Source organism: Benincasa hispida, chromosome 2, assembly GCF_009727055.1.
Source record: "Benincasa hispida cultivar B227 chromosome 2, ASM972705v1, whole genome shotgun sequence".
In the NCBI taxonomy this organism is placed as follows: domain Eukaryota; kingdom Viridiplantae; phylum Streptophyta; class Magnoliopsida; order Cucurbitales; family Cucurbitaceae; genus Benincasa; species Benincasa hispida.
The window spans coordinates 6806917-6879005 of NC_052350.1; the positions used below are offsets into that span (position 1 = coordinate 6806917).

The 72089-nt window shown below is 32.2% G+C and overlaps 2 protein-coding genes and 1 pseudogene across 2 annotated transcripts; 1 reads left to right on the forward strand and 2 right to left on the reverse strand.

Moving 5' to 3' along the window:
* The first annotated feature begins 2209 nt into the window (after window positions 1-2209).
* Window positions 2210-5365, forward strand: LOC120071600 (protein NRT1/ PTR FAMILY 2.11-like). Its single transcript, XM_039023944.1, has 4 exons — window positions 2210-2366; window positions 2443-2660; window positions 2751-3301; window positions 3924-5365. The coding sequence occupies exons 1-4, from the start codon at window positions 2273-2275 to the stop codon at window positions 4816-4818; spliced, it is 1758 nt and encodes a 585-aa protein (XP_038879872.1). The 5' UTR covers window positions 2210-2272; the 3' UTR covers window positions 4819-5365.
* A 2634-nt stretch (window positions 5366-7999) lies between these two features.
* Window positions 8000-16170, reverse strand: LOC120071229 (plasma membrane ATPase 3). The gene is made up of 23 exons (XM_039023362.1): window positions 15683-16170; window positions 14411-14539; window positions 14222-14328; window positions 14013-14132; window positions 13819-13917; window positions 13573-13710; window positions 13314-13448; window positions 13035-13214; window positions 12528-12734; window positions 12323-12442; window positions 12104-12223; window positions 11887-12009; window positions 11672-11776; window positions 11436-11580; window positions 10871-11035; window positions 10508-10746; window positions 10144-10176; window positions 9932-10013; window positions 9439-9599; window positions 9104-9289; window positions 8831-9013; window positions 8571-8749; window positions 8000-8370 (listed from the first exon to the last, which is right to left on the reverse strand). Exons 3-23 carry the CDS (start codon window positions 14282-14284, stop codon window positions 8274-8276), a joined length of 2880 nt encoding a protein of 959 aa, XP_038879290.1. The 5' UTR covers window positions 14285-14328; window positions 14411-14539; window positions 15683-16170; the 3' UTR covers window positions 8000-8273.
* LOC120071948 lies at window positions 15595-50629 on the reverse strand (annotated as a pseudogene).
* Window positions 50630-72089: the final 21460 nt, after the last annotated feature.

Genomic DNA, 72089 nt, shown 5'->3' on the forward strand with positions numbered 1-72089 from the left:
TTATAGATTTCTAAGTTTCAAATTTTATATCAAATAAATTTATAATCTATGATACTTTATAAAGTTTAGGAACTTATCAAGCACAAAATAAAAGATATAGAAATATTTTTGTACGATCTTAAAATCTATGATGAAATTAACTTGCTCTCTAGACCTCAAGACAATAAATATAAATCACAATTTGTTTCTAAACTTTGATTTTTTATGTTTATTTGATAGTTGAGCGTATATAATATGTCTTCAAAATTTTAATTTTATATCTTATAAATCTCAAAATTTTTAATTTAGTTCTTATATGTCCATGATAAATTCAAAATTTTTAAAAATTAATCAATATATTAGATTTACATTTAAATTTTATGCTTAATATTACTTTTAATTTTGTGTCTAGTAAATTTTTAAAAATATCAAACTATGACACTAAAATCTATAATGTAACCATTGCTTTCTTTATGACATTTTACTCCTACACCCCATTTATTAGCCATTTAACTTTTCACTACCTTTATACATGTTATTGATGATTTTAGACCAAAGGGTATAATTGACATTTAGAAACGACAAAGTCAAAGATAAACATGATACGGGCCGAAACTGGCAACTAAAGACTGAAATGGACCTAGGAGAAGGGGACCATGCTTGGGCTTGGCCTAAGCCTACAACCTCGGCCTCAGTCCCGACCTTAACCCGGACTCGAGGTCGACCTCAGCCAAACACTTAATGGCACATATTTTACACATGTCTTAGCCTAAAGTAACATTTTTAGCCCAAGATATGGCCTAAAAGAGACACTCGACCTCGTCCCAGGCTAGCCGACCCTAGCCAAATACGAAATCGAACAGGCCTCTTCACTCGGTAGGTTATTTACTTATTTTAAGGCGACTTGGAAACCCTAGGGAACACCTTAGGTCAACTTTCTCTATAAATACACCATGATAACTTCATATGAGATAACTTAGTCCTATTCTCAAACTTTTCTAGCTTCCACATTCTTTTACTCTCTGACTTAAGTATTAGAGTGTGTGGTAAGTACCACACCGGTGTGCAGGTTTTCTCTTTTCTATCCTTCAAACAAATTCATTACTAGTGTCATGTGAAGATCAAGTGCGTTCACCATGTCCAAATTTTGGCATCAATAATATATACATTTATTGGTCCAATTAAATTGGCGTATCCTAGATTAACAAACAACTAATTTAGGTAAGTTATATACTATAGATTAAATAGTCCTTAAACTTTAGTTGAAAATGATTTAGTCCATATGTTTTCAAACGTGTAACAATTTAGTCCTTGAGCTTTAATAAGTAACATTTTGGTTCCTGATTTAATTCCTATGGTGGAAAATATATTAAGATTTAATGAACTTTCTTACACATGCAGATCAATAAATCGATCAAAATTCAAATTTATCTATAAATTATAAGGACTAATTAGATATATAATAAAAAATTGGTACTTATTTTGATGAAATTTTTTACAACAAGGATTAAATCGTTATAAATTGTAAAGTACAAAGATTAAACCGATACTTATTAAAGTTTTGGGACTAAATTGTATAAATTTAAAACTACATAAACTAAATCGTTACAACTAAAGTTCATGACTAAATTATTACTTTTGTAAAAGTTTAGAGACCAAAAGTATATTCAGATGACTAAATTTTAAAATTGTATTAATTACCTACCAAAAAATTTGAATTAAATAGGTGGTTTGACCGAAAATAATGAATAATAAAAGGTTTTATGGCGAATCAAATCAATCTCTTTCCTATAGAAAGTTAATTTTGAACCTCCAGAAAAAGAATAATTGCATAAATTACCACTAAACTGTGGTTGTTGAATTAGATTTGCAACAAAGTATGGAAGTAAAATTAAAATAAGAAGTGTAAAAAAAAGAGTAGAGTGGTTTGAATTAGGTCGGTATTAGCAACCATACAATTATGTACAGCCAGAAAATGTGCAGATAATATTTACAGTGTCGTGACCAAATTTTGAGCAAAATGATCGAACTTGTTGTGAGGTCGGCTGTAGCCAGTGGCGTGGTCCATGCTAAGTCAGCCGCATGCTCTTGTTTTATAGACAAAGCAATGTGAAATTTTCATTTCCTAAACGACAGCATCACATTTCAGTAAAACCAAAAAGACCCCAATTTTGTTTTCTAATGAACATTTTTCTAACTTAAACTTCATCCACAAAAATGGGATAAATACAGCAGACTTGGGCACTTGTTACACACACACACACACACATACAGAGAGAGAAAACTCAAAAACATGGAGAAGAAAAATGAAGAAACAGCTCCAAAAAATGATGATGGGGAGACTCAAATTCATTACAAAGGCTGGAAAGCCATGCCTTTTGTCATAGGTAATGTTTCATTTCTGTTCTGTTTTCTGTTCTGTTACATGTCTTTTGTTTGTTGTTTATGTTGTTTTTCATTCAGGGAATGAGACTTTTGAGAAGCTGGGAGCTATTGGAACATTAGCAAACCTTTTGATTTATTTGACTTCAGTCTTCAATATGAAGAGTATAACAGCTGCAACTCTTCTTAGTGTCTTCAATGGCAGCACTAATTTAGTCACTTTGGTTGGAGCTTTCCTTTGTGATACTTACTTTGGTCGCTATAAAACCTTGGGATTTGCTATTGTAGCCTCTTTCTTGGTACTTTTTTTTTCACATATGATATTAAAATTTTGAACTTTTTCCCATTTACCATACATTTGTAGGATTAATGTTTGTTTTCCATTGAAGGGGTTGCTTGTAATTCATCTCACAGCAGCATTTAAGAACTTGCATCCACCTCACTGTATACAAGATTTGTGTAAAGGGCCATCGCCAGGGCAGATGACTTTTCTGTTGGTTGGATTTGGCTTTATGATAATTGGAGCTGGCGGCATTAGACCATGTAATTTGGCCTTTGGAGCTGATCAGTTTAATCCAAATACAGAAGCTGGGAAGAAAGGGATCAATAGTTTCTTCAATTGGTATGTTTTCACTTACACTTTTGCAATGATGGTGTCATTGACAGTCATTGTGTATGTGCAAACCAATGTCAGCTGGGCTCTGGGATTGGGAATTCCAGCAATTCTTATGCTGATTGCTTGTATACTCTTCTTTGTGGGTTCTAAAATCTATGTGAAAGTGCAAGCCACTGGCAGTCCAATGACCAGCGTTGCACAAGTTCTAGTGGTTGCTATTAAGAAAAGAAAACTCAAGCAACCAGAACAACCATGGCTTTCTCTCTTCGACTACACACCTCCTGGATCCATTAACTCCAAACTTTCCTATTCAGATCAGTTCAGGTATAAAACCCTCCAACCCTTTTTTTATCTCACCCCATAATTCGATAATCATATGATATTATCCAAGATTTTTATACGGATGATCCAATCCCAACGGCTTTAACGTGGAATGACCCAATCCTAGAAAACTAATGAAAACAAACCTTTTACTTATGTCATAGAGTACTTCACCGCTTGGAAAGTATTATTGCATTAAGGACGTCACAGCCATCGCAAAATAGTCGGGGCTCTAATGCGATTTTCATTTTTAATCACTGGTTGGCTAACTATTGATTAAAAGAAAAATCTCGATTGAAATGAATATCGCATTAAAGCTCCAATTATTTCTCAAGAAGAGGAACGTCCTTACGCGATTGTGCTCTATGACGTAATCAAAAGGTTAGTTTTCATTCGTTTTTTAGGATTGAATCATTCCACCATTAACGCCTCCAAAAATGGAACATTCGTACAAAACCTCATATTATCCATTTCGGATATAAGCTCAGGTAACTTTACTATTAGTTTCACTAAAAATGACTTAGAGTCTATTTGAAATGGCTACACACAGAAAGTCATTCCTTATTCCTTATTATATCCCTTCACATGAACTAATTGAGCAACACAAATTCATGTTGGTGAACAGATTTCTAGACAAAGCAGCAATCATAACAGCAGAAGACCAAATAAAGGAGGATGGATCAGCAGCAGATCCATGGAGACTTTGCAGTATGCAACAAGTGGAAGAAGTGAAGTGTTTGGTGAGAGTGCTACCAGTATGGTTAACAGGAGTTCTATTCTTTGTTGCTCAGTCCCAACAACAAACTTATGCAGTATTTCAAGCCGTTCAATCAAACAGGCGTCTAGGAAACTTCACAATCCCAGCAGCATCCTACACAGTCTTTGCAATGCTAAGCCTTAGCATTTGGCTCCCCATTTACGATCGAATCGTAGTCCCTTTCCTTCAAAAAGTTACCAAAAAAGAAGGTGGAATCACCATTCTCCAAAGGCAAGGGATTGGAATATTTTTGTCCACAATGACAATGCTTTTGTCTGGAATAGTTGAAGATAGAAGAAGAGCAATTGCCCTTACAAAGCCAACAATGGGAATTGAGCCACGAAAAGGGGCAATTTCATCGATGTCGGCCTCATGGCTGATTCCTCAGCTGACATTATATGGATTGGCTGATGGGTTTGGGGCAGTGAGCCAATTGGAATTTTATTACAAGCAATTCCCAGAGAATATGAGGAGCATTGGAGGGTCAATGTTCTTTTGTGCCATTGCAGGTGGGAGCTATTTGAATGGACTGTTGATAATACTGGTTCATAGAATGAGCAACGGATCTAAGTATGGAGATTGGTTGCCTGAGGATCTCAATAAGGGGAGATTGGATTACTTTTATTACTTCCTTACTGGTATTGAGTTAGTTAATCTGTGCTACTTTCTAGTTTGTGCAAAGTGGTATAAGTACAAAGGGGCAACTCAAAATGCCTCTGAAATTCACTTGATATCAAAAGAACCAGAGAAAAATAGTGTTTGATATATATATACACACGTATATACATACATACATACATACATACATACATATATATATATATATATATATATATATATATATCAGCAGGGCTTAAATAATGAGCTAATCAACCTTGTTTTCAGATGGAGTAGATTTTGAACTTGGGGTTGTTAAAGCAAAAAAAAATTATGTATAGAACTTATAATGCATAAATTATTGACAGTGGCATGACAGGGTAGGGTAGATGTTACAAAACCAGGTTCTGTGATTGTGGAGGGCATTCCTTGTTTGAATTTGATCCACACAAAGCAAGAAGAAATGGAAATGAAGAGAGGAAAATTCTGAGTTTTGTATTCGGTTTAAGGTTTCCTTCTGAAGCTTCAAGGCCACAAACTTTGATGGGAGAATGAATAGGAATATTACTATAAAATATAAATGAACATGTGAATGGATAGAGTGAGACTTTTCAAAACTTTACGAGTATTCCATAGAACAATGGCCTATACGTTTATCATTTATCCGTAATGTAGTTTTATAAAAGTATGATATTGTCCACTTTGAACATAAACTGTCGTGGTTTTGCTTTTCGTTTCATACCAAATGTCTTATATCAATGGCGACGTTGTCCCTTCATTTGTATATATATGATTTTCCTCTTAACTAGTCAATGAGAGACTTTCATCGCATTCTCAACTGTTATGATTCAATTATTCAATATCAACTCACTCAATAGTTTATATGTACCTCAACTAACACTCTATTGGCTCTAGTACATGCTCACAATGTTTCTTAAAAATTCAAGGCACAATAAAGCATAATAGTCTTCTGAGGCTTAAGCACAAGACACAAAGAAAAATGCAGGCATTCTTTTTTTATGAGGTACACTATAAATAAAAGTATGAATAAAGAAGAGAAAGCATAGTTAAAGTGGAAATATGGAGGAAAAAACCTTGGATACAAGAAATTTTACAGTTAGGCTTAGAAAATTTGATTTTTTTAGTTAATAAAGAAGGAAAAGTCCTAACTATTACTATTTTTTTTTTTTAAATAATGAAAAAACCTCAAGGTCCAAGGCTTTGAGCCTTGGGATTTCACAAAAGGCGTGCCTTATTTTGTGAGTCTTATCTTTTCAAGTTGAGGCGTCAGACCTGCACCTTCAGCTTAGCCGCACATTTAGGAGGGCTTTCTAAAACTCCGATACTCATATCTAGCATTTTAATAATACATATATTTGAAGTCGGATTGTTTATGTATTAAAAAGTGTATATAATGTACGAGAAAGAATATACATTTATTATTGGTAAGATGGTTGCACATCCTAATCAGTACCGACCAATGGAGGTTCTAACGTCGCATGCAATTAGAACCAAATTAGTATTAATGGCTGAAAATAGAAGAGTTTTAATACGTTAAGAATTCAACACGTTCTAATTTTATGGCCTATTGGGTTGTCTTGTCTTCTTCGATATTTGATAGCCCTTTTGTTGTAAAGTAGTTAAGGTGGGTTCTATGCTGGATATTCTATAGCTATGTATTTATTTATGGACCCAATATAATTCATCCTAAAATGGTCAAAACTTAGCTATGCTAAAGCAATAATTTTAAGTCAGATTTTTGTGTGTTTCTCTATCTTTCCTTATAGATATAGAAATGATGTCATTATCAACATGATCAAATTGAGCGAGCATACATGTTTTACATCTTAACAAATTTACACCCCCATTAAATGGGTTGATGAAACACATCTATGGCTTCTAAAAAATTAGGTGATTTATCTTTAAGAAACCTATAGTTAGAGGCTTAGTTTTAATAGCCTGAATATAACAAAGAGATGCATGACTTAACAAAGCCTCTAGGACAACGACTATAGGTAGAACTACACAAATCTATAAGTAAATTGATTAAAAAATTAATCAATCTAAGAATGGAGGTTGTTATGCCAAGTCTCAAGAGGATAAACACATATTGTGGGTTATCCAAGACAATACTCAAAGCTCACGAGCAAGCCCGAGCCCAAGGGATACTGAGAGGAGAAGTATAGGGAATGTGTATCCCAAAAGAGAAAAGTTAGAGTCCTGGAGTTTGAACCGACCAATCAAGCTGGTAAATATATATCAATCGGGAATAGTCGAGTTATGCTCGATTTGCCACCCTACAACCTCAAGCGCCAGAAACAATCCCGCTCGAACTACACGTAACTACATGCGGCTGTCAGAGGAAAGACATTATAAATAGCCTCGTTCGACGACCTCAAAAGGGAGAATAAGTAATCTCCAAAAAAATGCTATGCTCTTACTTCTTATGCACTTAGCTAAACTATACACTACTTGTAGTAATTTATGGTAAGCTTAGCACCACATCGATATGGGGATCTCCTATGTAGGTCAATTCGGAAAGCGAGACCAGATCGAGAGAAACGGGTCAAAAGACCAAACCCACAAGGGGCCTACGACGACAATAAACACGAACAAAATCTAAACACCAACTAGAACATCAAAGGTCAATTAGGATGAGGTAGATTAAAGAAACACATTTTGTTCAACCAAAATTTGAGAAAGAGAATAAGGAACAAAGACACTAGAAGAAGAGAATGAAAAAGGAAACTATGAGAGTAATGTACAAAGTAGTGAAAAGGAAGGAGATATCGAGAGAATGAGTCCAACCTTTAGAATTAGTGATGATAAAATTATCTTCTTCAATCGACTCGTCTTTGAGCTATCTGTATGCAAGAGAGTCTATTGTGTCTTCTAGTTCTAAGGTGCACTCAATCCTTGTGTATCTAGTGTTTGTTTTGAATTTTTACAGAAATCAAAAAACTAAATTAGGAGTAATGTCGACCATGTGTGAAGTACAAACTATTACACTACTTATTACTTGAGAAATATTGCTCCAAGTTTGTTGATGAATCCATCCATGGTAGGAGGTTTAAGATGACAAATGATGATGACTATAAATTTGCTCTTCAAAGTGATAGTTTAGATTATAGGACGAAATCTTCGAAAGGAGGAGAGAATGATGTGAACAACCGAAATACTTCAAATCATGATTCACAGTTATTTCAAAGTTCTTTAGACATTGGAAAGCGGGGAGGTGCAACCGTTTGGGAGAGAGAGAGAGCAGAGGAGAAAAAAATTATATTTTCTTTTAAAATTTTAAATGTAACGTTAACAACAAAAAAGGTAATGCAATAAACTAATCTGTGTAGCTACAAAAAAAAAGTTGGTCGTAGAGACCTACTAAAGCATTTTTCAAAATGCAGAATACAAGGGCTACATCATAACCTTTTTAAAGTTGCTTTGCTAAGGTTGGGTAGAGACAAGTGATTTAGATATTCATTAAAATAGACATTATGACCCATTTAGAATACTAAACAAAATAAAGAAACTTTGTTTATGGTTTTGCAACAGTTTTCTTCACTTTCAAAACTACCACAGTTTCCTTGATTTACAGTAAGAGTGATCAAAAAGTGTTTCTTCTCATACTGTGTAAGCTTGCTGAATTGTGTCAATGTCAAGTCCTTTCAGCCTCACCACTGATTCAACATGGCCTTTCAGGGTGTGTAGTTCCCTCAACCTGAAACAAATATGGCCCAAGAACAACACTGAGAAGTGAGAAAGCAAGCATAATGATGCAGAAACCAACCTCTTTTATTCTAAATATGAAACACTTCATTCTAAGAGGGTTACAAACTAACCATCTAGATGTTGTCTCTTGCAAAGGAGAAAAAGAATTTATATCTGAAACAATTAGTTCTTCAGGTTCAGTGTATATACCTTGCAATTTCAGCTCTCCTTTTGGCTTCTTCAGCCATCTGATTGAGCTCGGTGAAGTGAGTTCGGTCGTGGAACATTTTGGCATCAGGTGCTTGTAATCCATGTAATGTTCTTTGCGCATGAGCCCATTGTAGCTCCCGTTGTTCCTTCCCGAAGTCCTTTTGCCTCGTAAAGGCAATCTACATGCCAAGAAATGACTCAATCATGACACAACTAATAGGAAAATCACATTAAGTAACTCAGCAGGGGGAGAGAGATACCCTCTGTTCGATAACAAGATCCCAAGCCCTCCCACTCAAAGCATATCGTATAAAGAACTTAATGAGATCAAGTGGTATGTAAAAGATAATGTTGTAAAGCCAGATAACACCAGCCCAACCCCATCCAATTCCTTCAATGGCAGCAAAGCTCCAATTTGCATAAACCGCAATTAAAGTAGCAATCTGTTCATGAGAGAAAGAAGAACCAGTTCAGTTCTAATCATAACTTTGCATACAAAAATCTATACTGAAGTTTAATGGAAGTCCACTCACCAGCTGTGCAACCAGAAAAGCCACAACCAGTAATAACCCAGGACGCTCCACATAAGACCAACTTCGAGAGCGTGTAACAAATATGAGAGCCTGACTTATAGTGCTTACTTGCAGATACACTGCTGATGCCAGTTTCCTAATGTCATCGTGCGCAGTTTTCTCAAGAGTTGCCACCCCAAAGACTCGCTGAAAACAAGCAAGTAAATCGGCTAATCAATCTAATAGAAGATCACTAGTTGTAAGAATAACTGACAAGATAACACAATTGCTGGCTGTCAACACTGATCATAGAGTTCTAAATGCAATCTTCCAATGGACAGATGCAGCTATCTTACTGGAAAAAAGTTTGTCTTATAGGCTGCCCAAAAGAAGATAACAGTCATCATTGCCAAGTAACCACCAAGTATAATGCCAGTTGTAAAAATTTCGGCCAGCTTCCAGCTATCAGGCAAAGGAGATGGTTTCACTCTATCCTTCGATATCGTCATTATTGTACCTATTATCACAAAGTTTCTTCAATTAATAAAAAAAACTTCTCAGTAGTTAAAGTAAGAACTTGAAAAACATTTCCAATTTGCTCTCGCAACAAATTAATCATCTTTTAAGAAATTCATATTCCAACCAGAAGTTGTAACAATCAGTACTTGTAGCTTTGAATGAAATTGCAAATTTCACACATCTTAACAAGGAGATATAGTTGGTTGGCAGCTTGCAGTGTCTATGGCCGAAATCTAAGAGTACACTCACTCAGTGATAAGTCTCATCATGTATATGATGCTAATGGCAATAAATTTTAGGGAGGGAGGGGGAGGGAATATAAATACGAACCATCATTGAGAATGGCAATGATAAGCACCATAAATGGAGGGAAGTCAAATTTCCATATGAGAGCCAGCAACATGAAACCAAGCTGTTGACAAGCAACATACAAGATAACACTTTTAGATCATGATATCAAAAAATACTTGAATGAATGGATTAACAAAAAGAATATAGAGATGCCAGGAATTTGAATCTGAACAGAACCACCATTTACTTACCACTATACGAATAGTGATTGAAACTGCATATATCTGTCACATAAAGAATTTTAGTTAGTATATATCGTCACAAACCTCTCTTCCATAACAATGATATAAATCAGATGATGAAGAATTGAAACTGCACATATCTGCTACATGCAGAAATTCAGTAAATATATCAACACATACCTCTTCCATAATTAATATTAAAAAAAAAGGGGGTTGGGTGGGGGGTGTCGAAGAAGAAGAAGATCACTGATTCACTACTATACAACACATACTTGAAAAAACTGTGAAAGTGAAGTTGAGGCATTATCGACAATAATTTTTCAAACGAGAAATGGAGCAAACTAAACAATGGGATATGAAATAATCTGCTTACAGTGTAATTTTTCATCCTCTGAAAGATTGCTCGGCTCGTCAAAACAGCACTAATGATAACACTCAGACCAGGCTCTGTAAGGACTATGTCTGAAGCACTGCGAGCAGCATCAGTAGCATCAGCAACAGCTATCCCTATGTCTGCTTTTTTAAGGGCGGGAGCATCATTTACTCCATCGCCAGTCATTCCACAGATATGTTTCCTTGCCTGCAGGCGCTTTACAATCTCATATTTGTGCTCTGGATTGAAAACAATATCAATGAATCAATAGAGGATAAGAACATGTAGTAGTGCATGAATGTCATGACTTCAAGAACTCTATATCTTAGAAAAGAGGAAAACTCATTGGGAGACAAGATTTACCAGGAAAAACACCAGCAAAGCCATCAGCTTTTTCTATCAGTTCATCAACAGGTAAAGCAGCAATAGACTCGTCCTTGTCCTGACCTAATAGAGCAGATGACGGATACATGTTGGTTCCCATCCCCAAGCGACGTCCTGTTTCCTTTCCAATAGCCAGTTGGTCACCTAAAAGGCAAAAAGGATCAGAAAACCTAAACTAGCCACACTATTCCCAGTTCTACGACGCCAAACACAACCAAAAAAAAAAAAAAAAAAAAAAAAACTAGTCAAAACATATTTTTAAAATTTCTTTCACATGAAGAAATCAACATATATGTCACCTAATATTTACATCACGTTCCCTTTTCGTGCATTCATTTATGGCTTTACTCTTAAATCCAATCAAACGAAGGTAACAGCTTGACGTTTCATCCAAAGTAAATTGAAGGCATATGAAAAATAGGGGATATTGGCATCCACGGTAAATCCAAGCCTTAAGATAAAAACTACATGTATTCATTTTTAACCCCGGTTCAGATGTAATGATGTTAACTTTCTCTACAGATTGGCTACCAAAAATAGGTACCAGTAATCATCTTCACATTCACTCCAAGATTTAAGGCCCTCCTTATTGTCTCGGCACTGTCATGCCTTGGGGGGTCAAAAAGTGGCAGAAGGCCAACAAACTGCCATGGACCTCCAGCACTCTCCTTCCTACCATCTGGAACTTCCTGTGTGTATAAATGACAACAAAACCAGTAAAAATACATTATAAAATAATATTAATTACAAGGAACAGTCCAAAATTGAGACGCTACATACCTGGTATGCCACAGCAAGAGAGCGTAAACCTCTTTCTGCAAACTTGTCTATCACTGCATGAACTTTCCTCTCAATCTCTGACTTATTGTGTGCAAGGTTCAGAATCTAGGATCATAATCAACAGACAAATAGTACAGTGAGCTGAAACTAATCAGTTTTTTAATTTCAGTTGGAAAACAGAAACATCAATACAACCTAAAATGGCAAATATATACCTGCTCTGGTGCACCTTTGCTGACTCTATGCATTTTACCCTCATGGTCTATGTAAGTCAATGCAGTCCGCTTATCAGTAGGGTTAAATGGAAGGAAGTGTACTTCTTGAATACCGGCACGAGCCTTTCAACAAAAAGAAATAGATGAATATATTATACTCGGAGTAGTTACATATAATATGAATCCTTGCAACAAAGCATGTACAAATCAGTGAAACCTCTTTTGGGTCAGCAAGCATCCCAACAATAGCAGTATCAATAGCATCTTGATTCTCTGTTCTTGATGCCCGGGCGGCCATAAGAACCACAGTATCCACATCCACTCCTTTAGCAAAAACCTAAAATTTTCAAGTCAGATATCCCATTCAGAATGACTTACCATAGGTTGAACGATATGTATGTAAATAAGTTGAACATGGCTACATTTCCTTGCAAACCTCAACAAGATTTTTGTCGACAGTTAGCTTGTTTAATGTCAGTGTTCCAGTCTTGTCACTGCAAAGCACATCCATACCTGCCATCTCTTCAATTGCAGTCATCCTCTTAGTGATAGCACCCTACAAGTAATTATTACAATATCTCAATCATTCATTTTTCATAGTTGAATTACACTTAACAGGAACTCTTGGAATCCTAGCAAACCTGCTGAGACAACCTATGAGAGCCAATCGCCATTGTCACAGAGAGTACTGTGGGCATGGCAATTGGAATTCCTCCAATCAGAAGCACGAGAAGATTGTCAATTCCAGGACGATATTCACGATCTTGAATTGGGTACATGACTATAATTTCTGTAATCATCCCCACAGCAATTGAACATATGCAGAAATTCCCTATTGCAGTTAAGACCTACAAGACAGGGAACAGGCGGAAATTAGGATTGTTTGGTTGTATTTCTAAAAATTCTCAAAATGAATATTAAAATATAATACAAATCGTGTTATACTTTAGAACAAAATACTGTTTTGTTTCCTGCTGCTTTTGTTATGAAAGTGAGTCTTAAAAACTATCCAACCAAATAAGCTCAATATAAAAAATGAAAAACAAATTATTTTCAATTTTTATCTCTAAAGATGACTTATAAACATACTCTTATCCAACACTAAAAAAAATCCACACATAACATAATTTACCAAAAGCTTTCTTTACCTTTTGGAAGTGTCCCACTTGATTAGTGGTGTCAACAAGGTGAGCAGCCTTGCCAAAGAAAGTATGAACACCAGTGGCAATGACCACCGCTTCAATCTCTCCTTGTTTACAAGTAGAACCAGAGTATATGCCATCGCCGGGACCTTTCGTAACGGGAAGGGACTCGCCTGTAAGAGCAGACTGCAAAATTCAAAGCAGGATTCAGAAAACTTAGTTTTTGGGGAAAATAATACCATAATGAAAAAAGTATATACATTTAGTCAGCAAACATGATCTCACCTGATCGATTTTCAATGGATCCCCGTCCAGAAGACGAGCATCGGCTGGAATAATATCCCCAAGTTTGATGCTTATAATATCACCAGGAACTAAAACCGATGCATCTTGCACGCTCCACCTTCCATCTCGAAGAATCTTTTATCAATATACATAAAAAGAACAAAATCAAATAAGCCAAATAACAACTTGTCTAAAGAGGCAGAGAAGAAGAGAAGCCTAATGGATCGAAATAATGAAGTAATTAGAAAATTGCAGTTACCTTGGCTTGGGGAGCTAAACTAGCCATTAGAGCAGCTGCAGCGTTACCGGCATTATTTTCCTCAATAAAACTAATCGTTGAGTTGATAAGCAACAGGGCGATAATACCAACAAAGTCTTGCCAGTCAGGAGGCTTTCCCTGCGCAAAAATGTATTATGTAATCTTAGTACAAGGACGTCAGGTAAAGATGAGATATACCGAGATAAATGACAATACCAACCAAAAAGCTGAGAGCTGAGCACTTACTCCACCATTTGCCAGTGCAATGGCCATAATGGCAGCAGCTTCCATTACCCATGAAAGGGGGTTCCACATAAACCCCAAAAATTTCAAGATTTTACTTTCCTGGAAAATTATTAGGAAGAAAAGCAAGACAAGATATTAGTATTTTAATTACTACATAACAAGGTTGTCAACATTAGAGGTGAGACATTGATTACCTTCTTCTCCTCAAGCTTGTTGTGACCAAAAATTACAAGCCGTTCCTCGGCAGCTGCTGTGGTAAGACCCTCTTTGCTACATCTCAGATTATCAAAAACCTCTTCAATGGGAATGTTTTCCTGCATTCACATGATTCTGAGAGTGAGTGCTAGGAAATTACTCCCACATGAAAACAAGCAAAGGCAAATAAATTGTTTAGATCTGTTACCAAGTCGACAGTTTCCTTCAATACAGCTTCCAAAACCTCAGGCTTCTCTCCTTTTTCTTCCATTTTGCTTTGAAGGTATAACGTTTACTCAAAATCGCTAATTTACTCTGCCCACAAACATAAAATGGTCACCAAATACTTCAATCCAACCCACCGAATACAAGGCAAGAAAGTGTTTCCCAAAATTACCAAAGGGCAGGAAACCAAGCTAGAAAAGGGTGACAGAATTTGAAGTCGATCAACGGTGAAAATTCTGGAGGAGAAAATGAGAAGCCCACCAGCTTCACAAAATCACAATTTTGCAGAAACAGAGAGTAACTGCATGTAGAGTTTAGAGCAGCAGTAGAGTGAGTTAATTAAAAAAGATATTAAATCCCCCATTAAATAATCTTTATGGAAAGTGCAAAACTTCAAACCTTGCCAGCACTCTAAGGAAGAAAAAAAAAATGCCATTCAATCTATCAATTAAATGTGGTCATTTTGATGTATTCATCTTCTATTTTCCCTTTTATATTGAAGTAGAATTTAAATTTAGAGAATTATTAGAACAGGGAAAATAGAAATGAGTTTAATAGAATATGTACTCAGAAAAAAGAGTAAGAATATGGATATAAATGAGTCAAAATCAATGACATTTCAATTTGATCGAGTCAATTTTCGTTAAAATCACATCATCAATTGTTCAATTAATTAAGACATACATTACTTCATATATTTAAATTAAGAATGATTCAATTACAAATTTATTTCAATTTAAAAAAAATAAAATTTAATCTCTATAATTTTTTATAATTTAATTCGTTTGATAAAAAGATGATAAAATTTTACTAATTTACATTATAATAATGACTAAATTCTTATTATAAATATATGCCTAAATGCTGACCTACTATAAATTATAGGGATGGAATGTACAAATTAACCATTAAAATAATAAGAATCTCGGGAGGATGGAAATAATTTACATTCACATGAAAATTCACTACTGTTTTTAAAAAAATTAAATATAAAACAAACGTTTTACATTTTAATTTACTTTTTTAATAGTAAATTTTCATTCCTCTTCGAAACTCGAAAAGAGATATTATTGATAATCAATTAAACCCAAAACTATTTTAACCTATCTGATTTTACATTTTTTTTAAAATCATTTTAGTCGGCGACAGGGTTTCGCGCACTTCTAAAATGGTCAAGCCCTGCCCAAATAAATAAATAAATAAAAAGTAACCCCAAACTCATTTCTTGATTAAAAATTTAAAAGAAGGGAAAAAAAAATGATCTGCAGTAGCTCTAAACAGGAATTATAGTAACAATACGGAAGGTAGATGGAAAAAGCAGAATGATAATAATAAAACACGAAAAGAAGATGATCTTTACGGAATTGAAATCCAGATTAATAGCATTTCAGGATTGAAGTCCGAAACAAGAATTAAACTAAGAAGTATGAAAGAAAGCAAATACCCAGGCACTGCTATGTGAGACGCAAATCCCAATGCCAGATAATGATTTGCAGTAGCCCTGGTGAGAAAGATTGAGATGTCTTCAATTCCGCCGTCAGTAACTCCGGTGGAACACTCTAGTACAGCTTTTCGAAGTTCAATCAGAGGAACTCGAGCTAATCTGTAGCCAGAAAAAGATGAACACTGGATTCGGGCACTAGGCGGTGGATGAAGGCCACCATTTAGGCATCTTCCGGACAAACACCGAGTAAAGTAAACCAAAGAGGGAAGAAACTGAAAAAGCAGAGAGAGAGAGTGTATGAAGAATATGGAGAACGTGAAGGGAGAGAGAAGAGATGAGGTACGGTTGAGTGATAAACAGAGAGAGTTAAGGAGGGAGAGCAATTTGTGAGAGTGAGGGAGAAAGAGAATGAAGGAAATAATGAAAAGAAATGGCCAGTCGTGGGCTGAGAGTGAGGGAAAATGACACCATTAATGGAGTCCACACACAAAATCAACCAAATAGATACACATGTAATATGTATATATATATACATATGGGCAAAAACTTTGGTTAATCGAGCTGCATCCATCTTTCGTATGACAATATATTATATAAGATTTTTCTTTCTTTAAAATATATAATTTTTTTAAAAAATTATTTGTGTGTTAACGAAAAAAATAACAAGTGATTAAGTGCATCCTAAAATACATCTAATCATTGCTTATATATATATATTGAAGGTCACAACTAATAAAATGAATCTAGTTCAACGATAGTTATTAAAACATTTTTTTAAGTTTGATTAAATCTTTTAAAAATTAATCTTTATTTTTTGTCAAAATGAATATAACTTTAGAAGTTAAAGCATCTACTACTCATAGTTCCAACAACACATATATAAAATGGTCTCTCGAACAAATTTGAAGGTAAGTAGTTACATGTTTACTATGTTTTATAATTGTTTTTCGGTCTCACATTCGAATTTGGATTATGTGTTTTTTAAATGACTATTTTGATTTTTCTAAACTTCATTATGATATTTATACTTATAAAAAGAATAAAATTTGTTGAGCATAGTATTCTTGTTTAAGACTTAAAAAAATACATAGAAAATAAATAGATGAAAGGATTGAAAAAGTCACTGTGAGAATTAACATATACAAGTTTTAAATGTACATAGACCGAAATGAATAAAAAACACTAGAAGTATAATACTAAAATGAAGTCACACTTTAAAAAAAAAATAATGTCTAAGCTTTATTTCATTTTATTCGATATTATTACTTTTACAAATTCTAACAATAGGTTCATTAAATTTAACGAAAAAAATACAATAAAATTTTGAAACCTATTACAAACCATAGTAAATATAACAAAATATCATTTGCTATATTTATAAATATTTTTATTTATTTTTTAATATTTGAAAATACCTCACAATATTTTTTTATCCGATATTTGGTGGAGCATTAGGTTATTTTTTTTTTATAGATTATATGTAACTTTCTCTCTCGTTAGTTCTCCCCAATATATATATATATATATAGGAGACGATATTTATATACATTTATTAAGTAAAAAGGAAGATTGGAAATTTATGGAAAATGGTAATAGATGAGGATAGAGGTAGAGCTAAAAATAATGAACCGCACATGCTTGCTTTTACACCTTATCCTCATCCAATAACTTATCCCTTTCAATTCTACAACTGCCTAACAATTACAACTTTGGTTATATTTTGCAAATCATCCCATCAACTTTGTCACAATATCTTCACTTATTCTATATTTCTCTACCCAACAATGAGTTAACAACTTAGGCATGACAATTTATACGCATACTTCATTATTAATTATTCGTATAGTTATATCTATCTATACAATAGAAATTTATATTTATTGTTGTTTTTTAATTCAACGAGATGAGAGTATAAAAGTATGATAAAAATAGATCCCTACAAGCACGTGGGACGAAAGAGTAATTAAACGACTTTTAACCTTATGCAGTTAATCTTTCATATTAGATAAATCTTTTATGGAAAAAAAAATACAAAAACTGTCAGATGGTAGTTTCTTATTGGACAACCCCTGAGATGCATAGAGATAAGAGTAGCCTAAATAAATGTTTTCACTCTCAAAGGTAGAAAAGGACATTTGAATATTTTGACAAGTTTAAGAAAAGTGTATAATATCTATTTGTGTTAGTTGTTCGTGTTAATATTAGTAATTGGGTAATAGGTTAGATTAAGATAGTTAGGAAATGGTGGAGAAATCATGCGTATTTGATGTTTGGTAATCCATATCATGCATATTTGTGGTTGTACCTAACCTTCAATTTCAACCACTATTTACAAATGGGATCACCATCTTTGATGTATGTCATTGGGCTCATAATAACTCTACAATATAAATAAAATCTTTGACACCATCAACTTGGTGTCCACAAATTCATTTATTGGTTTGGAAAAAAAAAATCAATATCATTGAGCTTCTAAATTTGGTGCACCCACTTGAAAATTAAAAATAAAGTAAAGGGAGTTGTTTGGATTAAATGCTACAAGCAGAGTTGTTTAAAAAGAATTTGGCAAAAATATGACACTCTTGAAAACTATTTGTAAAATATCATTTTATTTATTTTTTTTTTTTTTGTCTTGTTGGGTTGTGTAAATTTCATCAACCAATCAAGATTTAAACCAAATTATTAAAAAAATATATGTATATTAATATGAATTTGCAAGAAACTAAATATTGAAAAGATAAAGAGGAGTAATTTAAAAAAAAAAACAAATATAGAAATTAATGTAAAAAGAAACGTTTATAACGTAGATACAGATTTTTTAAAAAAAATAAAATAAAATTTCAATTTTGTTGATTTCACTGAAGATGTCATCTCCAGTTACAAGTTTCATATATGTTGTATTTTCGGAAGGGACGCAACTCGAAACAGGGAAAGAAAAGGGAAAAAGACCGTATTTTTGCCAATAATTTTAAGAGTGCTCATGTTTTTACTAATTTTAGTTGGGTTTAAGTTCAATTTGTTTCATATTAGTTAAGTTGAAGAATGGGATGGACTCGAAGCCTATAAAAGAAGCCTATACTTTGAGTTTCAAGTCGTTCCAGTTAGAAACATTTTAAGCTCGAGTGTACTAACTCTAGTTAAATTCTTGTTATGTATTCTCTAGTATGAGAGTGAAAAAAGAGTATGAGTGGTATAAAAGGCTTGAGAGAGCACTCTTGTTATTGGGATCTGGGAGAGAATTGTTCTATGTGATTATAACAATTTTTTGTAAAGTGAATTTCTTTTTAGTGGGTCGTAGTTTTTCTCCAAGTTGAGAGTTTTCCATATAAATTTGTGTGTTTCCAGTTTTATTGTTTTTCTTTAATTTATCTGTTATTATCTTATGTTTATTCTGCCGTAGAAATGAGAGTTTTTTTTACTAACAAGTGGTATCAGAGCCATGTTCCTAACTTAGCTATGTCGGTAGAATCCTCAAACGTTGAACAAAGATGTATAATGGAGCCTTGGAAGTAGTCATGGTGTGATCCGTGGGTGAACTCTATTGGATAGGTGGTGTGGTCGAGCAAAGAGGAGCTAGTCTAGATAATAGATGGATGGATGACTATTTGAGAGGAGGCTTAGTGGTCCTTTGTTTAAGAAGAGGATTGTTGGAAATGCAATCAAAGTCCCACATTAGTTAGATAAAAGGATGATTGTGGGTATATAAGAGAGACAACTATTTTCATTAGTTATATAAGGGGAAATCATAAAATGAGTCATGTCTTTAGTTTCAAGTCGTCTCATTAGAAACATTTTAAGCTTGAGTGTGATAAAAATTTTGAGAAAGTGTTCTCTAGTTAAGCAATTTTATTGTTTTTCTTAAATTTCTCTTTTATTATTTTCCATCAGTCAAGAGCACTGGTGCAACATTTAATCTGATGTTGTTTCTTTTGGTTAAAGTAAAGAGAGGAAAAGGTCTTTTGCTTGGTAAATAGATAAAGAAATTTCTTTGTATTGTCTTTTACTTACATTTTGGATTATTGAACTTTTCCCTAAAAGAACACAAAACATAATAAAAATGATTAATCATTATAAAATGTAAAAATATCCCTATTTGCTTGGCAAATATGTTACATTTTTTATTCACAATAAAATGTAAAAATAATTAATCATTATAATATATTTTGTTTAGAACATAACAACGGTGTATTTTGGGTGAGAACTATTTTATGACTATAATAACCACAACTTGATATAGTAAATACTATATTGTAATCCTCAATACATTTGTTACAGTATTTACTATTTGCTATATTTTTTACTATTTTACCGCTACTATAAATTGGATTATATGACGTTTTTCCAATGTTAAGTAAAGAGTATACTTGACACTTATAAAAGCGTCGAGTATTCGACTATCAAGTATAATGTGATAACTTAATTCTGAAAAAACGTCAAGACAAAAATTTCTTGATATAATTTTCGTGTCAAGAAAGATAATACACTTGACACTGATGACATGTCAAGTGGATTAATGTTTGACATTTGTTACATATCATATGTGATTACTCTTGACATTTTTTATATGTCAAATATATTTTTATCTTGACACGAAATAATGGCCAAGTTATTTAATTCTTGACACATTTTTAATGTAATCTATGTTTTTTTTTTCAAATTAAACATTCGAAATTAATTTATATTTTTCATTTCTTGCATTACATGGGTTCCAATAAGGCAATTTCATCAACTAAAATAAACAATTGTACATATTTCATGTCTACATATCAACTCAATATATCCAACGTAACTTAACAGTTCCATTCTTCTACTACTTTTCATGTATATGAACGATTCCAAAATTTACAAGACCAATCCATAATAGTACATACTCTATCAATTCGCCCCAATATATGATAATTCTAAAATTACAAAAATCAATCCATATGTGCTATATATTTCAAATTTCACAACACTCAAATATATCCTCCACCATACATTTTTTTTAAGTACATAACCTATAATAGCTATGAACAAAACATTTATACAAAAAAGTTTTAGGGATTCTCATGTAACCACATACACAAAATTTATAGGATGTCCGTCAGATGTAGCGGCCTAAATATTCAGCCCATTCCACGCGTACTTCATCCAATTGAAGTTGCGAGTACGAGCTCCCTGTATCAATCTATAAAACATATAAAGTCAATACACTATTTATAATGTTACAATATAAAAAGTAATTTGATATTCTTCTCTTTAGTCACGATTTCTCGCATATATCTCATAACATAATACCCACATTCGAGAGTTCCCACTTGTAAAGGACACTACAATACAAAATCAATAATTAATACACATCATACAGATACATTAAATATACATCATTCTATTAATTTTTTTAATGCTCTTATAAGCCTTTACTGTTTTTCAGGATGTGGTTTTTCGAGTCTTTTGCAAATTCTTTTGAGACTGAAAAATCATCATTGCCCTATATTTGCCAAAGAGTATAGTATAATATTCAAAATGAAATAAACTTTACACCAAAAAGAAAACCCAAGCAAAATTAGCTTACATATTTGTCATGTATTTGATATCTTCTCGTGAATTTGTTCTCAATGAGTCAAGATAGTACACCACATCATTATACACATTAATAACAATTAATGACCAATGATCACTAAATAAAATACACAAATAATTAGTAAGGAACATGAAGGTAGCTCATTACATTAACATTTTCTTGTACTAAAAGCACAGAATATTTTTTACTCCATCATAGACCAAACATGCAAAATTTTCAATCTAATTTTCTCATATTCCATTATTTGGTATACAAGTTCAATGTTCCCAACACAATTCCACATTAGAAAAAAGGAGGGAAAAAAAGGAAGTGATTTTGCTTTCAAGTCACCCAAGAAGTAAGGTAGAACATGAGTATAAGGAGCAATAATTAATTATACTTACCTGGGATTATAAGGAGCAATAACTAATTGATCTTGTTCGGAAGTCATTAATCTACTAAAAAGGTTCCAAGCTCTAACTTCTCTAGTATTTTGGTCCGTGAATATAAGAGATAGATCTACAAAAATGTACTTTGATCCTTTATTTGAATCAACAATGAAGAGTGTAGGTACCTACAATAATAGATCAAACATATCAACTTACTACTAATTAATAAAGTGATAATATATCATGAACAAATAACATTTACTTATGCAATATAAGCCACAATTGATAAAGTCTTCACTTTTTGCATGCTACAAAATTCGATCATATCTTCTCGCAGAACATAACTCTTTCGACTAAAACCAAAGAGCTCAACAGGTAGTTGGAAGGAAATGCTAGTCTCATCTACCATTATCTTTTCAACGTACCTAAGAATAGACTTCAAGGATATTGATAAATTGGATGGTGCACTAGTAACTTCATTCTATTTTGGCATCATCCTTGAAGCTTTTTTCTAATATAATTAAGATAAAACATGAGTAAAATATTCATTCCTAGTTAAGATAGAAGAACATGAGACTTATACAATGCACCTTCAAGATTGACGGTACACTAATAGCGATCACTTCCTTCTCCTTTCCCGCATTCTCTGAAACTTTCTCCTAAAACCACAAAGTTATAATTTTATAAGTAATTAATAGTAAATTTACCTCATAAATAAGATGTAGAGCAATGGGACTAGTGCAATTCTTATTTGCCTTCTTCCCTTCCCCATGTGTGGTTGATGCACTAACAACTTCCTTCTCCTATGATATAAATATAACAATACAAACAAGTTAAAATTTATCATAACTAATAGTTGTAACCTTAATGCATAGATTAAATGAAATAGAACATGAAACTAACTGTGACCCCAACGTTTGATTTTTGCTTCAAGGACAACGTATAAAAGTACTATTTGTATTAGAAAATCCAAATCTGATGAAGTTTTCCACACCCAACTCAAACTCTTTAGATAATCTACTATTTACCATCCATGATTTATCCATACTTATAATAAGCTAATCTTGGAACTACAAAAGATATGTGTATATATATATATACTATTCTAAATTAGATAACTCATACAACTTATAAAATTTGTATGGAATTGATATTTATAGAGAACTTAAGAACTTGAACTCTCAAAAACTTCAAATATGTGCTAATGTTGTAATGAATAGATGGTTTACTAAATTCAAAATCTTAAGAATTAAATGGTGTAAAGAGCAACTACAACCACTTTTCTATTATGCTAAAATAGAGATCGATGATTTCAAATGGGATCAAATGCTTTCAAATTCTAAATATGTCCATTATCAACCAACCAATATTCACAATAATAAGAACAAAAAGAAGGAATTATGTGTTCTTTAAACTAGATTGAAAAATAAAATCTTAGTAATTTTGCACATAAGAAGGAAAAAGTACAAAATAGAGAAAGAGATTATAAACTATACAGTGTAAATAAAGAATGAAAATATTCTATTTATCATAATGACAAATGCACAGTGAATACTATAAAAGAGAGACACAATCTTAATATCACAATTAGATGAAAGTTCATTAAATAGAATTGAAAATGTGGAAGAGTTAAGGTTCTCATGATGCTAGATTAAATTTTTACCAAATTTGACATTGAAGTAAACTAAATCCACAAAGACAAAAAGGATTAAGCCATAGTTCCCCACAAATCAAAGCTAATAACAAGTACTCAAAATTCCAAACGAAAATTTTCATCAACAGAATTGAATCATGGAGGAACATAAGAAATTAAAAGGGTGAATAAAATATTCAAAACATTCCGTCAACCTCCGTTTTTTATCCCTTTTATTTGACATTTTCTTTTCTAAAAGGTTATTACTTGACATTTTTTCCCCCAAAAAAACAACAAGTAATTAAAAACTAAAAGTGTCAAGTAATGTAGATTTTGTAATAGTATACATTCATCATTGTTTTATTCTTTACTACGGTGTTTACTATTTCTTTCTCAAACTAAAATAATTTACACCTCAACCACATACTATTGAAACCCAAACTAAAATAATCTATATCTTAAACACAAACTATTATAACCTAGGACTAAAATAACCAACTCTTGCCCCAAACCCCCCTATGTTGTTGTTGTTATTATTATTACAATATGGGTGAGAATCAAACCACTAATTTCAAAATTGATAGTACATTCTTTATACGATGTGAGCTATGCTTATTTTTTATCGACTATGTTAACTTTAATCACATAATATAAAAATAATTTTGTTGATTACTTCATCGTTAATTATACGATTTTGTTTTTATTTTATGTTCTTGAAATGTATGTTGGATTCATTATAATTTTTCAATTATGGTTTTCATATCTATTAAGAAACATTTGAACGTCTAGTCAAATTCTAAAAATAAAAACGACTTTTAGAACTACCTTTTTCAGTTTTCAAAATTTTGCTTAGTTTTTAAAACATTAGTTGAAAGATAGATAATAAAATATAGACACTTGTTAATTAGAAGTAGTGTTTATACCCCAAATTTTCAAAAACAAAAAACAAAAAACTAAGGTCATGTTTACTCGTTTAGTAACTATTTAGTTTTTTTTTATTTTTGAGTTTTTTGAAGTTATGTTTATTTTCTCAAAACTTTTCTTGCTCATGTTTTTCATATTTCCTATGTAAGCACTAGGCAACTTACTCAATAGCTAAATAAGTTCTTGAAAACAACATTCTTTAAGTTGCGTTTGGTAATCATTTGGGTCACATTTGGTAATCATTTTAATTTCATTTTTTGTCTTTGAAAATTAAGCATATTTTCTTCTCATTTCTTACAAAGATTTGCATCTTTTTTTAAATACAATGATTGAAATTCTTAGTCAAACTCCAAAAACAAAAATAAATTTTTAAAAGCTACTTTTTTTAGTATTCAAATTTTGGCTAGGTCTTTTAAACCATTGGTAAAAAGTAGATAATAAAGAAAAAAAAAATAGGGAGGTAGAAACCGTGTCTAGGTCATTTGGTAACCATTTGGTTTTTGGTCTTTAAAATTAAGCCTATAAATGCCTATTCCAACTCTAAATTTATTACTTAGTTATATATTTTTTACCAATATGTTTCAAAAATCACGTTAAATTTGAAACTAAAAATTTAGTTTTTTTAAAAACTAGTTTTTGTTTTTAGAATTTGGTTAAGAATTCAATTGTTTTATTTAAGAAATATGAAAATTATTGTAAGAAATCGTGAGAAAATAAGTTTAATTTTAAAAAAAAAACTAAAAAATCAAATAGTTATCAAACGAGACATTAATCTTTAAATTTAATTTTGTTTTTTAAAATATTCCTATAATATAGACAACAAAACATAGAAATCAATAGCTAAAAGTGATCTTTATAAACTTTTTTTAGGAAGAAAAAAAATTAAATAGTGATCAAGGAGGCGTAACCTAAGTTGTACACACACAACAACAAAAAAAAAAAAAAAAAAAAAAAAAGTTTGAACTAAAATAAATATTATAAAACAATAGAAGAAAAATAGATAAAGTTTCTTTAAAGGGGAAAAAGGAGAATGCGTAGATAAAGGCAATGCACAACTTTTAATTACTTTTTCGTGGGTTAATGTTAAAAATGTTTTAAAAGTCTATTTGATATTTTCATATATTTGATGGTAGCCTATCTCAAAATTATATTCCAACTAAAACAATTGTTTTAAATGTATTTATATATTTATAAATTATAAAACTAATTATAGTTATTCACTAAATATTAGATATTATTAATTTATTTATGAATATATTTTACGTTAAAAAATTATATAATTATCATTTTATAATATTATATAATTTAAAATACATTACATAATGCATATTTTAATCCTAAAAATATAGAAAGTAATTTAAAAAGAAACATTTATAACATAGATACACAATTTAAAAGAAAAATTAATATTCAATTTTGTTGATTTCACTGAAGATGTCATCTCCAGGTACAAGCTTCGTATATGTTGTGTTTTTTGAAGGCACGCGGGTTAAGTTATAAAATAATGTATTTTTTAAAATTAATGACAAAATTAGAGTACATAGGAAGGAAGTTACAAAAGTAAGATGGAAGAGAAAGAAACATTTATAACATAGATACACAATTTTAAAAAAATGAACTTTCAATTTTGTTGATTTCACTGAAAATGTCATCTCTAGTTATAAGCTTGGTATATGTCGCGTTTTTTGAAAAGGACGCGGGTTAAGTTAAAAAATAATGTATTTTTTTAAAAGTAATAACAAAAATAGAGTACATAGGAAATAAATTACAAAAGTAAGGTGGAAAAAAAAATATTGACAAAAATAGGGTAGAAAATCGTGTATTCGGTACACGATTGTTTTTAAAAAGTCGTGGCCTCCATGTAAGCATATGACTTGGTCAATGAAGACCAAACTCGTGGATGTGGTCCACGATTTCCATATTTTTATTTTTAAAAAAAACCATTAAATTTGAACAAAAGAATTGACTAAATGGCTGATGTGGCAAATCCCTATTTTCTTCATCTCTTCCCTTTGTCCCCTCTCTTTCACTTTCTCCTTAAAATGCAACCTTTGTAATATGCCTGCCACCTCAAACCCTAACAAAAGCATCAACAACCAAAGAAAAACCTTAATAAACAAATAGAACTCAAGTGAGTTGTTTGGCATTTTTGCTTCGTCCCTTATCTCGAGCTCGACCCAGTGGTATCTCGACGACAATGATGAAGTTATCATTGGAAGGACTTTCAACTTTGACTAATAACCAGTTGACTACAAGAGGGTAATTGTAACCAATTCCATAGTTGGGTGGTTTTTGCAATTTTTCCTTTATTTCTGTCTTTTGTCCCGTGAAGTTACTTCACGAGACAAACTTACATCATTATGGGAAAATAAATACGTCTCGTGAAGATGAATAGATTATCCCGTGAAGTAACTTCAAAAGACAAACTTATAATATTATGAAACAAATAAATACGTTTCGTGAAGATGAATAGATTGTCTTGTAAAATAACTTTACAAGACAAACTTACAACACTATGAAAGAAATAAATACGTCTTGTGCAGATGAATAGATTGTCCCGTGAAGTAAATTCACGAGACAAACTTATGACATTATGAAAAAATAAATACATCTCGTGAAGAGGAATAGATTGTCCCATGAAGTAACTTCACGAGATAAACTTATAACTTCACGAGAAAAACTTGTGAAGTTACTTTTCAATATATTGATGGCATGTGGCTAGGAAATCGTAGACTCCGTCCACGATTAAGCCTTAAATCGTGAATCGGTACACAATTTATCTGTTGATTTGATATTCATGGACCTCATCCACGATTTCACAATTTTATATTTGTCAATATTTTTAAACAAACCTTATTTTTGCCAATAAATATTAAAATAATATTATTTTTTAAAAAGGTCCATGGGACGCAACTCGATATAGGGAAAAAGAAGGGGGAAATACCATATCGGCAAATTTTAGGAATGCTCGTGCTTTTACTAATCCCTTTTTAAAGAGCTCTGGTGCAACATTTAATCTAATGTTGTTTCTTTTGGTTAAAATAAAGAGAGGAAAAGGTCTTTTGCTTGATAAATAGATAAAGAGTTTTCTTTGTATCGTCTTTTACTTACATTTTGGATGATTGAACTTTTCCCTAAAAGAACGCAAACAACAACATAAAAATATAATATTGCAAATATATTACACTTTTTATTCACAATAAAATGTAAAAGTAATTAATCATTATACTATGTGTTTAGGGCAAGAACTATCCTAAGACTGTAATAACCAAATCTTATTACAGTAAATAATATTTTGTAGTCTCTAATTAGCTACAGTCAACACTACTTCAAAACCTCGATTTGTTACAACTTTTACTAGTTTGCATTCGTCATTGTTTTATTCTTTACTACCGTATTTACTATTTCTTTCTCAAACTAAAATACTATATATCTAACATACTATTGAAACCCAAACTAAAATAATCTACACCTCAAACACAAACTATTATATAACTTTACTATTTTACATTCATCATTGTTTTATTCTTTACTACAGTATTTACTATTTCCTTCTCAAAGTAAAGTAGTTTACACCTCAAATACATACTATTGAAATCCAAACTAAAATAATCTACACATCAAACACAAACTATTATAACTCAACTATAATAACCTAAGATTACAATGACCAACTCATTACCTCAAACCCCTCTCCCCCATGTTGTCGTTATTATTATTATTACAATATGGGTGAGCTAACTTCAAAATTGATAGTACATTCTAGGGGTGGAAACAATTCGATTCGGTTCAGTTTGGTGGTCAAACCGAATCGAACCAAATTTTCTAATATATGAAACCGAACTGAACCGATTTATTGGTTCAAACCGAACTTATGTTGTTCAATTCAATTTTAAATTCAGTTTTGGTATTTTTAAAAAATGTATGTTATATTTTTTTTTAATTAAAAAATAATTTGGTTTGGTTCAGTTTTAAATTTGGTTTTTTTTTTAATTTAATTTTAAATTTGATTTTACTCTTTTTTTAATATATATATATAGTTACAAACCGTTCGATTTGGTTTTAAATTCGATTTTCGAAATTAAAACCAAACTTAACCGAATTAATTTGGTTTCAAAATTTCTTCAAACTGGATCGAACCATATTTTTTTTTATTTCATTGAATTTTTGGTTCAATTCAATTCGATTTTTAAAAACAATTTGAATTTTGCAATTTGAATGGTCACTCCGGATACTTTCTTTATAAGAGGTGAGCTATGCTCATTTTTTTGTTGGCGGTGTTAACCTTATTAACATAATATAAATAAAATAATTCTGTTGATTACTTCATTGCTAAATTATACGATCTTGTTTTCATATTTTATGTTCTTAAAATATATGTTGGTTTCATGGTTTTTATATTTGTTAATAGGAATACTTAAACATTTAGTCAAATTCTAAAAATAAAAGTGACTTTTAAAACTACTTTTTTCTATTCTTAAAAAAATTTCATGGGTTTTGAAACATCAATCGAAAGATAGAGAATAAAATATAGACACTTGTTAATTAAAAATAGTGTTTATTGGGACGGGGATTCTCTCCCCGTCCCCGCATCCCCGGTTTGACCCCATATCCGGTCAAACTGGAGATTTCCTGATCCAATATGTGGGGACTTGACACCACGAAGAATTTTGTCATCCCTAACAAACATTGGGCTACTTACTCAATTGTTAAATAAGTTTTTAAAAACTACTCTATTTAGATAGCGTTTGGTAATCATCTGGGTCACGTTTGGTAACCATTTCATTTTTCGTTTTTTATATTTAAAAATTAAGCCTATTTTTTTCCTATTTCTTACCATGATTTGCATATTTCTTAAATACAATGATTGAATTCTTAGCCAAACTCCAAAAACAAAAATAAATTTTTAAAACCTATTCTTTTTTTTGTTTTCAAATTTTAGCTGGAAATTCTAAATCACTGGTAAAAAGTAGATAATAAAGGGAAAAAAAATATGGAGGTGGAAGTAGTGTATGAGCCCGTTTGGTAACCTTTTGATTTTTTTTGTTTTAAAATTAAGTCCATAAATGTCTATTTCAACTCTAAATTTATTGCTTTGTTATATATTTTTTACCAAAATGTTTAAAAACTCATGACAAGTTTTGAAAACTGAAAAAGTAGTTTTTAAAAACTTATTTTTGTTTTTAAAATTTGTCAAAGAATTTAACTATTTTACTTAAAAAATTTGAAAAATATTGTAAGAAATTGTGAGAAAATAAGTTTATTTTTTAAAAAATAAAAACTAAATGATTATCAAACTGAGTTTTAGTCTTCGAATTTGGTTTTGTTTTTTTTTTTAAACACTCCTATAATATAGATAACAAACATAGAAATCAACAGATAAAAGTGATGTTTATAAACTTTTTTTAGGGAGAAAAAAAAAAGAACTAAATGATTATCCAAAAGACTTAGCCTAAGTTGTACTGAAAAATTATAATTTAAATTAAATATTATAAAACAAAAGGAAAAAAATAGATAAAAGCAATGCACAACTTTTAATTACTTTTTCCCGTGTTAATGTTAAAATTGTTTTAAACTCTATTTCATGTTTTCATATATATATTGTTAGCGTATCTAAAATTATATAAATGTATTTGTATATTTATAAATCATAAAATTAGTTATAGTTATCCAGTAAATGTGAGGTTAACTATAAATTAGTATTAACTTATCTATGAACATGTTTTACATTAAAAAATATATAATTATTATTTTGTAATACTATATAATTTATAATATATTACACAATACATATTTTAATCTTAAAAATATAAATTGATTTTAGTTGTAAAAATTATCTTTATTTAATATAATTACACATTTCAATATTAAAAATTCAAAATTGGGATATATTTAAAGCATGAAGAAAATGTTATTTTAAAAAATTTCACCATTTGAATCATACCATCTGAAATATATTAAAAAATAAAATCTAAATTACTGAACTTGATAAGTATGAAAATATAAAACACAATTGGTCAACATATGGTAATGAAAAAACTTGTGCAATCCGACTCCAGAAAATATTAAAAAATTATTTTTTCCTGAGTGTAAAAAGACACCATGGCTACACATGAGTATTGGTGTATGTTAATTGATTTGATTCCATGGTCTGTATTTGGAGGCAATCCAAAACCATTCTCCAATTTCCAAGGCAACTTTATTTTTAAGGCAGATTTTCCAAAAGGCAATTTTTAGTGCTTTTTAAAAGGCCACCCATACTATGCGGTGCTTAAATTATTGCTTCTATCTTTTTCATTCTTATTTTACTCTCTCCAATTTCCCAGAAGTCATTTCAAACATTTTATATTACTTTAGTAAAAAGAATAATAATAATAAAAAAAATTGAAACTCTAATTTTAAAGAAATAAAAAGGTTGAGTTATATGTTCAAGTTAATATGAGACAATTCAATATTGATAAAAGTATTTTCAGTAATTTTAATATTTTTAAAAAAAAAACTGTATTTTAAAATTAAACTAAAAGAAAGACATATATTACACTTGGGTAAAGCAGCATGGCTTAAAAAAGTGGTCAATAATTGAAGACGTGTTGGACTGTATAGGACGAAAAAGTCAAAGACAAACTTGAGAAATTTAAGAAGATATAAGTCCAATTTCAATTTGTAGTTGAAGAATTTAAGAAAATCTGGATTTTATGGTAAAAGAAGAAAAAGCAAAAAGCGACGTGTTTAGAGTTGATTTGGCGAGAGAAGGTTTGTGGTTGGAAAATGCATTGGAAAATAAGAGACAATAGAGAAATTTTCACGTGATGGTGTTGGGTGTCCGTATAAAAGCACGTAGATTTCCGTACAAAAACCGTGGTACGAAGCTTCGGTAGCAACAAACGACAGCACGCGGTCTGTGATCTTGCTGTCCTTCGTTGGCGCGCCGCCTGCCTTTACCTTCGCCAATCACAAACAATCCTCTATAATCACACCCAACACAACATTATTAATTATCATTTCCAATTCTTCCTGACGCTAATCAACCCTCCCTAATTTTTTTTGTCCTTTTTTTATAAAAACATGATAAATTTGTGGCCTCTAACTCTTGAATTTAATTTTTTATTTCGTCTTCAAATTTTAAAATATTACTTGTTTAATTCTTAAATTTTGAATTTGGTTTCAATCTAATCTTCAAATTTCAAATATTACAATTTTAGAATTTAAAAGAATAAGACATGGTCTCCTCCTCCTGGTTATCTTGTCTAGTGTCAACAATATTGGTTTTTATCAATCAAAGACTCTAATGGTTCAATCATTGTCTTTCTACCTCTCAGCTCGATATCGATTTCTCTTCTCCATTAGCTGAAACTCTTGCCATTCTTGAAGCGATGAAGTTAACCCAACGTTGTAGATTTCTCGTATTCACATTCAACCGAATTGTCTTTAGACCACTTCACTGATCAATGTAAAAAATTATGCCCTAAATGAATCAGGAAGCTGGATTAAAGCAATTAAATCTCTCGCAAATGCTTTCGAATGCATAACATTTTCTCATATTCCTGCATATTGTGATAGGATTGCAAATGTTTTACCAAAAAACACAAGGGATAGGCTTTTGTAGTGGTATTTGGTTGAACGATTTCCCTCTTCATTTCATTAAATTGGCTAAGAAAGACAGATGTACTAATTTTAGCCTTTAAAGCGATAATAATAGCATTTTCTTCTCTTTTCTTTTCTTTTCTTTCTTTTTTTCCTTTTTTTTTTTAAAAAACTAAGTTTGTTTTAATTTTGTGTCTAAATTTCAAGTTTTACACTAAATACTAAATTCTTAAATTTAGTCATTGAAATTTAAATTTGGGTTCATTATAGTCCTTAGATTTCAAAATGTTACAATTTTATGATTTAAGTTTTGTTTTGGTTGATCCCTGAGTTGCAAGTTTAACACTTTTAACCTCAATTTTTTTTTATTAATTATTTGTTTTTAGTTTGTGATATTAATATTTATTGATTATTTTTAAATAAATAAAATTATTATAATTAATTAAGTTTCATTATTTTTCACTAGTGTTAAAATTAATTTTAAAATTTCATTTCATATTTAGTTTTAATTAATTAATAGTTATTAATGTTAAATATTGAAATGAGTACTTAGTGAGAAATTGAGGTCAAAAGTGTAAATCTCGAAATATAGGAATCAAATCAAAACAAACTCAGGGTTAAATGTGAAATTCTAACATTTTGAAACATATGGACTTGAAATCTAAAGAATGAAGAAACCGCTACTGAACAAGAGTGAGCGAAGTGAGTAAGCCCCTTTAGAGATAGGGGCGAGCCAAAGATAAGTTGTACCAGAACATCGATGTGAGGAAGAGGAGAATCTTCTTTTGGGCTTGCCTTAGGCGTCTTTGGACTCACGGAACCTGCTTTCAAATTGAGGAAAAAACCGTTCTCGAAGTTCCCGCAGGGACAGGCCAAACCAACCAAGGAAAAAGACGTTCGGAGGTGAATTCGACCTTTGATGAATCTATTATCATCAGTGCTATCAAACTCAACACTTAAGGACTAAATGCATTTTGAAACTTAACTAAGTAGAAACTAAATGCAAAATCTAGAGACTAAAAATATATTTTTCACTTTTTTAAATTCCAATAAAATTTGACTATTTGATTTATAAACTTAAAAAAATGTATAATAAACTACTAAAGTCAGGTTCGATGACGATTTTGTCTTTAATTATATGTTTTTAGCATTTATGGTTGTTTCCTTCTGTATTATAATTTTTACAACTTTTAATAAAACACATTAATTTCTAGTCAAATTATAATAAAGATTTTTTGTTTCTTAAAACTTGGCTTATTTTTTTGCAATATGGAACTATGAGTTCAAATTTTTACAAGTTTAGTTTTAAAAAATAAATAAACGAAATGGTTATATAAATTTTCAATTTTGTGTATATGTTGATATATTAAAAAAATCCAATATGTCATGTGCTTGACCTTTTTAAAAAATTCAAAGGGTGCTAATCGATCTATTATATATAATTAGTTATTAATTTTTAATTTTATGCAAAAATTTTACATGTTATGTATAATCATATTTAATTTTAATTTTGAAGTGGTACAGTTGTTGGTTTTGATCCTAAAGCTTCCACCTATGAGGAGGTTGTTAGAAAAGCCTCTTAGGGGCTCTACTTTTCTAGATGGGGTGTCTTCTCCTTAATGAGAACCTTGATTGTAGTTAAATTCATTGCTATTTATTCTTATATTAAAAAAGCCTTTAAGCTTTATTTAATAGTGATTTGATTTTTTTTTAAAAAAATTAAGTTTTAAGATTCCATTTTTATCCATAAATTTATATGTTTTGTCATCCACTTACTACTAATTTCAAAAGTCAAGCCAAAGTTTGAAAACTAAAGTCCGATTAGTAACTATTTTGATTTTTATTCAAATTCCAAAACAAAAGCAAGTTTTTCAAAAGCTATTTCTTTTAGTTTTAAAATTTTGACTTGGTTTTTTAAACCATTGATTAAAAGTAGAAAATAAAGTCAGACATTTGAAGGTGGAAGTAGTATCTATATGTTTAATTTAAAAAAATAAAATAAAAATTCAAAAACCAAATCATTACCAAAAAGACCTAAAAATTGTTTTTGTTTTTAGAATTTGACTATAAATTTAAGTATTCATTTGAGGAATGTGCAAATAATAGTGGAAAAATTTAGAGAAAATAAGTATAAAATTAAAAAAACATAAAATTAAGAATGAAATCAATATCAAATAAGGTCTAAGCTTTCAATTTCGTGTGAATTAAGTGTGAATTAGTATGTGAATTTTAAAAACTAGTGAATAAGTGACCTTGTTTGGTATTCATTTTGTTTTTGGTTTTTGGTTTTCAAAAGTTAAGCCTATTTCTTCCCCATTTGTTACAATAATTTGCATTAAGTACAATAGTTGAATTCTTAGCCAAATTTCAAAAACAAAAACAACTTTTTAAAAGCTATATATATATTTTTAGTTTTCAAATTTGACTTGGTTTTTAAACTATTATTAAAAAGTAGATAATAAATTAAGAAATTTGGAGGTAGAAATAATGTCTATAGATTTAATTTAAAAAAATAATAATAATTAACAAACGGAGCCTAAATGACTCATTATACATTTAAAAATGTAGAAATTTGTTAAATACAAAATTAAGACTTTGTTTGGTGACCATTTTATTTTTTGTTTTTGTTTTTGAAAATTAAGTCTGACTTTACTTCCACCAGCAAATTTCCTCACTTATTATCTACTTTTCACCAATGGTTTTAAAAAAACAAAGCCAAATTTTGAAAATTAAAAAAAAAACTTCTAAAAAGTTGTTTTTGTTTTTGGAATTTGACTAAGAATTCAACCATTGTATTTAAGAAAAATACAAATCATTGAAAAAAAAGTGGATGAAATAGATTTAATTAAAAAAAAATCATCAAAGAGACCTAAAAATTTAGTGACTAATACTTATAATTTAACTAATCTTTCCATTTTCTATAAAATTTTACTTCAATACATTAAATTAGTTGACTTCAAGTCATCACATTAAAAACATGTTGCTTATAATAAGTTAGAATATTAAATTATTGTCTAGTTAAAATATTTGGAAAAACGAGCATACCAATATGCATCCAAATATCATGTTCAATATGAAATCTATTATTAATGGCATGTTTGATAGTAATTATATCGATATGAAATCTGTTATTAATGACATGTTTGATAGTGATTATAAAATTATTAAGATCATTTTTATCATTTTGATCACTTAATATTTAATTCAATATTTAATGTTATATTCTTGATTGGAGTTTTCATTTATTAAAATTAGTTTCGAATAATTAAAAACACCTTTCATAACAATTTTTAAAAAGACAAAAACGATTTAACTTTCATTGAATCACTTACAAACATATCCTAAAACAAGTATACACCAATCTTTTTTACCTATGGATTTAATTGAAAATCTTTATTGCAAGGTAAAATTTAAAACTTTTAAGTAATAGGAGCCAATGTCAAACTAATATTTGTCTTAAAAATTATGGTCTGTTAAATTTGTTTAGCATAATTATAACTATCAATTAATTATGAATCTCATTAAAACATATCAATTAGGGCAAATATCAATTTATATCCCTAAATTTTATTTTAAATATTGTATCAATTTAAACTAACTCTGAGAGTTGTATATATCAATTTAAACTCTAAATTAATAATTGTATCAATTTAAATACTAAATTTTCATAATTGCAATTTAAACCCCAGATTTTTATAAATATATCAATTTAAATCATGATTTTTTATAAGTCTATTCAAATAAAACATAATGGAGGGTTTAAATTGATACAATTATGAAACTTCAAGATTTAAATTGAAACATTTATCAAAGTTTAAGATTTATATTGATATAATCATTAGTTTGAGGTTTAAATTGATACAATTAGTAGAATCCGGGGTTTAAATTGATAAAGTTATTAGTTTAAGATTTAAATTGATACAACTCCTAAAGTCCAAAGGTATAAATTGATATGAAGTACATTAATTAAAATTAATTGGACTAAAACATATGATAACCTTTTAAGGTTATTTTCAATATATTTTTATTTATTAAAAACTGTTGAATTAGAAATATTACATGAAAAAGTATAGATTTGAACTAATCATTCATTATTTATAGAGAGAAATTAAACTATAAAACTAACTGCTAACCTATATTGAATGGTGAAACTGATTAAAAAAAAGGTAAGTAACTTGAAAAATAGAAAAGCTAATAAGAAATAGCAGCCTTTGTCCTTTTGTCAATTTAATTATTTAAAACTGACAAAAAAAAAAAAAAAAAAAACTCAAGCTTTTTCCCCTATTTAACATAAAGCCATTGAAAAAGAAAAATTTGAAATACCAATTAGCATAAAAAGGCATGAAAACTCGCCATAACCTTAATCAATGGAGTAGGTGTGTCATAGGTTTTAGAAAAAAAAAAAAAAAAAAAAAGGGCCCTAAAGTGGTTTATGATACAAACACACACCTAATTTTTTCACTTTTTCAAACATTTAAATGTAAAAGATACTTCTCCTTTCCCTATAAATTAACATCTTTCTAGGCATCATCCTCAACTACTTATAATATTTAGGCTACCTAAATTAAGATGGTGAATTTACCATTATGGACACATTTAATTATTTTTTTTCATTGTTTTTCTTAATACTTTTGAAAAGTTATGAGCCATTTTGGTTCAGTGTCGTGGGTTTTGGGTCTTATAAGAATTGAAGTTCTTAATAATTGTAACTCATATATAGTTCCAGTGAAACAATTTGAATATTACTATTTTAATAATCAACTCAGTGTCCCAAATAAGCCTAAATGATTAATTATTACTTATTTGTTGGTTCGTTTTACCTTTTCTTAAGAAAGATTTTAGTGAGTCTATATCAATTGAATAAGGTATTCAAAGAATTAAGGAGGGTATAGTTTGTTAGTAAAGATATTGTCGAAACAAAGATTTCGACTTATTATAAATTGTCACATCATTTATTTAAATTAACGATTATATATTTGAGACAATTACATTATTACATCAATTTGTGTTTCCAAAATAAATTAAAATACATGAAAATTTATCAAATAAATTAATGTCACTTGTCTACTAAAAGATACAAACTAGTTCAATCAAATTGTGTCATATAGTAGTTGGACCTAGATTAGTTTAGCCCAAACTTGGATTGGGGTAAAATCTTGGATGAACAATAGTTCTTAGCTTGTTTAATTATTTTCTATTTTATTTGTTAGACGAATTACAAAAATCATTTCTAAAGTATGGTAATAGTTGATTGTAATATTTGAATAAATTTAAGGGTTCAATTTCTATCATTTATGGGTCCAATTTCTACAATAATTATAAATTTGAGAGTCTAATTTTAACACTCCGTCTAACTTTTATAGTTAAAAGTTTGATGATGTAATTACTACTACCACGAGATAGTTTTCGTAACGTTCCCTTATCTTTACTATGTAATTAAAGTTGTATGTATCCTATATAGTCTCCTAATCTATGATTTAGTTTATTCATATGTGCTTATTTATTTAGAATCTTATTCAAAATTGTTATAGTTGCTCATGCTTCATCTCTTTCATTGGGAACCACTTTCCATTCTCATTGGACCAAAGTGCACAATTCACTTTAATAAAGTAGACTGTAAATCTACTATGTATTAACGAATAATACAACTCAATGTTTTTTCATTTTATCACAAAAGGATCATGATTTTAAGATGTATTATAAACAATTTGATCTACTTTTTTTTTTTTTTTTTTTTTTTAATTTCATAAAAGCAACTAAAAAAAAGTTCCAGTTTGGAATGCAATATGGTCCACATGTAGCTAAAAGTTCCAAGTTCTATCTCTTGAACATTAACATATTTTTTATGAACATATTTATGAATAAAAATAAGCATATAATCAACATAAGGGACTAGTGTTTATCAAATTTATTTTAAAAAATTAAAAATTAAAAAACTAAATATAAATCAAATTAAAAAACAACACTCTCTTATAACCTATAATTTTAATATGAATCAAATTCATATTAAATTTTAACATATAATTTTTATACAAATAATATTTGAATCTCATTCAAATATTTTTGTCTCACATATTATATAGTTTTAAGTATAAATCATATTCTATAATTAACTATATATTATAATGTATCAATATACATTATACATTATATTGATTAATGATTTAATTAATTAGTTCATTTAATTTAAATAATACTTATTTGATTAATTAGCTCAATTAAATAACACATATTAAATTTAATTTGCACAATAATTAAATAATTATTTATACATTAAACCCAGTTTAATGTATATATTTAATTATCATATACATCTCATGTATATATGCAAAACCTTTCTATTAAATAATTCTTTGTGAATCTAATTCACTTGAATTAATTAATTTGAATTTTATTCAAATATCACTTTCCAATTTAATTATAGATCATATCTATAATTAATTATATATTAATCATATTAATATATATTTTCTTCAAATTAATTTGAACAATTCAAATTATCCCTCTTAAGTATCCTCTAGTGAGCTAACGAGGGGACCTAGTCGACATGTAAATCAGCTATGAGATTAATTGGCTAAACTCATTAACTAAATTAATCAATATTTGTTAACTGTGAGTACACTTCATTCAAGATCCACAGCCGCACTATTCTCACTATAGATATATTTTTGTGTCCATCAATATAATCAATACCAGCAAATTATTCACGAGTGTTCGTAACTCCATTTGGGCCAAATTACCATTTTACCCTTGGGTTGCCTCTGACTTCTTAAGTACCAGTGCTTCTCTCTTGAACTACCTGTTTATGGTCCAACCAATAAAGAGAAGCCTCTCGCAGGCCAATGAGAGGGTAGAGCCATTTATTCAAATCACGAAGACACCACTTAAGGGAACACTCATCTACTTACCCTTAAGGCGAGAAGAAGTGAATTCCATCTTGTATTATTACGTTCCCAGCTCCCCACTCGGTCTTGTCTCAAAATGGTAGGCATATTGGGTTAACGAACTGGCCACCCTCACCCATAAAAATCAAAGGACAACTCTCGTGAATAGGAGTTCACAATATACTTAGAATTAAGACTAAGTCGCCTAGGTCATCCTATTGAAATAGAAACCTGACTAGTCAACGGTGTTACATCTATGGTTATTATTTTCGCGGTCCAACCTTATGCAAACTCATTATGTAGGATACCCCACTTGTGTGTCACCTACTCGAACATGTTGGATCATTAAGTTTGTATCAAATACAAAGTGGGTCATATCCATAGTGTTACCAGAATAAGGTACCCAGCCTTATCCCTATACATAGACCATTTAAGTTGTATCTTATACTATAGACCATTTAGGTTGTATCTTATACTATAGACCATTTAGGTTGTATCTTGAACATTGATCCCTATATGTTTCCACATATAGTTTAAGACTCATAAAACAACCTCGGATGTTAGTTTATTGGACTTAAGGTATTAAGACAAAATAAAAAACAATACAAACAATAACATTTATTGATTTCACATCTATAACTCTTTATTAATGACAGTTAATTAATAACATTTACTATTTACGAGTTTTAGGGAATAAAACCCAACAAATACCCACTTGAACTAAAACTCTAGTCAGTATGGTTGTACATAATCCAAAGGCGGAATAATGCTAAATATAATCAACTAGGGCATCCATATACACATTACACATCTCCCACTTCCATAGATTATATAATGTACATGTCTCATAAGCCTAGATTCTCTAGATGACCCTCGAACACTTTAGCCGAGAGAGATTTTGTAAGTGGATCGACAATGTTGTGCTCTAAGGCAATCTTTGTGACGATCACTTTTTGGGATTGGTGTCCTAAATCTCTTGTATTCTTGTAGTTCGTAAACATTGTATAAATAAATTGTCTAAGATCCTAAGTTATTTTATGTAATTTAAACAAGTATGTAGAGACATACACATGGATCTTATTTAAATAATAACCTAAATGGTCTATAGTAGATGGATAAGGCTAAGTACCTTATCCTGGTAACACTACGAATACGACCCACTTTGTAGATGTTACAAGTGCTGTAAAGTGCTACAAATGATTTGATCCTGATCATTCATGTGGAGACATGTGAGCGGGGGTATCCTATACAAAGAGTTTGTATAAGACCGAACCACGAAATGCTTAGTCTTATTATATAACACCATTAATAATAGAGACTTACATTTTATCAAGATGACCATAGGTGATATGACCTGAATCTTGAGTGAGTTGTGAACTTCTGGTCATGAAGACAGTCATTTGATTTGTATGGGTGAGAGTGACCAGATTGCCAACTCAATAAGCCTACCATATTAGGGATTCGTTTGATTGGGGAGCTGAGAACACAACTACACAAGACGAAATTCACTTCTTCTAGTGTAAGTAGATAAATTGTTCTCTTAAGGACTAATTCCGTGGCTTGAACAATGTGACCATACCCTCTCTTGGCCCAAGAGGGACTTGGTCATAGTTGGACTATGACTTGTTGTTCATTAGAGGAATCAATGATACTTAAGGAGTTGGATGTAACTATAAGGGTAAAACGATAATTTTGGCTCTGTACTTACGAGCAATTTGTGAAGGATCATCGCACTATTGATTAGTTATATCCATTAAACACAAAAATATATCTGTAGTGTGAAGAATGCAACTGTTGGTCTTTAGTGGAGTGACCGATAGTTAATGAAATTTAGGTAAATTAATTAAAGAGTTTAATTAATTATCCAAGTACCATCCATAAGGTCTCTGTAGCCCAATAAGGATTTAATTGAGAATTAATTTGAATTGTTCAAATTAAATATATATGATATAATTATTCAAATTAATTATATGTGATATAATTAATATAATGTATTAGATACATTATAATATAAATTTTTTTTTTAGAGATTTTATAATATGATTAAAATACCAATTATATGAATGAGATTCATATAATTAATTTTTAGTATAAATGTGATTTACATTAAATGTCATGCATAGTTGAGAAAAAAATAAAACCATAGGTTATATTATATTTGATATAACATATAGTATATATATATATATATTATATATAATATATATATATATATATATATATATATATTAATTTTTGATTAAATTAAATTATATTTATATTTTAATTTAATTAAAGGGAGGGAGTTACAACTCCTTCCCCCTAATTCTCCCACAAAAAATACGTGCAGTGCGGGGGTTGGAAACTTCTTCATCTTCTTCCAATTTTTGTGGATCTCCCATTTATCCAGTTTTCCCAGAGAAGAGTTCTCTGTGGAAAAAATCTTCTTCTCCCTCTCTTCCTCTCCTTTCCCTCTTCCAACAATTCAAGTAAAAGCCCACAACTCTTGCTTGAGTTCTTAATCCTTAAAGAGTATACTAAAGGGTTCTCAAATGGTGGTGTCCAATTGGGAATTTAGAGTTGGAATCTATATAGATCGTGGCCAAGAGGGAATACGTGAAGAAAATTGGTCTTCAAGGGTAAGCAGATATTTTCTTCCCAATTTCTTATGGTATACGCATGTTGTAAATTAGAGTTAATAAATGCATAATCTTCTTTTCTGTATATTCTATAATTTAAAATTTTGCAATAAAAAATTAAAATTGGGAACGATCCCCACTTCCGCACAGGGACCTTCGATGGTTTCCCTTCAATTGCTATTAGAGCTAGGTTTCGATCCCAATTTTTAATGTTTATTGACTGGGTTTTCATTATGGATGTTTCGGGGTTGGATCTTAGTGTTTTCTGCTTTGTTTTTACGAATTCAATTTGTAAAGGCCCATTGTTTTAGACGTAAATTGCTTTCAAGTCTGCAATTTTAATGTCTTGAGTTGATCGTGCTATTCCCGACGACTTTCTGGTGAAAACAAGGCTCAAGATCCGAAGAAGATCGAATATGTACAATAGACAACTGTACAGTAGCATCGCGACGCTGCCCTAGCGTCGTGATGCTATGATGCGACGAACTGAGTTATTCTCCGTCGAGTCACGATGCTAGGGCACAATGTTGCGACGCTCCAAAACAGAGAAGAAGCACGTTTCAATGCCGGTTCGCGCATGATTCGATTTAATTTGGAGCTGGTTCGGGTCCGGTTTGTTTGGTTCAAGTGATTCAAGGGTGGTTTGATTGCTGATGGTTTGGTTCGTGCTGTTTTAAGACCCGGTTCACTTATTTCTAACCGATTGAGCTATTTATTACTATAATAGTTAGTTTTGACTAATTAAATTAATATAAATATTATATTAATTTAATTAATGCCTTAGAAATCCAATCCTGCTCCATAATTGCTATTTAAATTATGCATATGATGTATGGTTTAATTGTTTTTTATATGTCATAAAGTATGTCATATAGTAAAATCTCACCATAGGTTATGCATTATTCATGCATCATTTATATTATAAGTGTTATAATATATAGTTGCATATTTTAATTTTATAGTATGTTCATGTATCATATAATATAAGTGTTATACTATATGCTTGCATGCATAAATAACATAGTCATGCATCATTTATATTATAATAGTTATAATATATAGTTTGGATGTATGGATGCAACGTATGTTATTTATTTAATTACTTTAGTATATAAGTGTTATATATATAGTAATGAAATGAGGATTGCATCATGCATGACATTATTGTAGATAATTTTATAAAGTATGTAATTCGATGCAATGTATGATTTTAATTTGTTTCATTTATTTTATAATAGTTCTAACTAAATGAAATTAGAAACTAAAATCAATAATTTAGAATTGTATGCTAACTTAGGTAAAACCATTTTTTGAAATAGTTTTAAAATTTGATTCACATAGACCTAAGATCACAAATTTCTAATAAGATTAGAAATTAGATTAATCTTTTTAATCAGTTTAATAGGAAATTGGTTATAATAAAAGATTAAATTCGTAACAAACGTATTTATAAAAGACATTTTGTCTAAGGCTAGTTCTGTCTAGACTGGGATACTTTAGTTGACGGAAACCTAATATCCCTACCTGGAAACTGATCAAAAAAAGTGAATTAGATAGATTTGTTACCAGCATGCAAATGTTGATTAAAGTTTGTTTAAGTGTTTAATGAACATTAATCAAAATTGTTTAACTATCCAGAATAAGTGTTACTTTTGGGCAAATTTTAGTGAATTGTTCATGTTGAATTGTTGTGAACTTTTTGAAGATGTAATGGATTCTTTTCCAGAGAATAGTGAATTCGATCCTCATGAAGATTCAGTTGTTTCTCAGCTTTTGCAAGAATTATCTTGTAGTGTAGTTAGTTACTCAAGATTCAAAAAGTGTTGATGATGTTACTGTTCGTGTTTGTGCCCATCGTCATTATGATCGTCCTATTTACAGGGCTCCTGGGTTTTTCCGTCCTATTCAAGTAGAAGAGAAGTACCTTTTGTGAACCTTTTTGATATTTCAGCTCTATTTTTGGCTTGTTCAGCCATCTGATTGAGCTCGGTGAATAAGCTCGGTCATTGAAAATTTTGGTGTGGGTGCTTGCAATCCATCTAATGTTCTTTGCACATGAGCCCAACTGTAGATCCCGTTGTTCCTTCCGAAAGTCCTTTTCCCTAGTAAAGGCAATCTACATGCTAAGAAATGAGTCGATCATGACACAGTTAATAGGAAAATCACATTAAGTAATTTAGCGGGGAGATAGAGATACCTTTGTTCAATAACAAGAAGTCCCAAGCCCTCCCACTCAAAGCATATGGTATAAAGAACTCAACGAGATCAAATGGTATGTAAAAGATAATGTTGTAAAGCCCGATAACACTAGCCCAACCCCATCCATTTCCCTCAATGGCAACAAAACTCTCATTTGCATAACCACAATTAAAATAGCAATCTGTTCAAGAGGGGAAAGTAATAAGTTCATATCTAATCATAACTGACCATGAGGAATGGAGGGTATAAGCGAGGTTCAACTAAAGGGTAAGGGGAATCGAGAATTAGAGTCAAACATAACTTGGAGAGGATTTCCAGCCCTCTAGAAAGTTTTGATTTGTTTGTTCTTCTTGCTATTTTCTTCTAGTTCATCTTGCTGAATTCTCCTATAATTTTCCCTTGGATATATAAATAAAGATTATCAGAATTATGCTCTGTTATTGGGAGTGTTCTTGTTAGTTATTGTTGTTAGGTTTGGATGCCTAACAAATTGCTTGTAACAAGAAGATGTAGTTGGTTGGCGACTTGCAGTGTCTATGGCCTAAAATCTAAGAGTAGACTCACTCAGTGGCAAGTCCCATCATGTATATGATGCTAATGGTTATTAATTTTAGGGAAAAGAATATGGAAGTACGAACCACCATTGAGAATTTCAATGATAAGCACCATAAATGGAGGCGGGTGGGAAGTCAAATTTCCATATGAGAGCCAACAACATGAAACTGTTGGGATTGATGGCCTAAATCTCGTAGGGTGCTGTAGTTTGTAAACCTTGTATGAACAAATATTTCTAAGATTAATAATATTTGATATTTTATTCACTTCTATCTATGAAATATATGATATTTTAGTTGCATTAACCACAAACTAATAAACTAACATCCATGGTTATCGTTGTAACTTAAACATGTATGTGGAGACATACAAGTGGATCATATTTAAGTAAATAACCTAAATGGTCTGTAGTATATGGATAAGGCTGGGTACCTTATCCTGGTGACCCTACAAGTATGGTCCGCTTTGTAGGCATTACAAATGTTGTAAAGTACTACAAATGATCTGATCTTGATCATTCATGTATTAAATATACGAACGGAGATATTCTATATAAAGGAGTTTATATAAGACCGGACCACAAACTTTTTAGTGTTGTTATATAACGCCGTTCATCATAGAGACTTTCATTTCACTAGGATGACCATAGGTAACACGACCTTAATCCTGAGTGAGTTATGAATTCCTACCTATGAGGGCGGTCCTTTGATTTGTATGGGTGAGAGAGGCCAGATCGCCGACTCAACAAGCCTACCATTTTGGGGATTCGTCTGATTAGGGAGTTGGGAACTCAGCTACAAGATGAAATTCACTCATTCCCCAAAGTAGATAAATTGCTCCCTTAAGAGCTGATTCTAGGTCTTGAATAATGTGGCGCCACACCCTCTCTTGGCCTGAGAGGGGCTTAGTCATAGTGAGACTATGATCTATTATTCATTAGAGGGATCAGAGTTAGATGTAACTACATGGGCAAAACGGTAATTTGGTTTAACTATACTTACGAGATCATCGTACTGAACACAGAAATATATCTGCGAAGAGTGCAACTGTTGGTCTTTAGTGGAGTGCCCGATAGTTAACGGATGATGGATAATGTGGTTAAAGAGTTTAATCAATTATTCACGTACCGTTGGAACTTCAAACTACAGGTCCATAAGGCTCCCTTGGTAGCTCAATGGATTTAAGTTAATAATCAGTTTTTTAGGTTAATTTGAAATGTTCAAATTAATAAGAGAGAAATTAATTATATATGATATAATTGATATAATGTATCTGATATATGATTGTATGTTTGAAGGAATAAATATTTGAATATGATTCGAATATATTTTCTATGAATAAGATTCATAGTTATTAAATCTAATATAAATATAATTTATTTTAAATATCATAAAATAGAGAAAAAAAATTATGGTTTATATATTGTATATGATGCAATATTAAAAACCATAGGTTATAAATATAATATGATAAGTTAATTATCATATTTATTTATAATTTATTAATTATTTAATAATTAACCATTTTTCTCTATAACCGCCATTAGTGGAAAGTTAATTAGTTAGTTTTTTATGGCAAATGTGTGATAAATGAAAATGTGATTTGATTATTCCAACAAACAAGCTTTCACGATCGAGTAAAAGAAAGTCTTCTACACGATTCCTTGAGAGACTGAACGATCGAGTAATATAGTCTATGCGATAGGCTTGATCGTCTACACGACAGTCTTGTTCCCTTCTTGATCATCTTCCTCCTCTAACTCAAAATTTCCCTCTAACCAAAATTAGCCAGAGCCCACCACTACTGGATTCTCACACCGATAATACCAAGGTCACTAAGTGGTAGTGTCCCTTTTTAGTTCGAGGATCACGTTGTTGCTTGCTGATGTTCGAGGGAGTTTGTGACTTTTTCGACGCGTTCTTGAATAAGTACAATCGAGGGATTAACTTGAAGAATGGTTCTTCAAAGGTATAATCTCTAAACTTTGTTTTTATGTCAAAAGCATACTGTAATTTAAGTTTTATGCATAATCTGTTCTTGTATGACTGTAAATGTATGCGTTTAATCAAAATGGGATTTGGACGATCTGCTTCCGTTCAAAGGTTCTCTGTCAAAAGCGTTCCTCCAGAAACCAAGTTGTTAACAACAAACATACAAGATGAATACATTTCTAGATCATGATATCAAAAGAAACTTGAATGAATAGATTAACAAAAAGAAGATAGAGATGCCGGGAATTTGAATCTGAACAGAACCACCATTTACTTACCACTATACGAATAGTGATTGAAACTTCATATATCTGCCACATAAAGAAATTTAGTAAGTTGTCATCACAAGCCTCTTCCATAATAATAATAATAAAATCAGAAGAAGAGAAGAATTGAAACTGCACATATCTGCCACATACAGAATTCAGTAAGTATATCTTCACACAACTCTTCCAGGGTTTATTTTAAAATAAAAAATTAAAATTAAAAAAAAAAAAATAGAAGAAGAAGAACATCACTACCATACAACACATACATGAGAATTTTGTGGAAGTGCAGTTGAGGCAATGTGACAATAATCTAATCATGTGCACTACGAGCAGCATCAGTAGCATCAGCGACAGCTATTCCTATGTCTGCCTTTTTTAAGGGCAGGAGCATTGTTTATGGCCTTATTCTTCATTCTTCAATACAATCAAACAAAGAGTTAACAGCTTAACGCTCCATCCAAAGTAAATTGAAGACTTACAGAAAAAACACAGGATATTGGCATCCATATATGGTAAATCCAAGCCTTTGAATAAAAACTATAATGCATGCATGTTTAACCCTGGTTCAGAGGTACTGATGTTAACTTTCACTACATTAATAGATTGGCTACCAAAAATAGGTACCAGTAATCATCTTCACATTCACTCCAAGATTTAAGCCTTCCTTATTGTTTCTGCACTGTCATGCCTTGGTGGGTCGAACTGTGGCAGAAGGCCAACAAACTGCCATGGACCTTCAGCACTCTCCTTCCTACCATCTGAAACTTCTTGTGTGTGTATAAATGACAACCAAACCAGTAAAAATACATGATCCAATAGTAATAATTACAAGGAACAATCATCGGTCGAGACGCTACATACCTGGGTATGCCACACAGGAGAGCATAAACCTCGTTCTGCAAACTTGTCTATCACAGCATGAACATTACGTTCAATCTCTGACTTATTCTGCGCAAGGTTCAGATTCTAGTATCATGATCAACAAATAAACAGTATAGTGAGTCGAGATTAATCAGTTTTCTCATTTCAGTTGGAAAAAAGGAAACATCAATACAACCTAAGATGACAAATATATACCTGCTCTGGTGCACATTTGCTGACTCTATGCATTTTACCTCATGGTCTATGTGAGTCAATGCAGCCCGCTTATCAGTAGGGCTAAATGGAAGTGTACTTCTTGAATACCAGCACGAGCCTTTAAAAGAAAATAAATAGATGAACATATTATACCCAGTGTAGTTACGTAAAATATGAATACTGGCAATAAAACATGTACAAGTAAGTGAAACCTCTTTTGGGTCAGCAAGCATCCCAACAATAGCAGTATCAATAGCATCTTGGTTCTCTGTTCTTTATGCCCGGGCTGCCATTTGAACCACAGTATCCACATCCACTCCTTTGGCCAAAACCTAAAGAAGTCAGATATTCCATTCAGAATGACTTACTGCTTGTAGGCTGAACGATATGTATGTAAATTAGCTGAAGAAAGCTACATTTCCTTACTGGCCTCAACAAGATTTTTGTCGATAGTTAGCTTGTCTAATGTCAGTGTTCCAGTCTTGTCACTGCAAAGCACATCCATATCTGCCATCTCTTCAATTGCGCAGTCATCCTCTTTGTGATAGCACCCTACAAGTAATTATTACAATATCTCAATCATTCATTTCTCATAGTTGACTTACACTTAAAACTAACAGGAAATCTTAGAAGCCTAGCAAACCTGCTGAGACAACCTATCAGAGCCAATAGCCATTGTCACAGAGAGGACTGTGGGCATGGCAATTGGAATTCCTCCAATCAGAAGCACGAGAAGATTGTCAGCTCCAGGATGATATTCACGATCTTGAATTGGGTTTGGGTGCATGACAATAATCTCCGTAATCATCCTCACATCAATTAAACATATGCAGAAGTTCCCTATTGGAGTTAAGACCTACAAGACAGGGATTAGGATTGGTTTGGTTGCATATTATTTCTAAAAATTCTCAAAATGAATTTTAAAATATAATTCAAATCATGTTATACTTTAGAACAAAATACTGTTCTGTTTCCTACTGCTTTTGTTATGAACGTCGGTCTTAAAAACTAGCCTACCAAATAAGCTTCAACATTAACAAAAAAAAAAAAAATGAAAAGTATTATAAATATCACAAAAATAGATGTTCAATGCTTAATCTCCTAAAAGTCATGTATCATTTTTCATGTTGTTCATGCTGCTTATAATAGTTCATGTTTGGTGTACATGCAAGTCCACATCCTACTTACCACTTTGCCTATAAATAGTGTCATTTGGTGGATCTTAAAATGATGCACAATAAAAAGAAATTTTCATATATTTCCTATTTCCATAAAATCATATTTTCTATTTCCATAAAATTATAATTTTAGTTATTTATAAGTTTAGTTATATTTAGTTATTTTATTATTATTATCATATATATATATATATAATATTTTCTCCATATCCATTGTGTTGAATTATGCTCCTCAATTTCACAACAAAAAGCAAACTATTTTCAATTTTTATTTCTAAAGATAGACTTCTAAACATATTCTCATTCAACACTAAAAAAATTCCACACATAATATAATTGGAAAAATTAAAAGGATATTCCCCTTTTAGAAACTATTTAGGAAAATATTGTTGTTTTCAAACTATTTGTAAAAATATTGTTGTTGTTTTTTTTTAAATAAGTCGAGAGTTGAAAATTCGACCTAGGTGGATCGAATTTTGAACCCTCAACCTTCCCCTTTCCCTTTACATTTGCACGTCGAACTTTGAACCCTCGACCTTGCCCTAACATTATTATTGAATCTGTTTAATTATCATTCCGGAGACCTTCCTCATAACACTCATAATTATTTAATGTGTTAAAAATAATTTTGTATCGGGAGAGAACGAAAGAGGGAAGAGTAAGAGAGAGAGCGAGAGTTTGAGAGAGCAGGAGCGAGATTTTGACCGAGAGCGAGAGCGAGAGCAAGATATCCATACAATTTTCCCTTTTTTTCTTTTTTTAATTATTACACATTCCACCTTCTTCTTTCTTTCTTTCTTCCTTTCCTTTTTTTTTTTTTTTTAATTTTCCATTTTATAAAAACAATTTCTAAAAAATATTTTATTATTATATATAATTTTTAAAAAAAAAAAGAAAAAAAAAACTCTATCAAAATCTTGGTACCAAATGTACAAAAGGAATCCAAGATCATTATTGTAAAATCTTTTAAACCTCACTACTGTGATTAAAATTTATATTCTTTTATATCAATAATACGGTTTTATTTAATAGACTTTGCATATGAAGGTTTTGAGTGTTGATTTTATTTATTATGTCCCAAATTATTATCTAAAATATGTAAATTTGAATATTGAAGTTTTTTTACCTAACTTTTTAGATTTAGACTATCTGATGTTATTATTTATGTTAGTGACATTTAAAAGCTTCTATATCAAAATAATTACTATTCATAATATTAAAAAGAATAAATTAAAAAAATAATATCTCATTAAAAATAAAATATATAAAATTAAATATCTCATTTTATATAAAAATAATTACAAAAATCAATGTGTTCCATAATGCGGACGTCGTCGATTTCGAGCTGGTGTCGTCGTTGACTTCGAACTTGAGGTTGCTCGGATTCTTCTTGATGTTGCTCCGGTACCTCTGCAGACGCTTCATAATATAAATATTCATTATGCTCTCCACGACCCTGACCATGTCCATGCACGTATAGGACCAGCCTCTGAGTCATAATGTCTTGAACCAAATGCTGGCATCATCATCATCGGACTAATCAATTTGACTCTGCGTCTGCATCATAGGGGGCAACTCTTCCACATTATGTGCAACCTCATCAAACTCATCCTCTTCCCGAACAGGTCCTCTACGTCTAGGAGCTAGTGGAGGAACAATGATATATCGTACATATAATGAATTTCCTCCATATAGCTTTGGTTGCCACTACATATAGCAAGAACCTGGTTCGGATCATTCACAACCTCACGGAGTCTACGGTTGTTTCGATCTCTGTGAATTATAAAATAATTAGACAATATTTAAATTAAATTTAAATTAAAAATAATTAGATAATATCATTTACCAGATGACCCAAAGCTGCTCCCAGACGAGTGACGTAGCGCCTTGTGATATTATTATACCAATCATATTTTGGAGTGACATCTGTGTCAAACTGTTCAAGAGAAAACCCCACTGCAATAAACCTTGCACGATAGTGCCATCGCACTACCAAATGTGCAACTTTTTTGGACCAATTTCCAGTCCTTAGGTCAATATCATGCAGTACGGGTTCGGTATTATAAGACGATGGGACATTTTGCTGAAAATCGAATTGTCTCATCACCCTGTCAGGAAGATGCCACTCACCAATGTGAAAACATATGAGAGGACTCATCATCTGCCATATGTTTTGACCATTCGTACAAAAATTAGACAAAGTATGCATAATAATTTTGTACGGCTCCCAAATAACCTGAAACACAAAATATTATATTAGAGAATATTAAAGATAAATACAATAAAAATGTGTATAAAATAATCAATTAGGTTGAGCTATAGGTTGATAAAAAGGATAAACCTAGTGGTGAATGACTGTTTATAAAAGGAAACTTCAAACAAAACCACTCTAAAGATAAGAAACCTCATAACCCAGATGAAAATAAATCTAAGAAGAAAGGACATCTAATAAAAGACTGTTTTATTTTAAAGAGAAAAAACCAAAAGAAAGAGAAGGATTAAAAAGGAAAACAACCCGAGGTATCTGCTGTAGAGGGTTCATTCATTTACTCAGATGCCTTAGCCTCAACTCTAGACAGATCTAATCATATAAACCCTTTAGGTAAACATGATTGGGTTTTAGTCTTCGGATGCACCTACCATATGGCATCAATGAAACATTGGTTTAACACCTTTAAGGAAATAGAAGGAGAAATGGTTTATATGGGTAATAACCAAGCCTGTAAAATTGAGGGCATTGGCTCTGTTTCCATGAAACTGAAAGATGGAACTATCAAACTTCTTAGGAATGTGAGATATGTTCCTCTATTTAAGAGAAATCTAATCTCCTTAGGCATGTTAGATGCTATAGGGTGTGAATACAGGGGTAAAAGAAGAACTCTTGAGGTGCTTAAAGACTCTAAAGTAATCTTATTTGGGGAAAAGGTAAATGACTTGTTTGTGGTCAAAGGGGTAGAGATGATGATTGGAGCTTATGTAGCCACCACAAATGAGATTACCGAGGCTGATTTATGGCACAAAAGACTATCTCACATAAGTGCCAAAGGCCTAGAAGTCCTATCTAATCAAGGTATTCTCTCTAAAAGTCTTTCAAAAGAACTAACCTTTTATGAGCATTATGTTTTAGGGAAAGCCACAAGGCATAGTTTCACTAAAGCACAACATATCACAAAAGCTATCCTATATTACATACACTCTGACCTATGGGGTATAGCTCCTACACCTAGCCTAAGTGGCTCTAGGTATTTACTTTCTTTTATTAATGATTTCTCTAGGAAAAGTTGGGTCTACTTCTTTAAAACTAAAGACCAAGTGTTTGATAGGTTTAAGGAATGGAAACTCATGATAGAGAAACAAACTTCTAAAGGAATTAAATACTTAAGAACTGTTAATGGGCTGGAATTTTATTGTGAAGAGTACAACAAATTCTGTAAAGAAACGGGAATTACTAGGCATAGGACAGTTAGATACACTCCTCAACAAAATGGAATTGCTGAAAGACTCAATAGGACAGTCATGGAAAGAGTTAGATGTCTCTTATCTGATGCAATTCTAAGTGAAAACTACTGGACAGAGGCTGCAAGCTACATAGTGTACACCTTAAATAGGTGTCCACATTCCTCCCTAAATTTTTTGACTCCTGAAGAAAAATGGACCTCACATCCACCTAACCTAGATAACCTAAGGGTATTCGGATGTGTTGGTTACATACATCAAAATCAGGGAAAATTAAAATCTAGGATAGTAAAGTGTATGTTTGTAGGTTTTTCTGAGGGAGTAAACGGTTTTAAAATGTGAAACCCTACTGAAGAGAAGTTTATTATAAGTAGAGATGTCACCTTCAAAGAAAAAGAAATGTTTATGCAAAAGGCAAGGACATCCTATGAAGTTCCTAACAACCCTAACACCACTAGGATTGAGGTGGAGTCACCTAAAGCTTCTTCCACTAACCAAAACCCTCTTATAGATTTAGAAGAAGAAGAAGATGTCTCAAATGAGACCACTGGGAATACTGAAGCTGTCCCTGACCTAAGTCAGTATTCTTTAGCTAGGATAGATAGAGAAGAGTGATAGTTCCTCCTGCTAGGTATACTGAAAATAGCTATATGAACCTAGTTCTAAATGCCACAATAGCTCTTAATGACCAAGAACCAGCTACTTTTGAAGAGGCAGTGAACTGCCCTAATGCTAGGTCTTGGATTCAAGTTATGTGTGAAGAGATGGAGTCACTCACTATCAATAAAACCTGGACCCTAGCTCCTTTTCCTAAAGATTATAAACCCATAGCTTCTAATGGATATATAAACTAAAAGAAGGTTCTACCAAAGATGAAAGGCCTAGATACAAGACAAGGTTAATGGCTAAAGGATTTACTCAAAGAGAAGGAATAGACTATACTGAAATCTTTTCACCAGTAGTGAAACAAACCTCTATTAGGCTTCTTTATCACTAGTTGCTCAGTATAATTTAGAACTAGATCAACTAGATGTTAAAACTGCCTTCCTACATGAAAACCTAGATGAGGTAATATATATGGTTCAACCTAAAGGGTTTGAAGAAAAAGGCAAGGAATACCTATATTGTCTCCTAAACAAATCAATATATGGTTTAAAACAATCCACTAGATGCTAGTACAAGAGGTTTAATGACTACATAGAGTGTATAGGTTTTCAAAGGAGTTCCTATGATATTTGTACTTATATCAACTCTACTACCTATAAGGGCAAAGTCTACCTATTACTCTATGTTGATGATATGCTACTAGCTGGAAAGTCTTAGGAGGATTTAACTCATGTAAAAAGTCTCCTAAAGAGAGAATTTGACATGAAAGACTTGGGTCAGTCTAGAAAGATCCTTGGGATTGAAATTCAGAGAGACAGAACAACCTCAACCCTAACCATAAGTCAACTAAGCTACTATGAAAAGATTATAAACAGATTCAATATGGTAAATGCAAAACTTGTTACTATTCCTATTGCTACACACTTTAAACTGTCCTCTGAGAACTCACCAAAATAGACAGACATAGAACATTTGACTCAAATGCAATCAATTCCATACAATCAAGTAGTAGGGAGTCTAATGTACTTAATGATATCTACTAGACTAGACTTATCATACAACACTAGTTTAGTCAGTAGATACATGTCTAACCCTGGAAAAAGACATTGGGAAGCAACAAAATGGATTTTAAGATATCTTATTTGGTCTAAACAGTCAAAATTAACATATCAAAGGACTAATGAATCAAATTTAGAACTATATGGATATGTTGATTTAGATTTTGCAGGTGACCAAGACAAAAGGAGATCTCCAACAGGTTATCTATTCTTATTTGGTCCTAACTTGTTATGTTGGAAAGCTAATTTACAGTCAATCACAGCATTGTCAACCACAAAAGCAGTGTATATGGCACTTTCAGAAGCAATAAAGGAAGCTATGTGGTTAAAATGACTGATGAAGGACTTTGGTATTGATCAAATAGTAGTTAAAATCTACTATGATAACCAAAGCGCCATTCACCTTTCCAAAAACCCTCAATATCATCAAGTATCACTTTGTCAGAGACAGAATAGAGAAAGGAGAAATCGAGGTGCTAAAAGTTCATACCACTGAGAATGCAGACGATATGCTTACCAAACCTGTGAGTAAACTCAATATTTCAAGCTGTCTTGGTCAGATCGGATTTCTGCTTCCTGAAAAAGGGTGAAGACCTGTTAAATCCAGAAGAAGAAGAGGTTGCATGTTGAGCTTAAAGTGGAGATTTGAAGAATATAAGCTCATACATCAACATCAAGAAGCTGTTTTCACATTTCTTTAATCTTTACAGTTAGTTATTGTAACTACTTGTATCAGAAATAGTATTTAAACTCATCATTTACAAATTTTAAATACAACAACAACAATTACAAAGCTTCAAGAAAACTTGAGCAATCTGTAAAGAAAAAGGGTCTGTGACTTAGCTTCATAATAAAACTATCTCCTTCCCGTGGACATAGGCTTTCACAGCCAAACCACGTACATCATAGTATATTTTCTTCTTCTCTTCTCATCGTCTACAAGATCATCCATCGTTTACCTTTTCTCTTCGTATCGTCTAGTAGAACAGAACGATCGTCTACCTTTCCTTCAAGAAATTGTCTACACGACTGTGTGATCGTCTATCTTCCCTCAAGCAATGGTCTACACGACTACGCGATCATACATCTTTCTTCGAGCAATCGTCTACACGATTGCATGATCGTCTACATCCTTTCTTCTGCATTCGTCTACCCGACTGCAAGCTTCCTCATCGTTTACTCATAAATAATCGCACAGATCAAAGAAAACTCATTAGGGTTAGAAGAAAGAAAGAATACAGAAAGACGGTAGATCGAGAGAATCTGAAAGATAGAGGAAGAAAGAAATTTCATTTTTGCACCCATCGGAAACAAAGTCATTTCATTTTTTTCCATCAGTCAAAATTTCAGTGGGATCATCCATGTGCTAGCCATCAGTTGAAAAATCGTGGTCAATTCTCAACCTAGTTCTCTACCAACAAAGAATTTTTGGGGCATCAGGGCTTCAAGAATTGGATCAAGGTAAAAGTGCCTCTTTATTTTTTATCATTTGGGCTAAAATATTTTTCTCTTTTGTAGAATCGGGCCCATCGAAGAAGAAGCAGGTCTAAAAATTTTACCTTCCTGGAAAAATATTAGGAAGAAAAGCACGACACGATTAGTACTTTAATTACTATATAACAAAATTGTCAACATTAGATGATTACCTTCTTCTCCTCAAGCTTGTCGTGACCAAAAATTACAAGTCGTTCCTCAGCAGCTATTGTGGTAAGACCCTCTTTGCTACATCTCAAATTATCAAAAACCTCTTTAATGGGTATGTTTCCTGCATTCACATGGTTCTGAAACTGATTGCTAGGGAATTACTCCCACATGAAAACAAGTAAAGGCAAATAAGTGTCGGGTATGATTGATGCCAGAAAAAACTGTTTTTCAAATAACTCATTTTTATTTAAACATTGTTTACAAAAATTGTTAGAAATACAATTCAAAAGCTATTTTAAGTGGTTTTTAAATATTTTAATTTTTTTCCCAAAATGACTTATTTTTTAAATTAAACACTTGAAAATGTATTTCAAACACACTCTAAATTGATTAAAACTGAGAAAATTGGAATGAGATTAATAGAATATGTACTCAGAAACAAATATAAGCTAGTCAAAATTAACGGCAGTTCAATTTGGTTGGGTCAATTTTAGCCAACTAAATGTTTGACTCTCGCATTATAAAAGTTGAAGTTTCCCATTATTATAACTCGTATTTAGTTACAATAAAACTATTTGAAAACTCTGATTGTCTACAATACATTGTTTACTATTTTGTAATCATTCTCTCTCCTCATCTATTATATAAACTAAAATAGTTTGTACTTTCAAATAGATAATATTATAACCTATACTAAAATAGTTGCACTCCAGACATATCCAAACACATACTATATGTAGTTAACTATTACTTAGTTGTTTGTTCGTTTTACCACCTTTTTAAAGAAACTATTTCAACGAGTCTATATCAATGGGGTAATTTTTGAAAGAATCAAAGAGGGTGTAGTTTGTTGGTAAGGATAGTTGTTGAATAAGAAATTTCTCGATCAATAACTATTGTCACAATTATATATATATATATATATCATAAAAATGTGATAACCCACTCTAACGTAAGAAGAAAGTTAGATTTCATACGTATAAGAGACGAGTCATCAATCATAAAGGGACCCGTAAAACTGTACAAAAAACTCATGATTGAAGACATGAAGTCAAAGATAGTTGAGAAATTTATGAAGATATAAGTCCAATTTCAATTTCTAGTTGTAGTAGTTGATGAAGAATTTAAAAAAGATGAGTTAAGAGAAATAAAATAATACAGCATCTCGTAATATGTTCAATATAGAAGGAAAAAATACGTACCATTAAATAATTTTTTTACATGAATAATATTAAGGTTTTTGTTTGACAATTAATAACATGACTAACCTAAGTTAATTAACCAATTTTTCTAACCTAAGTTAATTGACTGATTTTTCTTTAAACTTATATTGAACATGCATGAAAGATCTGTGGATAGTTTATATCTCAAATGTACATAGATTCAATAGCAAAAAACATGCATGGTGACTAGAACGTCAATTAATTCATAAATACAAATATAACTAAATAAATTAAAAACTCAAAGATGCAAGAAATTAGAATGTAATTATCATTTAAACTTATTTCTCACAAATATACATCGGAATTCCTACTCCTAAACTAAAAAACTAACTTTGACCACTCAACATGACGATGTAGATGAGATTAAGCATCATCTAATAATAATATTACTATTATATTTCTATAATATGTACTCCTTTCACTCTTATTTTAGCACGAAATGAGATTGCATATTATTTTAATTTATAAGTCTCACGTAATTTTTGAATATTTTATATCTTCGTTATCAATTCGAACAACAAAGATATTCCCTTATATTCAACTTCAATCCCATCTAAAATAGTTTTTTTTAACATGTTATGACTTGATGTATCTCTGTCCATTTGATTGTTTTTTTTTTTTTTTTGTACTTAGCTCATTATTTTAGTTTTCGTATATATTCTGAATTTCTTATCAAATATTGTTTGGTTGATTTTGTTCACCTAAACGTTCCTTAAATCTCTTGGTTAGTTGAACCAAATCTTCCTCTTGCTTACTAGGGCTTATGTATTATGGAATAAGCATTGGAAAATACAGAGCATAGATCACCTTCTCCATCTCTTTTCTCTCTTTTGTTCTTCCTTCTTGTCTCAGAACCAAACTTGGTATCAGAGCTATTACCATGGCCGATGCCCTAGAAAAAACCAACAGATTCTCCTTCTCTCACTCCTTCAACCTCTGTCTCCAACTTGATCCTAACCGATATCAAGTCAAATATGAAACTATGCCAACTGACACTCCTACCTTCACAAATCTATTGAATAATGTGGCCTCTATTAAACTTGACAAAGGCAACTTCCTCCTATGGCAAAATATATTTATGCCAATCCTAAGAAGCTACAAGCTTGAGGGACATTTAACAGGGAAAATTCCACCTTCTGAACAGTCAATTATTATCCCATCATGTGAAGATGAACCGTTGAGCCTTTTTCTTCCTAACCCTGAATATGACATATGGCTAGTTGTTAATCAACTTCTAATGGATTGGTTATCCGACTCAATGTCTCCTGTTGTTGCAAGTCATGGGTCACGATAAAGCAAAATCCCTATGGGAGTCTATCCAAAAATATTTTGGAGTGCGTTCAAGATCATAAGAGGACTTCATCTGAAAAATGCTCCAACAAACAAGGAAAGGTAACACCAAAATGGAAGATTATTTCACAACCATGAAAGAATACTTTGATAATTTGCATTTGGTTGGTTTTCTAATGGATATGCATACTTTTACATCCTATGTTCTTGCTAGACTCGATGAAGAATTTGCACCTACTGTTTGTCTGATAAGAAGCATAAATCTATCTTGGAGTGCGCTCCAATTCGAACTTTTTTCTTATAAGTAATGTATGGATCATCTACAGACTTCCAAAGCCTCTATCACTGTGAATCAAGCCTCAGCCAACTATGTTAGTCTGAAGAGACAGAAAAACACACCACTTCCTTTCAATCAGAATCAAGGAAATCGTGGAAAATCTCAACCTCCTCAAAGAGGGGGAAAATCCAAAGGCAAAAGAAGGTACTCTTTTTCTCCTACAAACTCTCATCCCATTTGTCAAGTGTGTGGAAATATGGGTAAACTTGATGCTACTGCTCTTCACTATTCTCCAAGGACCTCTGCCTCCTCTTAGTTCAATCAAGAACCAAGTTTTCCATCTTCAAGATTCTTCTGGGTATCTTAACAACAGAGCAAGCAACTATGTTGCATCTGATTTAGGAAAGTTGTCTCTCAAAGGTAAACCCCCTGTCTTTAAAAACATTGTTGTGGAAAATGGTTCAAAGTTGCCTATAGTATGTGTTGAGATTGTTTATGTCAAATATTTGACTCGAAATTTAGTCCTTAAAGATGTTTTTGTTGTTCTTATGATAAAAAAAGAATCTCCCAAGCTATCTCATCTAACAAAAGATAATTTTTTTACAGTTGAGTTTTATGAGAATTTCTATTTTGTTAAAGAAAATAAGTCTAAAGTGGTGTGCTTGGTAGGGAGCTGATGCGTTATTTTATGAGGTGAAATTATGGAATGAAATGTGGTGATGAGGATGCGTTGAGCAACAAGTTTTCTCAGCAGAATCCAAGTATAAATTCTACTGAGTTTCCTGATAAGTCCAGGGTCGAACTCAGGGACTAGGGAAAATGGTATGTGGTGATAATTTTTTAGAAGACTTTGCGGTAACCAATAATTCAAATAGTTGTTTTGCGTTGTGTTTGCGATATAAAATAAATGCATGCGGCGGAGTTACGAAAAGAGTTGATAATACGGAAGATGCGATGAATATGCGAGGAACGGGTTGAGAAGAGGTTCAACTAACACTTCCTATGATGCGTTCATGTTATGCGATCGTACAACACACATACAATAGTAAATCATCTCTCGACGTAAATGCTAAGGCTTCTAATACTAGAACGCATGCGATATATGCAATGAGTCTATAGAACCTACACATAAGCCTCTATTCTTATGTACTCTTAGTATAAAGATGTCAGGTAAAGATTAGATATACTGAGATAAATGACAATACCAACCAAAGAGCAGTGCACTTACTCCACCAAGTAAGAAGACAAAACAAAAGAAGACGAAATGATTTTTTACTTTTTCTATGAAAAGCTTCTGCTGAATAGGTACTTTTCTTATTGCATAACCAATGGCAGAGCTTGCCTTTTTATATAGAGGCTTATGACCCAAATGGGTTTTCAATATTTACATAATGAATTAAATAATCAGAAAGAATAAATGATAATGGCCACATGTCACAAATATAATGGAGACACTTCCAACAGCTTCACATGGGTCTAGTACAGTTATTTGAAAAATATTCTTCATTCTCAAGCTATATTTTGGCTTTCCTTTTTTCCAAATAAATTGATTTACTCCTTACATCCCCCCTCAAACAAAAGGGGAGTTCAATGACCTCGAGTTTGGAATGTAGTAGGTGAAAGTGAGAATGAGTGAGTGGCTTGGTTAGAAAATCGACAATTTGGTCAGCAGATGGTATGTATCGAACTGATAGTTGTCCATGTAACACTTGATCACGAACAAAATGCACGTCAATTTCTATGCACTTTTTTCAAGCATGAAAGATAGGGTTGGAGGCAAGAGCTCTGACACTCATATTATCACACAAGAGGACCGAAGTGGTAGTTTGCGGAAGACCCAACTCAGATAGAAGTTGTCGTATCCATATGATCTCAGTCGTCGTATGAGCTAAGGTTCGATATTCAGATTCTGTACTTGAACGAGCTACAACACTTTGCTTTTTGGAAGACCATGATACAAGTGAATTTTCCACAAAAATACAATATGCTGCAATGGAATGACGGTCATCTATATTGGAGGCCCAGTCAGCATCTGAATATGCAGTAATAGACAGCCCATCACTTGGTTGGATAAGTAGACCAAAGTGCTTAGTACCTGAGAGATAACGAAGTACTCTTTTGACAACACTTTAGTGCTCATCAGTTGGTTGCTTCAAAAATTAACTTAGGTGGTTGACTATATAGGCAATGTCCAGTCGGGTGTGAGTGAAATACTGAAGAGCCCCAATTGTGCTTCGATAAGTGAAAGAATCTTCTAACACTTTACCATTGTTAAGGGAATAATGTTTGCCGAGAGTGCAGGGGGACATCATTAGCTTGAGATCCTCCATGTTGAGCTTTGATAATATATCTTCAATGTACTTTGTTTGAGTCAGCAGAAGATCAGAAGGTAAGTGATTGACTTGAATGCCCAAGAAATAACTCAGAACTCCCAAATCTTTTAGTGCAAAGGTGTTATCTAATTTAATCACTAGTTGACTTATCATGGACATGTTGTTTCCAATAAGTATGACATCATCCATATAAACAAGCAATAGTATGATAACATCACCTTTACGATAGATAAAGAGGGATGAGTCAGACTTACTGTTTTGGAAGCCCCAATCAAGTAAAGCTGCCTTTAACGTGGTGTTCCATGTGCATGGCACTTGTTTGAGGCCATAAATGGCTTTATGGAGCTTGCAAACGTGAGATGGTAGGTCTTGGTTAACATAGCTGAGAGGCTAGGACATATAAACATCCTCATCAAGAACCCCATTAATGAAGGCGTTGTTGAATTCAAGTTGTCGCCAAAGCCATCGTTGAGAAACGGCTAAGGAGAGTACAATGTGAACGATGGAGGGTTTTACTAACGAACTGAAGGTCTCAGAGAAGTCAACTCCAGGTGTCTAATGAAAGCCTTTGGCTACTAGCTGGGCTTTATGTCTTTCAACAATTCCATCCATATTTCTTTTGATACGATAGACCCACTTGCAGCCTACTATATTCACGGATTCACAAGGCGAGTTGGTTCAATGAGGGACCATTCAACTGTGGTTTTAGATATGAGGATTTTTGGTTTGAAGATACCAGCCTTTGCCCGAGTGATCATAGGGTGAGAGGGAAGTTTAGGTGGTGGTGCGGTTGGTGGAGTAGGGGAGAAGGTATGGAAGGAGTCTGTGTCGATGTTTGATGATGCACAGGAGTACTAGAGGAGCAGGGAGAGCAGAGATCATGGGATAGGGAAGTAGGTGAGTTTGGTGAACAACCAGGGGAGTTTATGGAGATGTTGAGTGACACAGATGATGTGTTGGGGTCGAATGCTTGGGCTTGGTGAGGAGTGCTTAAGGGTGGGCTTTGGACAGTCGTAGGTTGTGGATGATATAAGGAGAAATGTTCAGGTATCTGTATGGGATGATGGGGAGGAACTTGATGGTTTGGTGAGGTTTGTTGGGCTGGCATTTCTCTAGAGAGTATTGAGTCATTGGACTTTGGGAACCCATTTTTAAAGGGAAATTCAGATTCATTGAACTACACATGCCTGGATATATATACGTCCACTTGGGTTGAGGCATTTGAATCCCTTATGAGCTGGACTGAAACCAATAAAAACACATTTAGTAGACCGAAAATTTAGCTTGTGAGTATTGTAAGGTCTTAAATATGGAAAGCAAGCACAACCAAATATTTTTAGTAGTGAGAAGTCTACTTGCTTCAATGGGGATGTTAACACCAATTGCTTTTGATGGTAGGCTGTTGATCAAGGTAGTTGCTGTAATGAAGGCCTTCTACTAATACTTAATAGGCATCCCTGCTTGAGCTAGTAAGGTTAGTCCAATTTCAACCACTTGTCGATGTTTTCGTTCTGCTTTCCCATTTTGTTCTGATGTATATGGACATGAAAGTCTTACTTTAATACCTAGCTTGTTACATAGTTGCTAAACAGGTTTAAACTCCCCACCATTATCAAATTGTAAACATTTAACATTGACTCCAAACTGAGTTTTAAATGTGTTGTGAAAATGATTAAATGCTCCTAAGACATTACTTTTTTGTCTAAGAGGATATATCCACAGAAAATGACTGAAGTCATCAACAAAATTAACATAATAACAAAAACCATCATTGGATAATACCGATGTTGGACTCCATAAGTTAGAGTGAACTAGTTCAAATGGTGCTATAGCGCGAGAATCAGAAATAGAGAAGGGAAGGGCATGTGATTTTACAAACTTGGAAGCTTCACAAAATTCAACATTTGCATTCAAAGTTACTGGTAGATTACATTTTTTTATTAACAAGTTTAGGGCTGCAGAAGATGGATGTCCATGTCTTTTGTGCCAAACATCCTTGGACACATTTCTATTACTAAAGACACTAGGTAAAGAGTGGGCTGAACATACTATTATGTTATTGTTATTAGCCGACTTCAATCTTTCATCAACAATTGAAGCACTACCATAACTATTTCCTTTGTGTTCAGCCTGTAGAGTGCATCTTTAAGATCCCCATTCAGCACCACTTTGCTTGAATGCAAGTCCTTTACAACACATTTGTCAGCATGAAATTCCAAAAACACATCATTATCTTTAGCTAGTTTTGAAACACTAACTAAATTCTTGGCTATTTCAGGCACACACAGAACATTTTCTAAAGTAAGCTGCCCATTTTCTGTTTTTAAACTAGTTTTACCAATGTGAGATATATTCAGCTTATTTCCATTTTCAATTGTAACTTTTTCCTTACCTCTATAGTCAGTGGACTGAATCATATTGTTGTAGTTGCTAGTGACATGGTTGGCAGCCCCACTGTCCACATACTAATTTGGATCAACAACCATTTGAGGAGTTGCTGAAGTGTTCTAAGATGCAGTGAATGCATATGAGGTATTCTGGTTGCCAGTGTTTTGTGAGGCTTAATTTCCCCTTTTGTTTTGATTTGTAGAAGTTACAAACTCTCTATCATACCTGTGGAAGCAAATGTCAGCAGTGTGGCCACATCTATTGCAGACTTGGTGGGTAGGTCGATTGTAACCATTGTTGTTCCAATGTCCTCTCCCTCGGTTTCGTCCACCTCCGCCCCTTTGATTGCTGTTGTTTGTTTGTCTACTATTTTGTCCATTATTGCCACGTTGACCATTGGCATTTGAGTTCCTTTGGCTCGAATTACTTGCCATGTTAACAGAGGGAGAGTTGTTAAATGAAGCAGTATTTTTCTGGGTGTTTTGATAATCTAACCTCTTCTCGAAGGCCAGAAGTTCGGTCTGCATATCAGTCCAGGAGATCTCCAGACGCCCTTGGATGGTTGCAACCACCGGGTTGAATTCTTCTTCAAGTCCCAATAGAACTTGTGACACCAATACTCGTGTGGGAATCGGACTTCCAGCGAGTCCAAGATTGTCTGAGTGAGTCTTCATTACTCTCAGGTATTCAGACATCTTCATTGACCCTTTGTAAGTCTATTGAAACACTTGGAGAAGGTCATTTTCCTCCGTTCTTGACTGCAAACCAAATAATTCTTGAATAGCGGTCCACAGATCTTTGGAATTTTCATATCCCATCACTTGTATAGCAACTTCTGCAATCATAGAGTTATACAACCATCATAACAATAGTTAATCAACTGCGGTCCAAGATTCATAGAGTGGATTTACCTGATGGGCAAAGGATGAGTTGGATGCAACGGCTAGACCTTCCTGAGAGGTTAAGGAGGCAATAACTGAGTATTATCCTTCAAGACCAGCTTCATCTCCAGCTGGAACAGTTCCTGTTGGTTGATTAGTTGTCACGACGAACATGGGTGGACATGGATCTTTACCGGTGAGATGACCCTCCAACCGATAGCTTCGCAAAATGGGCAAAGCCAGATTTCTCCATAGGAGGTAGTCCCCTCGGTCAAGCTTAATGGTGGTAACATGATTCAACAACTGATTTAAAGGAGGAGAACTAAAAGAGGGATAGGCTGAGGTCACAGTGAATGAGGCGGTGGCCATGATTTTGCTCTGATACCAAGTAAGAAGACGAAATGATTTTTTGCTTTTTCTATGAAAAGCTTCTGCTGAATAGGTACTTTTCTTATTGCATACCAATGGCAGAGTTTGCCTTTTTATACAGAGGTTTTATGATCCAAAAATGGATTTTTCAATATTTACATAATGAATTAAATAATCAGAAAGAATAAATGATAATGGCCACATGTCACAAATATAATGGAGACACTCCCAACGACTTCACATGGGTCTGGTACAGTTTGTTGAAAAATATTCTTCATCCTCAGGCTATATTTTGACTTTCCCTTTTTCCAAGTAAATTGATTTACTCCTTACACACTATTTGCCCATTTGCCTATGCAATGGCCATAGTGGCAGCAGCTTCCATTACCCATGAAAGAAGGTTCCACATAAACCCCAAAAGTTTCAAGATTTTACTTTCCTGGAAAAATATTAGGAAGAAAAGTAAGACACAATTAGTACTTTAATTACTATATAACAAAATTTTCAACATTAGAGGTGACACAATTGATTACCTTCTTCTCCTCAAGTTTGTTGTGACCAAAAGTTACAAGTCGTTCCTCAGCAGTTGTGGTAAGACCCTTTTTGCTACATCTCAGATTATCAAAAACCTTTTCAATGTGTATGTTTTCCTGCATTCACATGGTTCTGAAACTAAGTGCTAGGGAATTCCTCCTACATGAAAATAAGCAAAGGCAAATAAGCGTCGGCTTGGATTGACGCGAGAAAAAACTGTTTTTCAAATAACTTATTTTTATTTAAACATTTTTGACAAAAATTGTTACAAATACACTTCAAAAGCTATTTTAAGTGCTTTTTAAATACTCCATTTTTTTTTTCAAAATGACTTATTTTTTAAATTAAACACTTAAAAGTACATTCCAAACACATCCTGAATTGATCAAACCTGAGAAAATGGGAATGAGTTTAATAGAATATGTATTCAGAAACAAATATAAACTAGTCAAAATTAACAGCAGTTCAATTTGGTTGGGTCAATTTTACCCAACTAAATGGTTGACTCTTGCATTATAATAGTTGAAGTTTCCCACTATTATAACTCATATTTAGTTACAATAAAACTATTTGAAAACTCTGATTGTCTACAATACATTGTTTGTTGTTTTGTAATCATTCTCTCTCTTCATCTATAACATAAATTAAAATAGTTTGTATGAACAAATAGATAATATTATAACCTATACTAAAATAGTTGCACTCCAGACACATTCAAACACATACTATAAGTAGTTAACTATTACTTAGTTGTTTGTTCGTTTTACCACATTTTTAAAGAAACTATTTCATCGAGTCTATATCAATGGAGTAAGTTTCTGAAAGAATCAAAGAGGGTGTAGTTTATTGGTAAGGATAGTTGTTGAATAAGAAATTTCTCGATCAATAACTATTGTCACAGTTATATATATATACATCATAAAAATGCGATAACTCGCTCTAACGTAGGAAGAAAGTTAGATTTCGTACGTTTGTGAGAGACGAGTCATCAATCATAAAGGGACTCATGAAACTGTACAAAAAACTCATGATTGAAGACATGTTAGATTGCATGTGACAATGAAGTCAAAGATAGTTGAGAAATTTATGAAGATATAAGTCTAGTTTCAATTTCTAGTTGTAGAAGTTGATGAAGAATTTAAAAAAGATGCGAGTTAAGAGAAATAAAATAATATAGCATCTCGTAATATGTTCAATATAGAAGGAAAATAATACGTACCATTAAATAAATTTTTTACTTGAATAATATTGAGGTTTTTGTTTGACAATTAATAACATGACTAACCTAAGTTAATTGACCAATTTTTCTAACCTAAGTTAATTGACTAATTTTTTTTTGAACTTATATTGAACATGCATGAAAGATCTGTGGATAGTCTATATCTCAAATATACATAGATTCAACCTTGCTACTTTGGCTATTAAAACAAGAAAAAAAAATAGGGAGATAATGTTCAAGCTAAAATCTATAGCAAAAAACGTGCATGATGACTAGAACGTCAATTCATTCATAAATACAAATATAACTAAATAAATTAAAAACTCAAAGATGCAAGAAATTGGAATGTAATTATCATTTAAACTTATTTCTCACAAATATACATCGAAATTCCTACTCCTAAACTAAGAAATTAACTTTGACGACTCAACATGACCATGTAGACGAGATTAAGCATCATCTAATAATAATATTACTATAATATGTACTTCTTTCACTCTTATTTTAGCACGTATTGAAATTGCATATTAGTTTAATTTATAGGTCACATAATTTTTTAATATTTTATATCTTCATTTTCAATTCGAACAACAAAGATGTTCCCTTATATTCAACTTCAGTCCCATCCAAAATAGTTTTTTTTTTTTTTTTTTAACATGTTATGACTTGATGTATCTCTGTCCATTTGATTGTTTTTTTTGTACTTAGCTCACTATTTTAGTTTTCGTATATATCCTGAATTTCTTATCAAATAGTGTTTGGTTGATTTTGTTCACCTAACCGTTCCTTAAATCTCTTGGTTAGTTGAACCAAATCTTCCTCTTGCTTCCTATTTAAAGGGCTTATGTATTCTGGAATAAGCATTGGAAAATACAGAGCATAGTTCACCTTCTCCATCTCTTTTCTCTCTTTTGTTCTTCCTTCTTGTCTCAAAACCAAATTTGGTATCAGAGCTATTACCATGGCCGACGCCCTAGAAAAAAACCAACAGATTCTCCTTTTCTCGCTCCTTCAACCTTTGTCCGTGTTCAGCTTGAAACCAAAATTAGCCAAGAAATCCAACTTATTCCTAACAGATATCAAATCAAATTTGAAACTATGCCAGCCGGCACTCCTACCTTCACAAATCTATTGAATCATGTGACCTCTGGTAAAATATAGTTATGCCAACCCTAATAAGCTATAAGTTTAAGGGACATCTGACAAAGAAAATTCCACCTCCTGAGCAGTCAATTATAATCCCACCGTGTGAAGATGAACCATTGGGCCTTCTTCTTTCCAACACTGAATATGACATATGGCTAGTTGTTAATCAACTTCTAATGGATTGGTTATATGACTCAATGTCTCATGTTGTTGCTACTCAAGTCATGGGTCACGATGAAGCAAAAGCCCTATGGAAGTCTATCCAAAAATATTTTGGAGCGCGTTCAAGATCCTTAGAGGACTTCAATCGATAAATGATCCAATAAATAAGGAAAGGTAACACCAAAATGGAAGATTATTTCACAATCATGAAAGATTACTTTGATAATTTGCATCTTGCTGGTTTTCCAATAGATATGCATACTTTTACATCCTATATTCTTGCTAAACTTGATGAAGAATTTACACATATTGTTTGTGATAAGAAGCCTAAATCTATCTTGGAGTGAGCTCAAATTTGAACTTTTGTCTTATAAGCAATGTATGGATCATCTACAGAGTTCCAAAGCCTCTGTCACTGTGAATCAATCCTCAAACAACTATGTCAGTCTGAAGAGATAGAGAAACATGCCACCTTCTTTCAATCAGAATCAAGGAAATCGTGGAAACTTTCAACCTCCTCAAAGAGGGAAAAATCCAAAGGTAAAAACAGGTACTCTTTTTCTCCTACGAACTCTCATCCCATTTGTCAAGTGTGTGGAAAGATGGGTCATACAACTATCATTTGTTACCACCGATATGATAAACCTGATGCTACTACTTCTATTCTCCAAAGACCTCTGCCTCCTCTCAATTCAATCAAGAACCAAGTTTTCCATTTACCTTGATGGAATTCCCTTAAACTCTTCAAGTTTCTTCTTGGTATCTTGACAGCAGTGTAGGCAACCATGTAGCATCTGATTTGGGAAAGTTGTCTCTCAAAGGTAAACTCTCTGTCTTCAAACACATTGTTGTGGGAAATGGTTCAAAGTTGCCTATAGTATGTGTTGAGACTGTTTATGTTAAAAATTTGACTAGAGTCCTTAAAGATGTTTTTGTTGTTCCTACGATAAAAAAAAATCTCCTAAGCATACCTCAGCTAACAAAAGATAATTTTGTTACAGTTGAGTTTTATGAGAAATTCTATTTTGTTAAGGAAAAGAAGTCCAAAGTGGTGTGCTTGGTAAGGAGCCTTTAGAATGGTTTGTACAAATTACTTGGTATGGATGAAACCTCAGTTAAGAAGATACTAAATAAAAAAGCAGAAGGATCGACCCATATGACAGTAACCAACTCCATGGAGATTGATTACAGAAATGCCAGGCAAGATTTGAAAAAACATGTTAGTTTTGCCCTTTTGACTTGTACAAAGGATGTTTGGCACCATAGATTGGGCCACCCATCCCTTAGAATTTTGAATCAAATCTTGGAAAAGTGTAATGCTTCTATTGACAGTAATGAAAAAAAATGATATTTTGTGAGGCTTGTAAATTTGGAAAGTCACATAAATTGCTCTTTACTCTCTCTAACTCTCATGCTTTGAAACCCCTTGAACTTATTCATACGGATCTATGGGGTCCCTCTCTATAAAAATCTAATAGTGGTTACCAATTTTACATAGTTTCTTAGATGATTACTTTCGTTATACATGGATTTTTCCTCTCATGGCTAAACGAAATGCTCTTGTGGTGTTCAAACAGTTTAAAATTCAGGCAGAAAATCAGTATGATCGTTCAATTAAACTATCAAATGTGATCATGGAAGAGAATTTCAACCTTGTATCACCTTTGGGAAAGAATGGGGAATCGAAATTCAATTTGCTTGCCCACATACCTCTAAAAAAATGGCAGAATTGAAAGGAAACACAGATATATTGTTGAAACAGGACTTGCTTTACTTGCTCAGGCTAAAATGTCACTTCATTTCTGGTGGGAGGCATTCCATACAATAATATTCTTGATTAATCGCATGTCATCATCAACAGTTGAAGGCCATACTCCATATTTTCTTCTAAAACAACAGTATCCCAACTATAACTTTTTGTGTGTATTTGGTTCCAGTTGTTACCCTTGCTACGCCCTTACTAACAACACAAATTTGATTTCTATATGGAGAAATGCATATTCGTTGGGTACATTGATCATCATAGAGGTTATAAATGTCTTAAATGGTCATACATCTATCTCTCGTCATGTTAACTTCAATGAATCTGAATTTTCTTATCTCATCCTCTTTGACACTTCCCAAATTCCAAACCCTTCCCCCAACCATATTGACCTCTCATGGCTGCCTAACTTTTCTAGTTTGTTTCCCTCTTCTTTCACATAGAACCTTAGCTCCTCTTCCCCTTTTCCAAGTCCATCACCTATACTTCATCATTTCCAGCTGCTCATGATCACTCTCTTTCTTATCTTCACGTTCTTCCTCATGTGCAGCTTCTCTCATCTTCTCTTCTTTCTCTTCTCTTGATGACTTACCCTCTCCTTCCCCTACTCCTATTTTACAAAACACTCACCCTATGATCACTCGCACCAAGGCCGACATCTTTAAACCTAAACTCCCTTTCACTGGCATCACCTAAAGTCATCACTCGTTAGACTGGTCTCAAGTGGAACCTACCAAATTTAATGATGCAATTCAATTTCCTTTCTGAAAGTTAGTCATGAATGATGAATTTACTGCTCTTATTTATAACAAAACTTGGGAGTTAGTTCCTGCCTCTCCTCACCACAAGATTGTTGGCACTAAGTGGATCTATAAAATAAAAAGGGATGTTGATGGGCAAGTGCAACGTTACAAAGCACGTTTAGTAACCAAGGGCTATCTATAAACTCCTAGCATTGAATTGGGTAAGACCTATAGCTCGATGATTAAGCCTTCCACTATCCATATTGTTCTCACTCTTGCTCTCACTTGGAAATGGCCCATCCGTCAATTGGATGTTAGTATTGCATTCCTCCATGGCATTCTTAAAGAGATGTGTTTATTGCTCAACCTCAAGGTTATGTTGATGCTCGTTTTCCTTTTCATGTTTGCAAGCTTTGCAAAGCCCTTTATGGCCTCAAACGGGCCCTTGGACATGGTATGAATAACTTTGGTCAGCCTTGGTCTCTTAGGGTTTCTGTCAATCTAAGTCTGACATGTCTCTTCTTACTTTTCACTCTTCGCATGGAACCTTATTTCTACTAGTCTATGTGGATGATTTGATCCTCACCAACTCTAACTCCTAGTTACTTGATCAATTTGTCCGCAATCTTCAATCAACATTTGCTCTCAAAGATCTCGGGCCACTTCACTATTTTCTTGACATTTAGGCTCATTTCACCTCCTCTGGCTTGGTGTTATCTCAAGCCAAATATATACAAGATCTTCTCACCTGACTCCACTTTCATCATCTGAAAGTTGCTCCCCTCCTTATGGTTTCGGGTAAGTCTCTCAGCATGAATGATAACCCCCTATTAAAAGATCCTCACATTCATCATAGCACTCTTGGTTCTCTCCAATATCGCCTTTGTTGTCAATAAATTAAGTCAGTTTGTTCAAGCCTCAACGACCAATCATTGGCAAGCTCTTAAGCATGCTCTTCGCTACCTTCAGGGCACACTGAATCTTGGCCTTCATCTTTAACCAACCTTGCATCTATCTCTTACTGGGTACTCTAATGTCGATTGTGCTGCTTCCTTGGATGACCGTAAGTCTATGGGTGGCTATTGTGTATTTTTTGGTTCCACTATTGTCTCTTGGTCCTCTAAAAAGTAAGCAATTTTTGCTCGTTTTAGCACTGAATCAGAGTATTGTTTCTTGTCCCATGTTGCTTGTGAACTCATATGTCTTCGTTCTCTTCTTCGGGAACTTTGTGTTTCTCTTCCCTTCACACCCATCATTTGGTGTGACAATCTTTCCGTTGCCGCTCTTGCCTACAATCCTTTCTTCCATGCTCGCACTAAACATATTGAAATCGATGCTCACTTTGTCTGTGATCAAGTTCTTACTCATTGGCTCCAAATTTTCCACATTGCTTATCATGAACAGGTAGCCGATTACCTCACTAAACCATTACCCCAACAAAAATTTTAGTTTCTTCATGACAAATTCGACCTTCGATTTCTCTCTTCGTCTCATTTGAGGGGAGATGTTATGACTTAATGTAACTCTGTCCATTTAATTGTACTTTTGTACTTATCTCACTATTTTAGTTTTCGTATGTATTCTGAATTTCTTATCAAATATTGTTTGGTTGATTTTGTTCACCTAACCGTTCCTTAAATCTCTCGATTAATTGAACCAAATATTTCTCTTGCTTCCTATTTAGGGGGCTTACGTATTATGGAATAAGCATTGGAAAATACAGTGCGTAGTTCACCTTCTCTATCTCTTCTCTCTTTTGTTCTTCCTTCTTGTCTCAAAACCAAACCATATCGCATCTAAAATAGTTTATCTTGTTGGTTGTTTCAAATTTGTTAGTTTAGGTGCATGTATTTTGAATAATGTGCTAATCCAAATTTAATTCTTTTTGTAAATTTGAATATATTCAATTAGTAAGTAAGACTTCAATTACTATTTTAAAATATAATAGAAGACTTCAATTACTATTTTAAAATATAATAGAACTTCGATTCTCTCCCTTTATGATTAGCGAGATAAAAAATAAATAATAAATAATAAATAAAAGTTAGTTATTTATGAATTTTAGCAATAACATGTTTTCAACTGATCTATTGATCTTAGAAACATTAAGATAAATTACAATCAATTGAGAATTTAGAAATGTTTATGTTTGAAAATAGATATTTATGTTGTACGCACTGTCCATCACACTATAGGAGTTGGTCATGCCTGAAATTACGAAACAATTATTCAAGAGAATATGTTTTTTTTTTTTAAAACATTGATTTGAGAGTGATAACAAAACATAATTATATAAAGAATTAAGAAGAGAGAAAAAATTGCCTAAAAAAAGAAAAAAGAAAGTGGATTTTTCATAGTGATGAGTTTATGAGATTTGAGCTAAAAGCGGTTTTCAAACCATTGAGTCTATGTACGCATGGTGATTAGAGGTTGTTTATATAGTATAACCGAGAGAGATATATACTAGATCATA

Excerpts from the sequence above, each read along its gene's own strand:
- LOC120071600 (XM_039023944.1), top strand. The coding sequence starts at position 2,273 with ATGGAGAAGAAAAATGAAGAAACAGCTCCAAAAAATGATGATGGGGAG. Across the intron at positions 2,661-2,750 it reads CTATTGTAGCCTCTTTCTTG|GGGTTGCTTGTAATTCATCT; the intron begins GTACTTTTTTTT and ends TTTCCATTGAAG. Across the intron at positions 3,302-3,923 it reads TCCTATTCAGATCAGTTCAG|ATTTCTAGACAAAGCAGCAA; the intron begins GTATAAAACCCT and ends GTTGGTGAACAG.
- LOC120071229 (XM_039023362.1), bottom strand. The coding sequence starts at position 14,284 with ATGGAAGAAAAAGGAGAGAAGCCTGAGGTTTTGGAAGCTGTATTGAAG. Across the intron at positions 10,177-10,507 it reads AGAGGATGAAAAATTACACT|ATATATGCAGTTTCAATCAC; the intron begins GTAAGCAGATTA and ends TTTATGTGACAG. Across the intron at positions 9,014-9,103 it reads CTTTTCTGGTTGCACAGCTG|ATTGCTACTTTAATTGCGGT; the intron begins GTGAGTGGACTT and ends TCTCATGAACAG.